The sequence below is a fragment of the Nelumbo nucifera genome, chromosome 3 (genome assembly GCF_055504915.1).
Source record: "Nelumbo nucifera cultivar China Antique chromosome 3, China Antique-T2T, whole genome shotgun sequence".
Lineage (NCBI taxonomy): Eukaryota > Viridiplantae > Streptophyta > Magnoliopsida > Proteales > Nelumbonaceae > Nelumbo > Nelumbo nucifera.
In genome coordinates, this window is record NC_142651.1 from 7810846 (window position 1) to 7863639 (window position 52794).

Sequence of the window (52794 nt, forward strand, 5' to 3'; positions counted from 1 at the left end):
CAGTTCGGGTCATTGCCTTGTGTGAGGCTCGGGGCCTCAGGGAGAGCTCAGGCTCCTTGTAGGGAGTTCGGACTGCTGGGCGCACTGTTTTGTCGAGCTCAGGCTCCTTGTAGGGAGCTCAGGCTCGCGCCCTGGGCGCACTGTTTTGTCGAGCTATTTGCCTTTACCACGAGCGATTACGAGTTTGGGCCAAATCTTCCTTCATCAATGCCTTTTTAGTATCATAGTCGAATTCATTTTTTTGATTAATTTGATAAAACAAGCGTTAGGTTTAAAAAATGTAATTTCTTACTTCTATTTAAAAAATCGTAGTAAATAGCGTCTTCAGTTCATGATGGGCGGGCTTCGGGCTGGGCCTTTCGAATTTTGGCAAAAGGTAACCCAAGCACGGCCGATAACAGATCTTAGAATTTGGAAACTAAGGGTGTTACTCAATAGTCAATACGCCTGGGTAGTTTTAGTAAATACATGGTCTACAGGGGTTTCTAAGTAAATCACCCTTTTTTGTTTACTCTGCAAGACTGCAACTCTCTCCTTAGTCCTCTACCACCTCCGCTCGTCTCCAGTTCCGCTGTTTGCAGAGAAGACAAGGGAGTTTCGGGCGTTTTTAGACTGGGGCTTTGAAAGTATGAATGCTTTATTAGTTGTTTCTGAATTACTCAGTTTAATTTACAGATGTTCTGAATTTCTCAGTTTAATTTACAGTTATTCTGAATTTCTCAGTTCATCATTCATCGTATCTTTTATCAAATACTGCCATTCTTCCTCATTGAATTGCATTTTTTTAATTTGTTTTCTTAATGAAATTTGATATAGTTTCATTTCTTTTTTTCATAAACAGCAGAAAATTGTAATTTAGTTCCCAAGCCCCCGGCCTTGCGGTTATATTTTAACAGTTCCAGTCGTTCAACCCTCGTTCTTGCGATCAGAATTAACTACATCCAAATTACTGACAATCTCTTAATCAACTTCACGGGCTTCCATCCTCCTTGAGTCCCTTAACATCAACAGAGTCAAACTTTATGATGCCGATCCAAATGCCCTCCGCGCATTCTCTGATTCAAATCTTGAGTTCATAGTAGGGGTTGGAAATGAACATCTTCTAAACATAACTGATACCAACAAAGTCCAAGCCAAGATAACCTGCATTACTGTTGAAAATGAAGCAAAACGTCCTTCCGGAAATGCAGTCCATCTACAGTACACTTGTTTCCTTTGGATTAACTCCTTCCCCATTTCTTTTGGGCTTTATCGATAGGATTTGGCTGAGTACATTGAACCCATTCTCAATTTCCAGTCCCAGATTAATTCTCCTTTCCTCATAAGTGATATTGGAAACGTACAATAGTTTAGAGGATTAGTTTCAGAAAATTTTAAGGCAACTCTGTTTTGTATGAATTTTCTGTTAGGGGTTTGGTCAGGTTGCAACCCATCCATTTGCCACCCTGGACTATCACTATGAATTTTATTTTGTCTATTTCTTTCAATAAGCTGAATTATAAGTGTTCAGCTGGTCACGTGCATTACAAATGGAGCTTCTAACTTGGCTAAAATTTATTGGTAGAAGCAGGGTGGTCGCTGTAGTGCCCCAAACGGAGGATCCAAAATCTGGGCTCAGTGTCAGACTTTCAGGGTTCAAAGCAGGTGTAGTTTTGAAGGAAGAGCAGATGAAACCCAGGATGATGGCTGGCAGCAGCGGTGACACTAAAAATCCAAAAATCAAGCCTCGTCCCATTGTTCGTATCGGGATATTCCTCATCTCTCACAGCATTGTTGTTAGGTATTCTCTCTATTCTCTCTCTCTCTCTCTCTCTCTCTCTGAAATCAGCTAGATATACATAAAAAGTTTGTAGGTGTAGTAATACTAGTTAGCTGCCTGTGGTTGTGATACTGATTTATGTTTGCGGGTTGGAAACAGTTTGCTTTGCTTTGCTGCAGGGATTGTGGCTCTTATTCTGTTGCCTCTTTTTGCTAAAAATACCTATATTTCAGAAAATGCTCTCATGCCTGGTGAGATTTTCTCTTCTTTTTCTTGTTTGCTCTTAGATTCAAATTGAAATTTGAAAATGCTTTAGCTTCATACCTAGAAACCTTTTATTTTTCTTTGGTCACACTTGGCAGTTGGCGCCCGGGGGGGGGGGGGTTTAAATGCTTACATTGTACTTTTATTATTGTATACTTGGAATAACAGCTGTTAACAGAACTAGGTTTAGTGTGAGATCAGCCAAGAAACTAGAAAGAAGAAGAGAAGAAAAAACAGAGGAAGAGAAGGAGGAGAAGAAGAAAAAATAGAAGAAAAAGGAGAGCAGAATGTAATGGTTCTGCCGCCCCCATTAATTGTTATTTATACGAGTCATTAAAAACAAGTTGCTATGACTAAAGTGCCCCCATCACCTATAAGTAAAGGAAAGAACAAATAATTAACAGTAAAACAACAACAAATAGATATGAGTCTGTCAACTTTTAGAAGCAACTTCTATGAACTTTTTCTTATATATTTCGTAGCAGCATTGGAGCTGGAACTTTACCATCTTGACTTCATCCCTAAATCTAAATGTAACCAATTTATCATTTCAGGTTCTGCCAATTCCATGCTTTCTTCTCAGGATGTAAAAGAAGCAAACAAATTGGTTAAGGACATAATTGGCTTGAAACTATCATCAGAAGAAGCCAGAATGTAAGTTCCACCTCTGCATAAGAAATTACCTTTTCATTTTAAGATCCCTTAATCATGTAATATCTTTCAAATAATTGGAAGTTTCCTTCTAACATTGTTGGTGTCATATTGGTATTTCTTTGTTTCATTATTCTAGTAGGTGACTAATATGGACTTGGAATTGCACTTTGCTAGCATTTGGTTTATAATTAGTCTTTCATGGAATCTCCTGAATGGATGAAGTGTGTGTATTGGAGTCCAACACTACATATATTCTATGTAACTTCAAACCTTTTTCTATAAGTATATAATGCTAGAATTCAAAAAAAAGGGGGCTGTGTTAATTATATATATATTTTTTTTATGGAGATATTCATGAATCCATCTTTTTTCATCTTGCTTAGTCAAACTCTCAGATCCACGTGTGGTTCTGATTTTTGTTCTCCCGTGCATGCAACATTGTTTATGATGAAACCTTATTTATGGTTTAAAATTCATTAGAAGATAGTGTCATATCCCATTGCTTTTGGAGAAAAAGCAAATGCATGCTGCTAATTACTACTAAGTTGAATGAACTTATATTAAATATACAAAATAATTGTTGCCAAATTATAGATTTCCATTCTATTCCTCAGTATCTTTTGGTAACTAAATGGAAGTGCTGGCAATCATATTCTATATGATTAATATCTCTATGTTTAGCATACACTATTATCATGATATAAGTGATCAGAGATAAACACAAACAAATAAAGCTTTGAAATAACTTTGTGGTTGACTAGTCATTATTTCACTAGTTAACCTAGTTGATGCTTAGTAATCCCAGCAATTGCACAATGATTATCAACCAACTCATTAATGACACAGTTGGTCTGGCCCTCAACTTGCTATTTGATGATTAATTGATGTTGTGATAGCATTGCTTAATGAAGACTTATAGCAAACTCAGATCCTCTTCAAGGGAGGATGTCCTCCTGAATTTATAGAAGAAGACAAGAGAAAGAAAATGAGAAAAACTTCATTCACACTTTATTGTAGGTACAATGCTATCTTATTACTGGCCTAGCTCCTATCATAACTGACTTGACAACAGAATTACAACTTGTCAACTTGTTTAGTTATCTTCAACTGCCTTTGAAACTGATTCATTAGCAGGCCCATGTCTTGCATCATGATAGTGCTTCATCTGGTCTTGAGCATGTGCCAAGTTTGATCTTATGAGGAGTTAGTCTCCCAAATTACCCTACACTGTAATCTTTGGGCCATTAATTCTGATATGTTTAAAGGATTCTCAGTAAATGATCTCAACAGAAGTGCACAGTTTCTCTTCTCCCAGTAGTCTCCCAAATTACCCTACACTGTAATCTTTGGGCCATTAATTCTGATATGTTTAAAGGATTCTCAGTAAATGATCTCAACAGAAGTGCACAGTTTCTCTTCTCCCAGTCGATTCCCCCCCCCTCCCTGCTGTTCTCTGTGTGTTAGTAAATAAGAGGGGAGGGAGGGACAATTCTAAACTTTGATGGGAGTGCGTCAGGCAACCAAGGAGTAGCTGGTATAGGAGGCATAGTAAGAGATGAAAGGGGTGTTATTGTGTGGACTTTTAGTGGTCCAATAGGTGTCGCTGATTCTACCAAGGTGGAAGTGTTGGCAGCTCTCACGGGAATCAGAATAGTTAGAAACCTGGGCATTCAAAACTTAACCATAGCAGGAGATTCGGCAAATACTATCAAATGGTTAAGAGAAAAAGGAGGTCCGTGGAGATTAAGTCATTTTTTGACAGAAGCTAGAGAATCTCTGGATCTGCCGAATGCTAATCAGATTTGGATTCCGAGGGAACTACCCTATTGTGGATGGTTTAGCTAAGTTAGGAGCACACATGGATGTATGTATAGTGACAACTTGATTCCAGTGTAATCCCCAGGGGTTTCCCCTTTTATGTTGTACATCTCCTCATGTACTCTTTATTTAATCCAATAAAATTTTGTTACCTTTTCTAAAAGAAAAGTGTGCCTTACGGTCATGGAGAATTTCATCATGTGAGGAGAGGCACTCATCAACCGTCACATTGGCTGAAGAGCCCTTGTAAGGAAGAATAGATGGTGGATCTCTGCCATGAATGATGAGTTGTACCAGAACTCTGCCCAAGGCAGCCATTGTACCCATTGTTTAGGTTTGCCCCCCACAAAACAACGTAAATAGGTCTCGATGCATCTGTTTACAACCTCAGTTTGCCCATCAGACTGAGGATGATAGCTGGTAGAGGTGTTGTGCATGGTACCCTGCAGCTTGAAGTATTCTCTCCAAAAGTTGCTAAGTAAAGATGGGTCTTGGTCAGTTCGGATTCAGTGTGTTTGGACTCAAAGGGATTTTCTCTTCGAGTCCACTAAAATTTTGACACGTCTTTCGGTGCTAGACTGGTCAGCACCGGCGACCGGCTGAAGTTTTACTGCAGGTTATGATTGATAAAAATATTTTTAAATAAAAATTGATAAATATAAAATTTTTGTAAAGAAATCTAACTAAATATTGACAGAAAGTTCGAAACCCTCATGTTCTCATACTCGAACCCTTTTCCCCCAACCATTAATGGGAAGACAAAACCTTCCTCACGGTTGTGGCTTTGGATTTGCAAGACAAATCCTTACATTCTCAATCCAAATGCAACTCAAGCCTTGCTCCTCCAACCATTAATGGGAAGACAAACCCTGTTTTGGCTTTGGATTTGCAAGATATGAGAGGTCTTCTTCTTCCTCCATACTTAAGCTTCTGAAAGTAAAATCAATAGCTCCAATTCTCCAAAGATATCTTTTCAAGAAAAATATATTCAAACAGTCACGCTGTCACGCACAGGGTTTTCTTTCACGATAGGCTCTCAAAAATTTCTATTTTCAAAGGATTCTTGGGTTTCAGATTTTAATACGAAAAAGTGGTATTAGGGATTTTTGGACAGAAATCAGTGAGTTCATTAACTTGGTCGGTGTTGACAACTTTGCAAAAATGAGTTAAGAGTTAGGATCTTCACTCTTACAAAGGATTCTTGGACACAAATCAGTGGGTTCATTAGCTTTTTTGTTCTCAGTTTCTGCCTTCTGTATTTTGGGGTTTCATTCACCTTTGAACACTTTGATGTTTGAAACTTTCCGTTAATACCATTTTTGTCGTCGCTAAAATCTACAGTTGTCGTTTTGTTGCAGTTTGAACACCATTGATAAGGCTTATTGTTGTTATTGGTTGGGGGGAGAAGGTTTGAGTCACAGGGCTTTGCAGAGACTGCTCTACAAGTCTTTTTCACAAGTTGCAGAATGTAGATTTTTTTTTTATTATATCTTTTATCAATTTTTATTTAAGTTCCAACCGGTTGTAAGTAATGGCCAGTTAAGCATGAAATGATGTGTCAAAATTTTAGTGGACTCGAAGAGAAAATCCCTTCGAATCCAACCGCACTGAATTTTCCCTGTAACCTCGTAACTCTCTAACAAATGCTTCTGCCACCATGGCAGCTGTGTAGGAGTGTGCTAGAGGTATAAAATGACTGTACTTTGATAGGCAGTCCTCTACAACAAGAAGAATTGATTTTCCCTTTGAGATTGGTAATCCCACGATGAAGTCCATTGAGATCTAATCCCATACTTGGTTTGGGATGTGCAAGGGTTGTAAGAAGCCTACTGGGTTTCTGGGCTTCATATTTCTATCGTTGATAAACATCACAAGAAGTGACATAGTCCCTTATTGTCTTGTTCTCCAACTCAATAATAATGGGCTGCTAATCGCTTATATGTTTTGAAGATGCCTGAGTGGCCTCCCGTGGCTGAATTGTGAAAAAACTGTAGTAATTCAGCTAAATGGGCTGAAGTGGTCAGAATGACAAATCGACCTTTATAGTAGAGTGTAGAGTCACAAACTTAATAACCAGGAGTAGATGTTGGGTTCTGGGCCCATTTGAACCTTATCTGAGCCAGATTTGCATCATGTAGGGCCTCGGGTTGGAGCAACTCTGTTGGGTCAGCTCTTCTACCCGTGATAAGGCATCAACTACTTTGTTGGCAGGCCCAGGTTTATACTCGATGTGGTAGTTGAAACCCATTAGTTTACTAAGCCATTTTTGCTGCTCCGGGGTGTGCACCCTTTGTTCTGCTATGTACTTCAAACTTCTTTGGTCTGTCCTGATGATAAATTGGCGTCCCAATAGGTATGCACGCCATTTCTGTACTGCCATTACCACGGCCATCATTTCCTTGACATAGGTGGACTGATTTTGGTGAGCTGCTGAGAGAACTTTGCTGAAATAAGCAATGGGTTGCCCCTTCTGCATCAGAACGGCCCCCACTCTGACACCTGATGCATCACACTCTATCTCAAAGGGTTGAGAGAAATCCGGAAGAGTGAGGATTGGAGGGCTAGAAACTGCTGTCTTCAAGTCTTCAAAGGCTCGTTGGGCATCATCAGCCCACCCAAACGAATCCTTCTTTAACAGGCGTGTTAGAGGGGCGGTCATAAGCCCATACCCCTTAATGAAGCGCCTATAATAACCGGTAAGCCCAAGAAAACCCCTGAGAGCCTTTACAGTGGTGGGCTTGGGCCAATTTTGGATGGCACCTATCTTTTCTGGGTCTGCCATGACCTGGCCTGCAGCAACCACATGGCCTAAGTACCGAATCTGTCTTTGTCCAAAGGAGCACTTTGCCAATTTGGCATGCAACTAGTGCTCTCTCAGAATTGTGAGGGTAAGTTTAAGATGTTTCATATGGGTGCCCCAATCCTTGCTGTAAACCAAGATGTCATCGAAAAATACCAGAATAAATTGCCTTAAGAAAGGCCTGAAGATGTCATTCATGAGGGCCTGAAAGGTGGAGGGGGCGTTGGTAAGACCAAACGGCATAACCAGAAACTCATAATGGCCATCGTGGGTCCTAAAGGCTGTCTTGTGGATATCAGCCTGGTGAACCCGGATCTGATGATACCCGGACCGCAGGTCCAGTTTGGAGAACACTTGTGCTTCCCCTAACTCGTCCAGCAATTCATCAATGAGAGGTATTGGGAACTTGTCCTTCACTGTAATCTGATTCAGGGCCCAGTAATCTACGCAAAACCGCCAACCACCATCCTTCTTCTTCACTAGGAGTACGGGGGATGAAAACGGGCTGGTGCTGGTCTGTATATGCCCCTTGTCCAGTAGCTCTTTTACTGCCTTCTCAATTTCCAGCTTTTGGAAATAAGGGTATCTATATGGCCTCACATTGGCTGGTTTGGATTCGGGTAGGAGGGGTATCTGATGGTCATGGGCCCGGGGTGGAGGTAACTGGTTCGGTTCCTTGAATATGTCACCAAACGGATCGAGGATCGATCTTAGGCTCTGGTGTTGGGCTTCAGTAGGTTGGTCACAGTCCTGATTGTTTAAAATTGGAACTGTGGGCCGAATGCCTAAATGCATAAACAAGGGCTGTCCAGTATCCTTGGAGGCCCGTATTATAGAGGCTAAGGTATCACCTCGGGGACTAGGGGGCCGCACCCCTTGCAAATGGCAGGTCTGTCCATTTTGGCAAAAATCCATTGTCATTCTGGCCCAATCACATAGTGCAGGACCTAGGCCACGTAACCAATGGATTCCCAAAATAATATCAGCCCCCGAGAATTCCAATGGGTGGAGATCTACCACGAAATTGTGGCCCTGTACGAGGATCCTTTCCTTCTTACATACACCATCACATAACATCTGATTCCCATTAGCCACATGGATCGAAGAGCTCTCACTTCCAGGCGGATGTCTTCTCTGAGACCTCCCACAAAACACCCAACCAAGGCCTTCTCCGGCCATCCGTGTACTCTAGTCGCCATTCTTTCGAACTCGAGCTGGTAGTCTGCTACTGTCCCCGTCTGTTTTAATCAAGTGAGGAGTTCGTCATAATCCATGAACGCCGTCGGCCCAAAACGGATGCACAGAGCTTCCGTGAACTCCGCCCAAGCTACCTGAGGATGGGTTTGTCGATACCACTGAAGCCAGAGAATAGCGTCTCCTTCAAGGTGAATGGAGGCGATGGCGACGCGCTGGTGTGCAGGGGTTTCATGGTACTCGAAGAATCTCTCTGCTCTGAAGATCCAAGGAATGGGATCTCCACCGGAATAGTTGGAAATTTTGATTTTAGTAACCTTTCCAGCGGGGTAACCCCCAGTTCCCTGGCTTCCGGAAACAGAGGCGTCGGCCCCTGTTGGCTGACTGGTCTCGCCGGACTGTTGTTGGGAGGCAAGGTTAGAGATGACCACCTTGAGATCCCTGAGTTTGTTCAGTACTTGGTGGAACCCAATCTCAAGTTGGTCGACTCTGTCTTCCATGGTAGAGGATCTTGTCTGCGGCATAGCTGGTCTACAACCTTGCTTTGATACCAACTTGGTGAGACACCGCTCACCTTGGAAGCCCCTTCGAGGGTGGCTTAACCTCCTGAAAACAGAAAATGGAGAGGAAGAAGAGAAGGGAAGGTAGGAAAAGAGGGATTCAGTGAAAGAGAAAAACAGGGGATATTCATTCATTCCTTCTTTAAAAGAGTATGGCCTTATATATCTGGCCTACAGGTGTAATCATAGAGGGAATATCCTCTGATAGGCAGAATAACTAACTGATAACCAACTCTGGGAAATATCATGGAGGGAATATCTTCTGTCGACAGAATCACCCTCTCTGTGTAACTAATTCTGAGGCTCTGTCGCCTGTCCTTTCTGCTTCCTTGAGTACTGCTGATGGGTAGTGGCCTGCTCCACTCCCTGTGTTGGGTTAGGGGAAGGTATTTGGGTCCCAACAAACTCCAATAGTGCTGGGCCTGGAAAATGTAAGTTGGGGCAATTGGAGTTGTGTTTGTTCAAAACCACATTTGGAGGCCTTTGCATATAATTGGTATTGTCTCAGAAGTTCCAAGGTAATGGTTAAATGGTGTAGGTGGGAAGGCCAATCAACACTATATACATATCATCAAAGAAGACTAAAATAAAACGATGCAAATAGGGATGGAATACCTCTTTCACGATGGCTTGAAATGTTGCTGGTGCATTTGTCAATCCAAATGACATGATGATGTCATGCGTACGGAATGCAATTTTTGGTACATCAGTCAGGTGCATCCATATTTGGTGCTAGCCTGACTGTAGAGTGTAGATCAAGCTTAGAGAATATAGTAGCTACATGTAAGTCATCTAATAGTTGGGAATGGGAAACTGGTCTTTTACTATAATCTGATTTAAAGCACGGTAGTCAAAGCAAAATCTCCGAGTCCCGTCCTTTTTTATTTTTTTGACCAAGAGGATTGGTGCTGAATATGGGCTTGAACTGGGCTGTATAAACCTTTTCACTAATAATTCTTGTACAATGTTTTCCATTTCCTTCCACTGGAATCTTGGATAACAATAGGGTCTGACATTTGATGGAGCTGCACCCGGGATGATGTCTATGGTCCATGGGTCTGGAGGGTGGTAGCTCCTTAGGCTCCTAGAAAATATTCGAATAGGTGTGGAGCAGCTGCCGGAGGCCTTGTTGGTCTTATGCTGAAATGGATGCTTCCTCTGGAATTGTCAAAACTAGGCTGGGGTCCAACCCAATACGCAATAGGATTGGTTGCCCTTCATTGTAACTGGTTTTAATGATGGCTCTCAGCCCCTCAGGTTGTGATGAAATTGTGGCCAATCCATCCAAACGGTAATTCTTTCCATTAAGGGAAAAGTCCATTGTTAGCTGAGACCAGTTGCATACAACTGGTCCCAACTGTTGTAACCATTGTACACCCAGTACAGCATCTACCCCACTAAGATCCAATGGATAGAGTTCCACCTTGAACAAATAACCTTGAAACTTTATGTGAACGTCTTTCAAATATTGTCACAGCTGATAATATTACAATCAGCTACATGGACTTTGAATGGTGCCACTTGTTCAATGATTAGGCCTAATTGTTTGGCAGCCACTTGGCCACAAAGTTTAATGATGACCCGCTATCAATCAAGACTGGAATAGCCTAGCCCAATAGGGATCTAGCTACTCTCATTGTCTGGGTGGATGTTAACCTTGTTAGTGGCATGTAAAGAGATTTTGGGTTGGTCTAGACCATATTCAGGTCCATATTCTCATTCAATTTGTATGTGATTTGGTGTGTATTGGGCCTCACCCTTGGAATCCAGTTCCTCCGCTTATCGCAGAAATAATTGCTGGTTCTTGCATAGTTGCATTATATTTATGCCCAAGACCGAATTTGTCGCCGCAATTATAGTAGAGACCGTGGTCTCTTTGGGCCTGCATCTTGGCCCATGATATTTTTCTTAATAGTACTGGGGCTGGGATGATGCATTGTACTTAGATTGTGGGCCTTCTGTCTACGTGTTGGATTGAGTTCTTATGGGTGCCTGGCCGGATCCCAGGGTTGATGGGCTACTCGGTTGGATAGGTGGACTAGGTAGTAATGGCAGGCCAAGGCTGAACTGGCTTGGTCAATTCACTCTTTTAAGGCAACTGATTCTTTCTTCTTGCAGTCATGCCAAACCAATCGCTACAAGCATTGAAGTGGGTTGAAGGGCCTTGGTTTCTATTCTTATATCATCTTTCAGGCTACCGATGAAGCAGCCAAGTAATGATTTTTCAGGCCAATCTTGAACCCTAGTTGATAACCTTTCAGACTCAATTTGATAATCCCTCATAGATCCTGTTTGCTTGAGTTTAGACAGGACTTCATCGTAGTTGTGAAATCTTGTTGGTCCAAAACGGATACACAGAACTTCTGTGAAATCTACCCAAGAAATTTTTGGATGGGTACGACAAAACCATTGGAATCACAAAATTGCTTCTCCTTCTAGATGGAATGAAGCAATGAGAACCCTTTAGTGACTGGGTGTATCATGGTATTCAAGGTATATTTCCGCCCTAAATATCCAAAGTATGGGATCGTCACCTAAATATTTTGGGAATCCAGTTTGGCCGATCTACTTGCCGTCCAGACACAATTTCCTCCTTTTTGATCTCTGCTGTTCCCTTCTTGATCACTGATGTGGTTTCCGCCCGTATAGTTTTTCTCCAGCTGGGCCATCAATGTTGCCAGAGTGTGTTGGATTTCTTGCAAATCACCAGTGGTCTTTTGCAGATGAATCTCCATTTGATCCATTCGCTCTTCCATGGTTTCTGATCGTGTGCTTGGCATAATGCCTCCTGTCGCAATCTCTGATACCAAATGTCGGGGATCTGCCCAACTCAGTTCCTCTTTGAGGGAGGATGACCTCCTGAATTTGTAGAAGAAGAAAAGAGAAAGAAAATGAGGAAAACTTCATTAACACTTTATTGTAGGTACAGTGCTATCTTATACTGGTCTAACTCCTATCATAACTGACTTACAACAGAATTACAACAACCTGTCAACTTGTTTAGTTATCTTCAACTATCTTTGAAACTGATTCATTAGGCTGATGTGGCCCTCTTCTTCTAGAATATACCCACAGCTTCTGTCTGTTTGTGTCTCTAACACTCTAAGGACAACTTAAAGCAGATTTTGGAATGACTAAGGCAAAACCAAATCAAAAACATAATTTCTGAACTACTATTCCAAACCTTAAACAGAAGAGATTTTGTAATTCTTGACAGCTGAGCTAAAGAGGAATGAAGTGGACCTGATACATCTATACCTCATAGCAAGCTTCCTCTTGCATCCATATACTGCTTTGGGGCTCAGAAATTACATGTGGCACCCAAAGCAGGAATGTCCATATTCTCAGATTTTGGCCCTACATCATCTTTCCCTTTTTGGGTAGGCAAATAGGCTACACAACAGTGGTATCCCTCCCTAAAACCTTAACCCCCCCGCCAACCTTGGTGAAGGCAGGACTTGATCCTTGGTCTCTGCTACAACCAGTTAGAGACTCTACCAGTAAGCTAGCTGGTACCTTCCTTTTTTCCCCTTCTCTCCTTTCTTAGCAACAACAACAGTCTAAAGTGAAGGAAGAAAATGTAAAACGAGTATCTGGGTTTGGTGAGAATAGAATTTTGCACTGGTTATGAGGAAAGTCTGGCCATTAGCTCTCTTGAGAATGTAACCAAGAAATTCTAAACATACTGCATAAATAATGATGTCAGTGCAAGAAGTAATATCCTTCTAGTAATCATTGGACGGATCTCTTCTTCTTCAGTATTTGTGACTAGCATCTTGTGTGATAAAGGATTTATAAGTGGCTAAGTTCTTCTATCTTCCAAGTGTGAATGAATCTGTTTACATGTTTCACTATTTCTAGGTGATTTCTTGCACTTTTGCCATAATTGTATCTGAGAGATGCTAAAATCAATACAAAGACCATTGGCTCAGCCAAACCTGAATGCTTATTAGTGTTTTACAAGCCATTGCTTTTCCTTGAAGTTGTTTAGAAGTTGAAGCTTCCCTTCGCTTAACAGTATAAGCCTGCAAGTGAAGAAAAATATTGTCTTATCTTCTCAGCATCTTTGATTGTTTTATTTTATTTTATCATTTGTTAGTTTTTTTCCCATTTTCAATTTATTTTCAACCTTATGGTTGTATCTTATTATGCATATCAACACAGAGAAATTCCAAGGTTGATAGCACAGCATATGGCAGATGCAGGTTCTGAAGTTTATTATCACAAATTTCACCCTCAAATGAGTCAATTTTATCCACTGCACTTCTTTTCTGGTAGCCCTAATTCTGGGAATATCAAAGAGAACCATAGTTGTGTATCACATGCCATCAATACCGTTGGCATAATAAGAGCTCCACGTGGTGATGGAAAAGAAGCTATTGTTTTGGTGACACCTTACAACTCAGAGAAGGTTGAACTGGGTGAGGCTTTATCATTAGCCCTTGCCTACTCAATATTCTCCTTACTTACTCGAGTCACATGGCTTGCAAAGGATGTTATCTGGCTGGCTGCAGATGCACGATATGGAGAGTATGCCTCAGTTACTGCTTGGCTAAGAGACTACCATATTCCTCAATTCAGTGCTTTGGAAAAATTAGATGCTGACATATGTTTTGAAAGTGGTTATCCTCATGAACAGAATGAGAATCAAATCAGAACTGATGTCATCAGCCGTGCTGGAACTATGGCTGCTGGACTTGTCTTTAAGGTTGTGGATAAACACAAAGAGACTGATAAGGATACTCTCAGTATATATGCTGAAGCATCCAATGGACAGATGCCAAACCTGGATCTTATCAATATTGTGAATTATTTGGCTGTGCATAGACAAGGCTTGCGTGTAAAGGTGGAGAAGTTATATTTTTTACTTGACTCTGTGTTCCTCAAGATTGTTGGTGATGTTCTTGAAACAATAGGAAAAGTGGCCAGAAGCTTGAATGCTCGATGGGAATTTGGTATCCCTGTTGCGGATTATATTGATGGTGCTGCTACTCTTGCAAGTTCAATGTATCATCAGGTAATTACCATAAATGGTTGCTTTTCTTGTTATGGTGTATGGATTAAAGAACTCCAGAATACATGTTTGTTAGAACACAACGGTGAACCATCTATAGTCTACTGCCAAACATGATTTACATTTTGGGGGTTTTGCTTACTATTTATTCAATCAATCACTAAGGCATACCTATGATCCTGAAATTGGCCTTATCAGATTATGAACAGTGTTCTTTGACATTCTTTTGACATTAAAAAATAAGTTCTTTCGAAGCTGCCTTCATTTGGTTGGGTTTGATCTTTGGCATGGGATATCCTTATGTGGGATTGTTTAAATGGTTGTCCTCTTCTAGTTAAATGGAATTTAAATATGCTTCGTTAAGCAGTTACTTGGTGTTCTGTGGATTTTCTTCTGATATGATTGAGAAAAAAAGAAGGTATATCTTGTACCTCATGGCCAGATTTATGTGATGTTGCTGTTGTTTACTTGTTTATAGGCTCTAGGTGTGCCAACTGGTTCACATGGTGCTTTTCGTGACTACCAAGTTGATGCAATCACATTGGAGATTTCACCTAAAGTTTCTCTGAATAATGAAGTCAGGATATTGGAATTTCTTCTCCGAGGTGGCAGGTTGGTGTTCATTTACCTCTTATATTTCCTCTATATATAGTCCAAATGTTGATACTAAAACCAATCCCTTTTTTAATCATCATTAGGATGAAAAAAGTTTATAACATATAAAGCACATATATTTGGAAACATGGACATCATTTCAATCTTTTCTCTTTTTCCAGTTAATTAAATCGTGCCTAATTGTGAAAGAGAAAAAGTTAATGATGTTCAATTTTTCCCCTATCTGCCACTAGTCGAGGTAAGTGAGCTTTGTTGTCCAAGAATGGGATGTGGTCTTTCCTTTTCCACATGACATGGAGTGTATGGTCGATGGTGAAATATGATGATATGTGGGTCTGGTCATCAAAGCAATGGGTTTGATGCAAAGTCAAAGTAGGGAGTGATGTCTGGAAAGCATATGGGTAGGGTTAGTAGGTACAAGGAAGGCCCTCGAATAGGCTGCCCGCTGGGCAGTGATATTTGTGTTACTGGGGCATGAAAGTTAATGGTGCTTAAGGCATAGGTATAAATAAGATTTCGTCCAATTTTGATGGGGTAAATTAGGGGTGGAAACAATTCGTGCTTTTCAAGAGCTATTCTAGCTCGGCTCGTGAGTCGGCTCGGTCTAAATCGAGCTTTGAGCCAAGCTCAAGCCCAGTATATAGGCTTGTTTGCTAATTGAGCCAAGGCCGAGCCCAATAAAGCTTGGCTTGTAAGGCTTGTGAGCCTAAACAAGCTTTTATATATATATATATTACGTATAAAAATAAGAAATATAAAAATATTATACATATAAAAAATAATATATATAATAAACATATTATATATAATATTTTTATTGTTATATGTATAATAATAACTAGTTTTTATAATTCTTAATTTTTTGTATATAGTTTTTTAATTTTATGGAAGCTTGGCTTGCAGTCGAGCTCGAATTTATGAGCTTTTGAGTCGAGTCAAATTCGAGCTCATGTCTCTAGCTTGAATTGAGTTTGAGCCTCATAGTTTTTTGGCGAGCCGGGCTCGAATAGCTAGATATTTGGCTTGGCTCAGCTCGAATCCACCCATAGGGTAAATAATTATATTTAGAAACAATTACATGAAATAAAATTAAAAAAACAATTACATGAAATAAAATTAAAAAAAACAATTACATGAAACTAAGAGATCATAAACATATTTTATTAGTGTGGACAAATTCCATAAACTTACAATTTGGTATAAATAATGCATTTGAAGGACTGTGCTAGCATTATTCAATAGGTGTGAGGAATCAATTGTAAGGGTAGGGCACACTCTGACTTGAGCTATCCATCTAATGAGAAGTGATAACAACCCATGGAGGACAAAAGCATAAAAAATGGCCCTAATAAAGTCTATTTGCAAGCCAGAACCTTAGGAGTAATAATAAATTATGGTATTCAAAGCTTTTTTTTTTACTCCTCATGCTTTGCCATTCAAATGGCTAGTGGAGATTTTGGGAAGGTATTCCGAATCTTTTTTCAAGACTTGGTCTATTGCTGATTTTTTTTCCAATTTTCACCCAATAGTGGTGTCTCATGGTATTATTATGGCTGGAGGGGCTTCTTGGACTTTGAATCTTTAGAATCCTTTTTCTCCTTGTGTCATTATCTGTTTTTCCCCCCTTCTCAAATCCTATTGGTTGTTGGATCCAATAGGAGTCCTCTTGTTCTTCTTTTTTCATTAAAACTCTATCTCCTATGTTAATGAGACAAATAACCCCCAACAACTCATTACAACTAGTATGAGAAAATTTAATGATTTTATTAATTGTAGTGAGCTTAAGGAGTTTACTCTTGTGCATGGCCTTTTTACCTGGTCCAACTTCCAAGAAAGCCCAACTTGCTCGAAGCTTGATAGGTTCCTTTTTAACGAAAGTTGGGAAAATCATTGGAGAGATTTGCTATCCAAAGCTCTACCTAGAGTTACCTTTGACCATTGTCCTATTGAGCTAGGACAAGAACCTTTCTGGAGTGGACCCAAACCCTTTAGATTCGAAAATATGTGGCTGACACACCCAGATTTTGTTAAAAAGATTGAGGAATGGTGGAATCAAGATATGAGGGGGGTGAAGTGGAAAGGGGTAAGGTTTCATAAAAAGTTGAAAAGCTTGAGGGGGAACTTAAGAGAACGGAATAGGGACCTTTTTGGGAGAATAGAGGAACAAAAATCCAATCTGATGACCCAAATAGAGGACCTGGATGAGAAGGAATCTTAACGAACCATGAATACTCAAGAAAGAGAATTAAGGTAGAGGTTGAAAAAGGAATTAGAGGAGGTTCTTTTGCGAGAAGAGATATCTTGGAGGCAGAAATCAGGAATAACTGGATAAAGGAAGGGGACAAGATTACCAAATTTTTTCATGAGATGGCCAATGGAAGAAGAAGGAAAAACTTGGTGACTAAACTTGAAGTGGATGGTGTGGAGTTGGACTCCCAAGAGGAAATAGCCAATTGTTTTGTAACGCACTTCAAATCTATATTAAGGAAGCCTCTAGCTAGTCGAGTGGAGTTGGCTGGGTTGGATTGGCCTACACTGTCTGAAGAGATGAAATTGTGGTTGGAAAGGAGTTTTGAGGAGGAGGAAATACGACAAGCAGTTTTTTCAGTGGATAGATCTAAGCCACCAGGGCCAGATGGCTTTACTATGGCCTTCTTTCAAGACTGTTGGAACATAATTAAAGGAGACTTGTTAGAAGTTTTCAAAGAATTTGAGGAACAACTTGTCATTAGCCGTGGAGTAAATTCCACTTTCCTAGCCCTGGTCCCTAAGAAGAAAGAGGCCAAACATCCCAAAGATTTTAAGCCAATCAGCTTGATAACAAGCATCTATAAGATACTGGCAAAGGTCTTATCTTTGAGGATCAAAAAGGTTCTTTCCCCCATCATAAGTCAAGCTCAAGGTGCTTTCGTTCATGGTAGACAAATAGTTGACCAAATTTTAATAGCAAATGAAAGTGTGGAAGAGATGAGATGATTGGGTAGGCAAGGTTTTGTTTGCAAATTGGATCTTGAAAAGGCCTATGATTTAGTGGATTGGAGTTTTCTGCTAGAGGTGCTCAGAAAGTGTGGTTTTGGAGATAGATGGTGCAAGTGGATAGGTGGTTGTCTGACGTCTTGCCATTACTCAATTTTAGTAAATGGAGTAGTAAAGGATTTTTTCCCTGCATGTAGGGGCTTGAGACAAGGTGATCCATTGTCCCCTTTCCTTTTCACATTGGTTGTTGATGATTTTAGTAGACTTTTGTCAAAAGCAGACAGGGTTGGATTGATAAGAGGATGGAGATTAGGAAGAAATCAAGTTTTGGTTACTCACCTTCAGTTTGCAGATGATATCATAATCTTTTGTGAGGGATGTGATTTGTTGAGGGCAAGGAATTTGAGCAATCTAATAACCCTCTTTGAGAATGTCTCAAACCTGAAAATAAATTTTGAGAAGGACTGTATGGTGGGGCTAAATGTGGAGGGAAGGGAGTTGGAGTCTATTGCTGCTTGCTTAGAATGTCCTATTTCTGCTTGGCCCTTGACCTATCTAGTACTTCCCTTAGGTGCAAATCCAAAGGAAAGTAGGTTTTGGATCCCGGTGGTAGAGAAGTTTGAAAAAAGGCTAGTGACCTGGAAAAAGAACTATATCTCTCTAGGGGGTAGAATAACTTTGATTAGGGCCACACTCGCAAACTTAGCCATCTACTTTTTGTCTGTTTTCAGGATACCTGTTAGGGAAGCCAAGAAGATAGAAAAGTTGATGAGGGATTTTTTGTGGGAACCAGGTGCAGAGAAAAATGATCATTTGATTAGATGGGAGGTGGTGAGTCGAAGCAAGGAACAAGGGGGTTTAGGGTTAAGGAACCTAGTAAATAAGAACGAAGCTCTTTTGGGCAAGTGGTTATGGAGTTGGCCTCTGGAAAGAGAGAGATTGTGGCATGAGGTGGTGGCTAGTATCTATGGCTGTTCTGAATCTGGTTGGGATGCTGAGGTATCTCAACGGGCCACACTCACTACGCCTTGGAAGGCGATTTTTGGCATCCTCCCAAAATTTCTCAAGTTCGTAAGGTATGATGTCTGCAATGGTAATTCTGTGTTTTTTTGGGAAGATGTTTGGGTGGGCAACCAACCATTAAAATACCTCTATCCCTCCCTTTTTTCTATTTCCCTCTATAAAAAGGAGCCTGTTTCAAGGTTTCTTTCTTCCCCCATTCTTCCATTGTCTCTTAATTGGGATTTTGGGTCCGTAGAGGGTTGAGGGATGATGAATCAGTTTCTGCCTCTGAGCTCTTACTTTTACTTGATTCTGTTTGTTTGGACCCTCCTAAACCAAATAGAAGAATTTGGTCTTTGACCTTGAGTGGCTCCTTCTCTTGTTCTTCCTTCTTTAAGTCCCTTTGCTCTACTCCTTCCCCTTTGTTGTTCCCAGTTAAAGAAGTCTGGTCAAGGCCAATTCCACCTAAAATTGCTGGTTTTTGTTGGGAAGTGTATTATGGTAAAATTAATGCTGTGGGCAATGTACAAAAAAAGAGACCTTATTCATGCTTGTCCCCCAATTGGTGCATTTTATGTAAAGTGCAGAATGAGGACTGTTATCACCTACTGATTTCTTGCTCTTTTACAATAAATATTTGGAATCAGGTTTTTATGCTGTTTGGGTACAGGTGGAACCTGCCTCCTGAAGTAAATCTGCTTTTTGATCCGTCTGTTTTTGGTTGGCCAACAAAGAGAGGGAAAGTAATGTGCAAATGTATTAGGACAGCCCTCTTATGGACCATTTGGGAGGAAAGAAATGCCAGAATTTTCCAGGAGGAGAGAAGCATTGTTGAAATAAAGGATTGTATACTGACAAGGGCAATCCTTTGGCTAAAAACTACTGATCTCTTTGCGGATTACTCTAGTGATGACCTTCGAAGGAGTTGGGCAGTAGTGGCCTCCACATCATCCAAGAAAAATAGAACACAAGCAAGTTGGTTACCCCCTCCGGAAGGAGTTGTGAAGTTGAGCTGTGATGGGGGCAGTCAAGGCAATCCCGGACCTTCAGATATAGGATGGATCTTGAGGAATAAGGATGGCAACATTATGTCCTTATTCTCAGGTCCAGTGGGTTATGGCGACTCTACAAGGGCTGAGATATTAGCTGTGGTACAAGGACTACAGATTTCCAACCAACTTGGAGTGACTATTTGATAGTTGAAGGAGATTCTAAGGTGATAGTGGGATGGATGTTGGACCCAGAAACTGTTGTTTGGGGATATAGGGACATCATCAAAAAGGTTAAATGGCTTACGAGCACCATGTCAGTTAGCTTTCAATGGGTTAGTAGATCGGCAAATGCTTTGGCAGATTCTTTAGCTAAACAAGGGGCTTCAAGGGATTCTCTGTTTTTGGCTAATTTGTAACTGCAATTGGAACCACCTTTCAGGGGAGGTAACACCTCGTGCCTCCTCTTAGGGTGCTTCATGCTTGTACTATTTCTATCTCTATTTAATAAAATACCATTCATTCATCAAAGAGAGTTGAGTTGGTCATATGCAACTAGTTCATCTGCATCGAAACTGATATTAAGTTGGAACTGGTTTTCTCCGCAAGAGAGACCAGATATTTTCTGCCAGACTGAATATTTCATTCATCTGAATACCAAAGTTAGCCAACACATTAGCATATGGTCTAGCCTGACCAGACAAGATTTCCATTGGGGGTATACAACCAGAACTGAAATGTTATTCCAATTAATAGATAGCATCTCACCAAATTTGTTTCCTGTTCTCTCTCTACCTTAAGCATTGAGAAGCACAAGTCAGTCTATGTACTGTTTAGACCCTTATTTGATCATTACAATCCAAGTTTCTGTTTCTGATTAAAACTGGTGTTCAAGAGAGAAGTGGAATATTGTTAACTTCTGCATAAGAAAATTAGATTTTTTACCACTTCTGTGAAAATTCTGAAAAATTTCAATAACATATTGATTTTGAATAAAACATTCTTCGTACTCTGACTACCTAACCTATTTCATGGTAGGGGACTTTTCATATATAATGCAGTGACATATTGGTTTTTATTGTTATTCATAAAAAATAAAATTAGAAGCATTGCCTTTCAAAATTCATCTCAGAGAAAAAAAAGAACATTTTAAAAACCTGAATTAATTTAGGTTCTTGCAGTAGCCCTTTTGATTCTATTAAGAATAAATAGTATGCATAATGATCCATAAATACTGCAGGAACCAGAGTATTAGCCACTGGGATGTGAATTGGGATCACCTGCCAACAAAACACATTCCAACACCCTCCCAACATGATCTTGCACCACACATCTAACCATGAGACTGGGACCCATCATAAAAGTGGGACCCACCATTAATAAGATGTGCTGTGTCAGATCACGTTGGGAGGGTGTTGGAATGTATTTTGTTGGCAGCTGATCTGGACTCCGGGATGTTAGTAAGTCCAATGTCTTTACAGCAATGCACACCATCATATATGGACCAAACTAGTATTGGTGCAAAGTCCATACAAGTTTAGAAATCCATGAAGGAAATCCTTATCTGCATTTGTTGGACTATATGATGTGTGATTACAACAGGTATTGGACTTTGCACCAAACTAGTATTGGTGCTGTACATGGGGTGAAGGACCAAGTTAACTATATGATGTGTGATTACAACAAGTGGACATCGGTTGAGATGTTGTGTGCCTTTGCCCAAGTATGTAATTTTGCTAACATGTTGTGTATAATTTCATCAATATGAGAGGATGTGCCTTCAAAATTTCTGCTGTTCCTCTCCATCCAAATAGACCATAACACTGCTTCAGGTATCATATTCCATTTGATTCTGCCGTTACTAGAAAGTCCTTCAATATTCCAACTGTTTAGAAAGTTTAGGACAAAACTGGGGAAGATCCAGCATAAATGCAGATTGGCCAACACTGTTCCAAACAAGCTTGCATCTTCCTGAGAGGTATTGCATAGAGGACAGTGAGGGAAGTGATAGGGATCCCTCTCTTCCTCAGCTTGTTCTTGATGAGGTATTTGCCATGTGTGGCAGTCCAGACTAGGAATGCAACTTTGGAAGGTGCATTCTGTGCCCAAACAACTTTGTGAGAGAAGGTAGGCCTGTCCAAGTTAAGATGCTGTACCATAGATTTTACAGAAAAACTCCCTTCTTGTCCCATTTCCAAATTCTACTGTCCTTTGCTGACCTAATAGGCTGAAATTGTTGAAGATGGAGAAGCAATTTTTCTAGACTTTCAATTTCCCATTCAAACAGGTTTCTAACAGTTGCCTCTTTGTTGGTGGCTGTAGTTGAAGAGGCTGGGGTAGGATTTGGCCAATGGTCTGTCTCCACACCAAGAGTCCAACCAAAATCTCTGTTGAGATCCATTGCCCAACTTGTTGGTGATTCCTTCTAGAAAATGAGAATGAGTTTTCTGAATGCCTTTCCAGACAGCACTAAGGTGTTGTACGGGAAGCTTGATTAATATCTCAGATTCCGTTAGAGACCATATTTATTTGCATTCAAAAGCCCCCACCAACTATTCCTTTTGGCATTCAAAATCCCCCACCAACTATCCTTGATTAGTATCCCAGATACCAAGGCCTCCCATCTCCTGGATTTATTCTCAAGGTACCATAAAAAATTACTTGAACTTGGCCATTGGATAGAGTTCTTAATCTGGTAATTTTGATCCTTCTTTGATGAACAGCTATAAGATAAGCTCCCAGAGTTTCAAGAGCATTTTGCTCAGTCATGGGGCATCATTTAGGAAATTCTTTATGATAATGAATAACATGTAGCCACTCTTCTTTCTTTTTTTTTAACCTATTCTTATGATGGTTTCTGAGCACAAAATGCCTCGCCATTCATATGGCAGTGGTTGTGTGGGATTAGGTAGCTGGGACTAGTCTAGATCTCTAAGAGAGGTGCTTGACACACTTTGTACTATAATCCATTCTTTTTCAAACCTTAATAAAGTTTATTGTTACTGATAGAAAAATTATCTGGCTGAGCTTTCATTCCATCCGTATCCCCAACATGATGAATAAAAGCAAGATACCTTACATGTAGTCCCACTCATTGCTTAAGGAAGTTTGTTTTTGTCACTAAATTTCTTTCTTTGATAGTTTGAATATTCAATATGACCAATAAAGTGCCAAGTGGTCTACTTTAGCAAGGGTGGTTGAAACCAGGAGGTGGTTTGAAGCCTCACAGTTTGGGGCATATCCTTGACTCCAATCTTCTGAATAAAATGCCAAAATGTGTATCCTCCCAAGACTAATGTGCTTCTTAGAGCTTAAAATTCCAAACTTCATATGATAAAAAGTAAAATAAAAAGGAATAATATTTTGTTTTTTTTTCCCTTTTGGGAGGGGTATTCTAAACAATCCATTTATGTTATGATTTTAAACTGGTAAAGAAAGATTGTACAATCAGAAAGAACATCTTTATCCTTATATCCCACTTCTCTCTTATATGGTTTACTAGTGTTGGACGGTGAAGATTGATCACCGTCCTCGTGTTATTTTTGTTTTTCTACTACTGCAAGATTATTTTCCAATACAAATTTCTAGATGATAATTTATATGTGGATTGGTAAATACAGTCTTCTATAGGAATTCTTTGTTTCTAATCTTAGGCTTGAAGATTTTGTTATAATTGTCTGATATCTAAATAAGATAATTGATTGACATATTTTGAACTGTGTGGTTATCGGGCCTTATTTTCTATATCAATAACCATGGATTTTATTAATTATGAAAATAAAGGATACAAACAGCTCAAAACTGACAGTTATCATTAATTTCCTGGTAACACTAACAGATTTACATTAGTACCCAGACCCAGAGTCCCCCATGTGGGTATTGGGCCTTCTATTTTCTTTCCTGTATGTATCATTATTGTTGTTAGCATATACTTTGGCTCCAGAATCCTGTGCAAATGTTGTTTTGAACTCATTTCCCTGCATTATTTTCGTTATGCATTAGATTTTCCAACGGAGCTCTATGTAGATAGAAAGCCATCATGAGGTGGTGTCATGTTAGTATGTTACACTTACTTTTGAGTGCTTAGTTTTTGTTACATAAAAGAAACACTTAAATTTTGATGGAATTGGTTTGGGAAGTTTCTTTTATTCTTTTATTTTTTTTCAATATTCATTCATTCATTAATTTATTTGGTTTTTGGTGCAGGTTGATTGAAGGAACCATTCGATCAGTGAACAACCTGCTTGAAAAGTTTCACCAATCCTTTTTCCTCTATTTCTTGACCTCTCCCAGTAAATTCGTATCAGTTGGAGTCTATATGATTGCTTTTGGGTTGCTTGTTGTTCCCCTTCCAATCATTGCAGCATCTCTCTATTGCGATGCCAATGTGTTGGATTCTCACTGTATAAAAGAACAACAAAAATCTGGTCCTGCCTCTACCAATGAGGCTGGAATTGCTTTTCAGTCATGGAGATGGCTTCATGCTGCAAAAGTTGTGCTTGTAATTCATCTATGGGGTGCCATTGTTTCTCTACTCCCCTATCTGATGTATCAATTTCCTGAGATGACCCCAACAACCAGCATGCTATCCTGGGGCTTACTATCCATTGCAAGCCTTCTATTCTTGCACCAAATTCTGGGTTCCCCATATTCATGCGTTACTGTGAATCAATCTCCAAATAGAGAATGGGCTGTTTTGAAGTCTATGATGATTGCAGCTGCCGGTATTGGTCTGGGGCTTATGTCAATCATTAACTTTGCAACAGCTCAGATTGGAGCTCTGCTGATTGTTCCAATGTGTTTGATGGTTCACCCTTTAAAGCATGTGTACAGAGCTGGGAGATTGAGAACACTTGCAGTAACAGCCTGTAATATATCGTTGGGGTTTATAGGATTTCCTCCGGCTGCATTTCTGTTTTTGAAGGCATATTCAGAAGGCCTAGGCAGTGTCAGTGCAGGTGACTTCTGGAACTGGGTAGAGTCACTCTGGGCTTGGAACAGCGCCACTTATCTTTACTTAGGTTTGATCCATCTCCCTTGCTGGTTATTATTTATGTACGTTTTACTGCATCCTTGTTGAGTTTTCCTTGTCATAAAATTATACTTGGAACAATACTTGCACAAATGGATAATTTAGTTAATTAGAGGTGATGATCGCAAATTCTAACTCAGAGATGGGCTCCACAAAGAATGCGGTATTAAGACTTGGTCCCAAAGTGTCGGTCCTTCTGTGTGCATGCGTTACTTCACCCATGAAAAAAAATGGCTGTAACAGTCATCATGATGCAGAGGACACGATCAAACGAGTCCCTCATCTCTTGAGAGGTAAGGGTAGGCTGTTTTGAGCCCTACTGGGGTGGGCTGCATTTCAGGCCTACCCAAGCCTATCTCTAAAATTTGACTCCACGTAGCAGACCCATCCCGAACTAAAGCAAGCCCAAGCCCAATCCAAACAAAAATCCTAACGTTACTCGGGTTGGGCTTGGTCAAAGCCTGGGAAGGTTAGTCGGGCTTAATGGTTTTTTACCTTGCAGTTTTGATGTCTTACATATACTGTACTTGGTACAGATGTTTGTGTTATACATGTATGTATGTATTTTAAGTGCATGTATATCGCATAGGTGCATCGCACGTGCTTGTATGTGGATTATGAAATACAGTATACGTATACATAGTGGTATGACTAATAAAAAAAAATATGCATAATAATACATCTATATGTTGGGTGGGCCGGGCTGGTCAGGCTCACGCTCAGACTTTCAGAGGCCTCAACTTAAGCCCGTTCATATCCAAGGCTAGGAGGTTGGGTTTAGACGGGACTGGCCAAGTTACATCCTGTCTTTGGCCTCTTGGGTGGTGTTTGGTACTCTGGTTGCTTTCTCACAACCCATTTGTACTAGTGCACTACATCAGCACTATATATGCTTTCTATCCTTACCTAATATTATTTTTTTTGGTTGGATTGTTCTAAGCAAAATGGTTGTATTTGTGTTGTTGTTTTATTCATGTGGCACCTAATGGTGCCTACTAGACCTGTTCATGGGCCGGGTGGCCCGACGGGCCGGCTCGGCCCGGCTCTCGGACGGGCTTGAACATGTTTATAGGCCCGTGGGCTTAAATTCGGGCCAAAAAGCCCGGCCCGTAATAAATTCGAGCCGGGCTCGGGTTTTGTCAAAATAGCCCGTCCTGAGCCCGGCCCGGCCCGATCTTAAATTAGACTTAAAATGGGTTATGTGATTATGTCCATTTGAATAAATTTTTTGATTTAAGAATGTAAAACTGTGTTTTAAAACGTAAAAGAAAGGGAAAAAAACCATCTTGTAGGCCCATTGTTCATTTAAATAGAAAAAAAAAACCATATGGATTTTTAATTCTAATTTGAATAGGGAAAATTGTAATTTTTTTTATTAGGTTGGGCTTCGGGCTTTTTATCAGGGCCGGGCTCGGGCTCGGGCCTAGCGTATTTCCATTAATGATGAGTAAAAGCCTGGCCCAAGCCCGGCCCGGCCTGGCCCATGAATAGGTCTAATGCCTAACTGGAATAAACAAAATAAACAAATTATCCTTGGGTTATGTGCAGAATCCAACCCTCCTGATTTTCAATGCATCAGTCAAGTACAAACAAGTGGTGATAAAAATGACCACGATACCAAAAACCATCTTGGTAATGAGATCACATATGTGCCCTACAGATGGTGCCCCATATGTATGGGGCGTTTGTGGGGTGCAAATGTGAATTCCTTGGTAATATATCAAAGATGTGAAGTACAGATTACACTTGCGTAAGTGCATTGCCTTGATATATGTGGGATTTCACGGCTCAAAGCTACCTAATAGTATTGGAAATGCAATTTTAATGCATATGTACTGGGATTCACTTTGAATAGGCATGAAATATGCACATTGTGTTGGGGAACCTGTAAATACATCAACAATATTAAATCTAAGACTCAAATTACTGTAAATACCAATGTACGGAGAGCCAGGCCTACTATAGAACTGGAGAAGGGAGAGGTTCAACCAGGGCCGAATCAGAGGCCAAACTGTGATGGTGTGACATATATGTATATATAATATAGGTTATATAAATATTATATATAATATGTTTTATAATTTTTAATATACTTAAGTATGATGGATGGATGACAAATTCTATAATTTTTAAAGCAAATGATCAAGGTTCAAGTCTCTTAATTTATATTTTCTTTAAAATAAGTGTGTGATGAAGTAAAGCACATTTTAAAATTTCAAGTATTTAATGGCCTGAGCGGTTTCATGAAATTGGCACCGGTTCATCGGTTTTTTGGTTAAATTGACCAGTCAGCCAGTTTTCATTAGGCTAATAGTAAAATGGTTATTGGGGTATGACCAACTAACCAGGGCCCTAGGTCATGGTTCAACTAGTCTGGTATGGTTTTCTAAACATGGGTAAATATTAAATATAAACCACATAATAAAAGTATATATTTTTGGGATAAGTAGACTGCCGTCCACCTCAGAAATCTGAAATTACAGTCCCCTTCTAGTCTATTAGGAGCCCCCCTATAAACCGCATTCTGGCCGTGGATTTATTGTTGACCCATGGCTAGGATTCATCCCACCTGTACAGTGGGGCTCAGATTTCTGAGGTGGACTGAATTATAAAAACCCCAATATTTTTTCTTATATATTGTATTATCTTAATATCCTTGGATTTTAAAACAATAATAATCTAAATGTGTTCTTGTAGTATAGGATTGTCTAGTGATAAGGGCTTTTCCCTATCTTGCAAGCAATTTAGACTTGAATCCTTTTTCAAGAGTTTACTTAGGTTCTAAAACAGGAGTTGGGTGTCAATAGGCTTTAAACATGGGAGTTTAAATACGATTGTTAATAAGATTTTAAATAGATGTTACTTTCTTGGTTAATAAAGGTATGCCAATAACTATGCTAGCAAGACAAATATTGTTTTATTTTTTTCTTGTAAGATACATAGCAAGACAATTCATGCAATGGATAATGAGTTTGAATAGGAATTTATTTCATAAAAAGAAAAGAATAGAAATTTGATTAGATTTGTATTTTGACATTAATTTGAATCCAATCTAAGATCTATATTTAGGGTACCCTGCCTTATTAGGGAGAATCAAAAGGGGTTTAGAGAGATATAAAGAAATGAGGGATGTAATGTGGAAGGGGGTTTAAGAAGGATTGCATTAGAGAAAATGACCTTAAAGGGCTTTTATTGAGATTTATTATATTTTTAATAATTGAATTTAAAATATAAACAAGTACGCGTATGAGAAATGAGAGGTGGAGATACAAGTGAGCGTTGAGGTAAGACGTGGAGATGGCACATATTATCCCCTTTTATCTTTCCAAATAGAAAAATGAAATTCGTACTTTGTAGTGGCATTCCTCCTCCACGACTAAAGTGAGAATTGTGGGATGAGGAGAAAGATGGAAGGATCCCAGATTCTTTTGCTTGTAGGAGATTATGCCCCGCTCCTCCGTCAAACTCCTCAGTTTCCTTTTGCGTATAGCAGCAGGATTTAAGGTCCAAATTGGGTCGCCGTCCCTGTTAACAAATTGTTGACGTACTCTACTCCTCCGCCATCTCCACTTAAAATAAACGGTCGTTGAGGGAATATCTTTCTTTCGGTTTCAATAAATATAAATAATGTAGAAAAAGGTGTAGTGATTGATGATGACAGGTGACGACGACATGCCAAAGATGGGAAGATGAATTGAAAGGTGGATGTCATATCAATTGTGATCATCTAACCTTCACCTACTCTCTCTCTCTCTCTATATATATATATATCAAGTTTTATTCGCTTCCTACGTGGCAATAGTGTATGGCCTTCTGCTTTAACCAGACACGTGGACAAGCTGCTTGTCCGACATTCATTCACATCGACGCCCCACATGTACATCTCAGCGTGCATGAGTGTACTGTGGCGCGCCGATGTGAATTTGGTGAGGAAATACTTTATTCGATTTGAAGATTATGACTTGCATTGCGGGTCCACCGTCCACGGGAGCTCTTATGCAGATCAGACGGTTGAGGTCTCTCGTGCAAAATGCCTAAAAAATAAATTCTTTATTAAATAAAATGCTCACACGCCTGACGCCGCTATAGAGAGAGACCGGATCTGCTCCTCACATAGGACGATTCCCGAAAGCAGCATCTGCACAAAGGGGTTCACGTGAACCGGTGGGTTCACGGGAAGTGTGAACCCGCCAATAAGAAACGCCCATGCCGGCATGTTCAAAATTTACCCCGAATATCAATAAAAAGTAATATTTTTATAAAATAACTTTTCTGAAAAAATATCAGAAGGGGCAAAGGCACTGTTCATCGTCTTGTATTAATGCCAACCATTTCAATGGATCAATGGGTCCCGACAGTCCATCCCTCTCCTAGAAACCCTTTATAATATAAAGCGGGGACACGTCGTGCTTGGTCCGACATACATGACGAGCTCTTTCTTTCTGAAATCAGATACCGATTTTCTAATTAATCTTTGATCGTCTGTTAAAGCAAACGAAAATGCAGGTCATGAGGGATACCGTCTCAAACATTGCCGACACGGCCATTGCCAGGGTGGACAAAACCAAAGAGCAGGTTCGTTTCGTTCCTTTTTCTAGATCGATAGGAATCTCAACGCTTCTTTGGGTTTCTACCTTTGAATCATTTCGGCTTTATATAAACTCTTGACAGGTGAGCAGAATGATCGGTACCGGCGATAATCAGCAGCAGCTGGGTGATAGTAATAGAGGAGGCAGTGGTAGAAACGCAGGCGACACCGGTCTGGCATCTGAAGACGACGGCCTAGGTGCTTGGTTTGCAGGGAATGAAGCCAATGCGGGCTGGTCAAACACGGGAGGCGAATGCCGCGTATTTGTTTTGTTAGGCCTTGTCGCTGCAGCTTTAAAGCTCAAAAGCTACCAAAAAAAATGCCGTGAATCAAAAGTTTGGAAACTGACCCCGTTTCAGAAGCTCGATTTCAAGGTAGAAACGTTCGAATGCTTGAAAAAAGAGAACATCATCCGAAAAGGTGGCATCGGAATCGTCTATCGTGGGTCCATGCCGGATGGTGTGGACGTGGCCAACGTTTCCAAGAAAAACTGAAAATCCCTTTATTGTGTCCGTTGGTTGGTCCGGAGCTGATTACCGGCTACAGTCGGTAATGCTATGGTCTGCCAGTTCCACTTTAAATCAGACCTCGACCAGTTTCTGAATCAGCTGATGCCCGAGATTGAACCAGACTACTGCTGCTGGAGATGAACGGTCTAAGCCACCTTGCAATCGGACTCATCGTCGTATTCGCCCTCGCCTTCGTTGCTGTGATAGCTCAGATCCTTTACGTCTTCTGCTGTCACCAAAAATTCCGACAACAAAACTCCACCGACGAACCTGACTTTACCGGGGATCCTTTTGCCAGCCCTTCCAAGGAGTTGCTCAACTTCTTTTGCTGAAGAACCAGTCTCGCATAAAGCCCATCGTATTTTCAACCTCCCGTAAAAGTTTTAGAAGAAACAAGCATTAATTTCTGTCTAACCTTGAGAGAGAAATAACGACGAGAATGGAAAACTCAATTGCAAATTTGACTAAAAAGTTAACCATATAGCAATTTTTTTTGGTTTAAAACGGGGGTGTAAAGAAGAAGAAGAAGATGGGTTGTTGTTAATCAAGAGTGGAGAAAGAACAAATGGTTTCGTGTTACAGGGCTTGAAGAGGATAATGGAACAGTTTGTGAATGCCAAACAAGCCTTCTCTGCAGCACATACTATATATCTTCGATCCCTCGGAGGCTCTGGTTCTGCAATGCTTCAGTTTGCTAATGCCGAGTAAGCACAAAGTATTCAGAGGGAACTCAAAAGACGTATTTGTTAATGCGTGAGTGTTGAGGTATCTCTGACACGCCGAAACGCCAATCTCCACTGTCACCACGATCCCCAACACCACCTGCCTTTTATTCTCCTCTCACCACCACTGCCACCGCCGACTCTGCCGCCACCACCACTGCCTATGAGCCCGAGTTCTGATAACTAGACTTCCATCACTGCTCTCCCGCTCTACCTCCTCCACCACCACCTTCAAGTTGGGATTTTTGGGACTCATTTGCTCCCTCTTCGTCAAGATCCGCCATTGAAGAGGAATGGGAAGCCACCACAACTTTATACGAGGTCCCTGTTCCTACAGTTGGGGCCAGCGTAACTTCTCCACCTTTTGTTGTCAATGTGTATTCAAAAGATACCAAAAGCGAGCTTGCCATGGTGGTCTCGAAGAACAGTAAAGATCTCGTTGATATTATTAAAGAGCTTGATGAGTATTTCCTCAAGGCATTTGACACTAGAGGCCATGTTTCATTGCTCTTAGAAGTACCGCATTGTGGTTTTGCTGTTCAGTAAACGACAGGCAAGCCCTAGCCCAGAAGCATCCACCGGCGACCAGCGATCTCCTGAACGCGAAAGCCACCGATGGCAGCATGAAATCAACTTGGTGCGTTCTGTAGGTGGTTCTTCATTACCCATTTATTTGGATTCAGAATCTAACCAAGCCCAGCTATTTCTTTGTTCTTAGTTCTTTTTGTCCTTTTGTGCCCGGTCAATCGGACTCTTTCAGCTTACAGTCAAATATCCGTTAAATTAGTGAATTTTAAACATACTGACATGGGCGTTTTTGATTGGAGGGTTCACGCTTTTGTGAACCCACGGGTTCATAGGATGTGAACTCTGCACAAAGGGCCAGCTCTAACCGCTCTATTAGAAACCAGAACGAATCCAACACCTCTCAAAGTAGGGATTGGGGAAATTTCATATAAATATATATTTGTGCATAGAATTTCATATGTATGTGTATTTAAATTTGGTATATAATATTTAGATTTAGCTTTTGTTAATCTACACAGAGCTCAAGATAAAGCATCTGTTTTACATAGCATAGATATAAATGTAGATATAACCTATACTTTTAATTAGTTAACCATTTTCTAATTCTAATGTGATATAAGCATGGGTATCTGGTTAAGTATATGTACTGGTTGATTAGTTGGTCAATCAGTACATACTTGGTCAATCCAGTCATTTAAGTCTAAGAAATGAAAATATTTCAATAAAAAAAATAAATTAATTCACCGAAATTTTATTTAAAGAAAATTTCTGATTAGTATCTTGTATTTTGGGCTTAGTGTTATTTTGGTCCCCAAACTTTAAAATGTGATAACTTAATATTCAAAATTTTAAAACATAACAATCCAGTATTTATCGATCACTAGCTGTTAATTAGTCATTAAGTGACATTTAAAAAATATATAAATGTTCTTCAAGTATTATTTAATTTTTTTATCAATCATTAAAATATTGACAAAAAACTAACAATCCCAAATTTTTACCTTTTCCATTCAAAAAAAATTAGAGTCATGTTTGAGTGGGCATTTTAGATAATACTAAAAAGACATTTATATTTTTTTCATATCCCACTTAACGGCCTATTAACAGCAGTCACTAGATTATCTTATTTTAAAATTCAGGGACTAAAATGGCATTAGCCCCAAAATATAGGAAAATTTTCCTTTCATTTACTAAATAAAAAACAATTAAGATTGGAATTTGGGTTCCAACAACTCACGTTGGATTAGATTTGACCGACCTGATTTGACCCTCAAGTGACAGTGTTAATGTGTTATGCATACATCTTTTACACAGATGCTGCAAACGGTTATGTAACTCCAATAAATGCTGAAAGGTGAAGATACATGTGGAAGTTCGCGTGGGACCCATTTTTCACTAGTGTATTTCATTACTTTGGTTCATTTTCCTCTTCCAGAATCCAGACCTTTGCTTTCCTTTTCTTCTTTCCATCGAGACCTTCTGTGTGAAGGAAAAAAGTCTCCTGGATTTTCTCTCAACTATCTTATAATCCAATTAAATTTGATTCCTTTTCTTCCATCTCCATTCAAGTCTGTTCTGTTCTGTTATCCTCCTACCTCATATTCATAATCTATACTGTGTTATCCAGTAAAAAGGACGAGGCGGTTGGGGACAGAGAGCAACAGATTGATGGACAATTTGCTTTGTGATGAACTCGTTCAAGAAATATTTCAGCGCCTCCCGCCATCCACCTCCTCCGCCGTCCCCCTCGTCTGCAAACGGTGGCTATTCCTCCACCGCATCTCCAAGTCTTCCCTGTCCGTCCGCTTGCCTACCCATCCTTCTTTTGTCCCCTCCTTCTCTTCTTTACTCTCTCGCTACCCTCGTCTCACTTCCCTTACCGTCACCCCCGATCACTCCACCCCGCTCTTCTCACTGACCCCGGATGCCGAAGCAGAAGCGCCTAGTGGGGCCTCCTTGTTTTGGGATCACCACCTTCTTTCTGTGGCTTCCAATTGTCGTAATCTCCGTCATCTTCGATTCCTAGCTGGACCGGTTTCGCCCTCTGCTCTCGTTTCTCCCTCGTCCTCCTGCAAACACCTCACTTCTCTCAGCATCTCCTCTTTTAGGCCCTTCTGCTTCCGCTGGCTCACCTCTTTTCCCTCTCTCAAAGAGCTCTCCGTTGTTGATTGCGGCGGCGCTAATTCCAATGACTTCTCCACTCTAAAATTTGACTCCGATTATGACGACGGAGTCCCTTCCTCTCAGCCATCGTCTGAAATGGAATTGCCATTGGAATTTCTCTGCTTGTCGGGAATTGGTGCCGGTGATCGCGGGATGGGCTGGCTGTGGAAGAGCTGCACGAAGCTTCGGAGGCTACAGTTGCGAAGCTGTGAAGGTACCGGCGACGGCGCCTCGTTTTCTTCCTTTGTAAGTTGTTTGCCGGGTCTTCAAGAATTGGAGCTCAGAACTTGTAGGACTATCGCGGATGGGGTCTTATTACGGTTAGCTGAGCACGGCGGGTCTCTGAACTCTCTCCTTTTATATGATGGGGGTAGCAGGGATGGTCTCCACCATTTTATAAGTCGATGCAGCTGTACCTTGCAGAGGCTTGACCTGCGTTTACCTCTTGACCTCGATAACGACCACCTCTCTGCTGTTGCAGAGAATTTCCGGTGTCTTGTGAGCCTTCGACTCCAAAGTTGTTGCCTTGTGACAGGTGAAGGACTCAAGACACTGGGAACGGCGGTGAGCAGTGAACTTGAAGAATTGGCCCTCATTAACTGCGACGTAATTGAAAGAGAACCTGGGTTACTAACCACTTTGGCCCAGAACCTAAGTGAGCTTAAGAAATTGGATTTGTCTTATAACGAGATGTTGGTCGATAAGGAATTTGTTTCAATGCTCGTCTCCTGTAAAAATCTGGTTGATATCAAGCTAAGAGGATGCAGAAGGCTCACAAATGCCACACTGGTTTCTATGCTCAAAATATGCAAACTTTTGGAGAATCTGGACATTCTACAGTGTTATGGGATTGGGGTTGAGGCAGTAGAGCTCTTTGTTTTGAACTCCCCCAGATTAAGGCGGGTTCGGGTTGAAGAAAGCAAGCTCTCTGCCGTTGCTAAGGTTTCGGCATCCCAGAAATTCATTGAAATTGTCAGTTAATGGTTGAATTGATGAAGAGAACCAATTCATCATATGTGAGGATTCAAAAAGAAACAGGTTCATGTATATAACCCTCCACTCTCTGTGGAGTTGAATGCAGATGTTTCTGTTGTTTAAGCCATGAATAATATTTATCTATAGTTATCCTACGCTTTGTTAATAATCATGATAAATCGGTTATTGTGTATGCTATTCAACGCATACTTATTGTATCAGTCATGAACCTTGAATGTCATTGATAGGGGAAAATGTTGTATACATATACTTTCTGTTGTTCTGTTTTTTTTTTTTTCCCTTTCATTCTTCAGAGTTGAAGAATTCTACAGATAGTTCCGAAGCAGTAAGCACTTCTGCTCCATTTGATAAGAACTAAGAACTTGTCTCAACTTATTCAAGCTTCTTTGTAATTTCTCTTTCCAGTTCAAATATGATTATACATGTCAGACTTGTAATCTAAACTTCATATTGCAAATTTTGGTTCTAGTATTATCTATTCTTCTGGGCCATTCATTTGTTCTGTCATCCTAATATCCAGACCCAGACCTAATTTCATCCACAAACATATACTGTAATTCCTTTTTATTCGCCTATCAAGTATCAACTTGCTTGGTTGATAGGGGAATAACCTTCATCCACATAGAAATCTCAAAATATGGTTTGGAAGATGATCTACTGAAGACAAATAGCCTTTACAAATATCAATAAAAAAGCTCATAGCCATGACAGATTTGTAACATCTGTGTCTGTTGTGTTGTATATCTAGTGTTCCCTTTGGCAACCAATGCCAGGTGCAGTTGTCTATTCTTTTTCAAGCTGAAGGCACGCCAATGAGGATGAAGAAGTTGGGTGATCTGATACTGTTTCTGTCATTCTGTGCTAGGATAAACTACTTTTATCAAGGGTTGGAAATTGGAACTACTTTTAGAAAATTAGTAATTAGAGTCAAATTTACTATTTAAAGTCTGAGGGCAGGAAGTACTTTCCTATGTACCTTACAACCAAGCAAAAAATAATGGACATTACCAGCCATTGCCAGTTACAGACTGTAGTTTCTGCTGTTTTCAGTAAATTATGCCCTGGAGTTCACTCAGTCGTGCCAGTGGGCAAATTGGATTGGTCATCATGCCAAAATAAACAGACAACATTGTTTAGAGTGTATGAGAATTTAAATTTCAGAATGTGCAGATAATTCAAAATATTTTGCAATATCATCAGCTTCAAAGCCTCTTGCCCTCTCCCACTCCCTCCCTCCCAAGAAATATGTCACTTCTGTTGTTTTGTCACAGCAAACTTGCAATAATTGAGATGCCAGCCATATTGCCACAAGCCAGTGATCGATATTGCTAATTATTGAAATGTAAACATGTAAGAATCTTTAGTCCTCCTCGTTCATTTTCCGGTATTTAGCAGGGGTAAGTTGGTCATGCTAATTATTGAAATGTAAATATGTAATTATCTTTAGGCCTCGTTCATTTTCCGGTATTTAGTGAGATCAAATCAGTCCTCCGCACAAGACGGCACCCCACAATATCCCACAGCACATCCCCGCCGGCAACATCTCCTGATGAGGTATCATGAGGAGATGTTCCCAATACTTTAGTCAATCACTCAGTGAATTGATACCCTCCCTCGACATGGGTAAGTCACTTAGCCACAGAATCACATTGGTAAGCGCTCTCTCCTTCTCACCTATCTCTTTACCTGTGTAACTGTTAGCGTACAAAGAACGCTGAAAGCATATTTATCAGGATAAATTTTACCTAGGAAACACTTGTATAATACATTCACCCATGCAAATAAAACTGAATGAGGCCTTGGTGGTAGTGCCTCGGACCGGAGCCTGGCTTGGTAAAAAATCAGTGTTAATAGTGGAATTTGGGATTGATTAGATGTATCCATTTCTTCTTTCTCTTTTTGATTTGTGAAAATCAACTGACCAATACAAACTCCAAAATTGACTTTACAACACTGAAAATGGCCTTGTACCTTTGCTCTCATTCTGGAGAGTTGTTTAATTGCAGAAAGAAAGAAAACTCTCATATCTGTTTTTTTTTAATATTAATTACGTGGTCAATGGGGCATCGATACCTACCGGCAGATCCTTAAAATAACAAGATTTTGGAGTAATATTCCTATTCCATGACGAGAATATGAGATGACCCACCAGCCACCACCAAATTAAAATCTAACTTATGATCCCCATCCAAAACAAAACAGAAAATATAAATAAAAGTGAATAACGCAAGAATGTATGTTGTACAAAAGATGAAATGGAATCATTTCTCTTCAAGAAAGCTGTAAGGGGATCGGAACGCCATAAACTCGATTCAATGTTCAGACTTTCAAAGCAGCCACAATGTCCCTACCTTGTCGGTTTGCCAGTCGACTGTTATTTGTGCTGCACCGTCTTCTTCTTGGAGCCACAATGCTAGTATATCAATAAGTTCACTTGTATTTGAACGTAGCGTTGAAACTATGGTTGTTGAATAATGTTGGTAAATTAAGTGTCCAAACCAACGGCCAGGGCCAGACTGAATTTCAAGTAGACTCAAAATGAAAAAGAGGGATATGATCACCGATATGGGCAGCTGGGTATTTATAAATCTTCATAAAAATTAATTGTTCTCCAGTAGGAATTTATGTTTAGTGCCCGTTTGGAGGAGGCTTTTAGGCAGCGCCTTGCAAGATAGGTTCCAGCCACTACGTTTGGAGAGACTCAAACACAATTGTTGACACACAGCTGAAGCTTTGGTTGAGTGGCTTTCATTAAGCTCTGCTTTGTGAAAGCCACTTTCAAAAAAGAAAAACAAAAGAGTAACTTCATGGGAAAGTCATTTTCTTTCTTTTTTTGTTTGGCTAAAAATGTCACTTACAGGCTGTTTGAGTGGGGCCCACTTCACAAAGCCAAAAGTCCGCTTATCAGACATCTCTAATAACATTTTCTTTTGATTGCTATTATTCTTTAGGGAGAACCTCACCAAAATATGAATTTTTTTTGGCTTTATATTTTGTATTTTTTTTTTACAAAATTAGAATATGATGAGGGCGGATTTGGCCCTCCAATGACATTGTGACACCTGGCACCTCATGCCAATTAAGTGCAGCCCCTTGACAGCTAGACAGCTCGAGCTCGCCACTAGACAGCTCGCCATAGGTATCCCACCATCTTGTAGCCTGGCAACTCAGAACAACTAGGTGACACCCGGGACCACTTTGGCAACAACTTGCCTTTGCTAAGATGATGGTGTCCCACAAACACGGCCTGGCACAGGCACGATCTGGCAGCCTGGCCTAGACACGAGCTGACAGCCTAGCCTTGACACGAGCTGGCCAGCCTGGCCTAGACATGAGCTGACAGCCTGGCCTTGACACGAGCTGGTAGCCTGGCCTTGGCACGAGTTGGCAGCCTGACCCTGGCGCGACCTAGCCCAAGCACCAACCTGGCGGCTTGACACATGCGCTAACCTGACAACCTCGAGGAGCTCACCACCGTACCCCACATTTTACGGGATTGTGACTTGTAACGGCTATATTAGCTCACCCACTCCCCGGTTCTAATGAGAAGGGACAATTTTACCGTTTGATGGCATTTCGTCCACCTAACACGCAAGCCAGTCCCATCACAGCTGGGATCTAGGAACTACTCCACCTAACCCACGAAGACTCCAGTATATAAAGACCTCACCCCCCAGGGGCAAAGGTATGCAAAAAGAGGCTGAAGGAAGATGTGGTAACCCCTGCTCTTTAGCTCTCTCATTCTCTAATATCATTCTTCAAGCTCTCTTTACTAAGTGCTAACTTAGCCATCGGAGTGACCTCGCCGGGTTAGCCACCCCGGGTCCTCTGACATCTGGTTCCTTGCAGGCCTCTAAAAGAGCAACAAAGCTCAAGGTAGCTCACCTCCAAGCAGTTCATCAAGGTAGCTCACCACCAAGCAGCTCACCACCAGGGAGCTCCATTTCAGCTTCTGAGTCACCGACCACATGGGAGCAGACGAGATGACGAGGTACTTAGCCAAAATATTGATACATCACGAAAAAATGATACGTGACCAAAAACGGTTACATCAGAATATATATATACAGTTTCATTTTTGTAACAAGGAAAAAGAATATACATCAGAATTCGAAAATATACAGTTTCATTCATAAATCATAACAAGGAAAAAGAATATACAAAAAACATTTTTGTACTTCTACTCCAAACTAATAAAAGATTGAAATAATACAAGTTACAAAATGAGATTTAGTGGCATAATTTTAGGCTGCGTTTGGAAATGATGCAAATGGAGTGTAAATTCCGGTTCAGGGTAAATTTGCACTCTAGTTCACTTTTGCTTGTGTTTGACAACACTACATTTTTGCATTGACAAATGACATATCAATGTATATTTACATTGTTAATAAGATGTAAAAGTACATCAATAAAAAAGAAGCAAATTTGCATTCAAGTGGGCTTTGTTAAAAAATCATATGCTTTATTGAAATTCATGTTTGCATCCATTACAGCTAAAAAGTATGTTTGGTAAGATAAATTTGTCAGTGCAAAACTTACCCAACTTTACAATTTATATGAACCGTTTTATACTCTAAATATTTGCATTTACATTCCAAACACAACCTTAGAAGTAAAAAAAAAAAGTAGAGCAATAAATTTCTTGCACCATCTTTGGTTTGGTATTGATAGTTTTACGAAAACTGTCAGATTAATTGAAGCAAAATTTTCGTTGATAAGCATTGTGTATTTGTGTCCTCTGGCTCTGGGAACGGGATTAAAAAAAAACGATCAGATTGATAAGCATTCTGATCTACTAATTCCCCAACAAATTCAAAGGCCAAACCTACGGAAGTGAGGCATTGCTATGTTAATTCTTGGGTCTTATGGAGATTATATGGACTGACTAACAAGAAAGCCGCACGATGCTTCATCGAAAAGAGCCAAGAGAATGAGAAACTTCCCACTCTGCAGTTCCCCACTGCAGGTTAGTAGTTGGCTTAATCTCGGAGCAATTGGCGTATCTGGGTCTGAGCGAGCGTGTCTGACCGACACGAAATTGAGTTGCAGTTGGTTCCAAGAAATCAAAGTCATCAGCCACAAAAGCAATCGTCGATGATGAGATGACCTCTGCTGCTTCACTCCCATTTTTCTTCCTTTCCTACCTACTCTGCTCACTCCCTCGCCCCTCAGATTTCAGAAAACGAAAAGTTGTATTAAAGTAAGCGCATGCGCGCGCGATCACACAACTCACCAAACAACAAATTAATTGACAATGTAAAACAGTCTAAATGAAGGACGTCATATATAATAATCCAGACTACTCGTCTAGGATTACCCACTTTATTATTTCATTAAAAAATAAAAAACCAAATGGAATATTGAATAAACTACAATTTTAAAAACTGAACTTGTGAGAAGAAAAAGAACAGAAACTGAATTATTGAAAAACCGAAATCTTCGGTTCCGTAATTCTGCTGCTATTAGCTGATATTTTCAGTCTTATGATTGCCAGCCTGCTGTTAGTTGATATTTTCAGTCATATTGATTTCAAACTTCTAAGTTTGCTTTTGTCATGGGACAAAGTAATTCAGCTGCTCATCGCCTAGTCTCTAAAGCTAAGTTCTTCTGGTGTTGACTCTTCCTGGAACTCCCTCCCCTCCAGCTTGGTTGCTACCTTTGCTGGAGGCTGATTCTTGCTGTGTTCCTTGAAGCCGCCATAGTCTGTTTCTTTTTGGTGTCTTGCTCTGTTCTTTTTTCTGTTTTGTTCCTTGCGCTGTAGGAACTTTAGATGTACCAAATGGGTAAAGAGAAGAAAGGTCATTTTGAGGCTTTTGATTCTCCTCAGCAAAATTGGGGTTAAGAGCTAGCTACTTTAATGATTGGAAGTTTATAGTCTCATCTGTCCACCCCTGATGAAATCCTGGAAGAACATACAATAACCCAGTCCACTACCATACCTCCAATATCCTTACATTTTCTTTCAATATTCCTACTTTTGCACTCAGTCTTCTATTCCCTTCAATTCTCTCCAAATACCCCAACAGATTGCACATGGGATACCAACTCCAGAAAGTTAATTACCTTCTCACATCTTTGAAGATCAGTGTATTTGGTTTGCTGATTCAGAGGCTTGTTTATGATTTGGTTGGTGGGGTTGAATCTCATTTATTCCCAAAATAAAGTATACAATTATTTTGATAAAGCCTTACATGTAGAGTTGTAGACCATCTCATTTCAAGTATGTGGTTTCTTTGCAAATCCACAAATAAGGAGCCACCTCTTTCCCATGATGCATGGCTACTCCTGCAGCATCTATTCCCATCGTTAATTAATTCTATTGTGAGGATTTACATCTCACTTCTTCATGGATAGAAAACTATTTTGGCACCACAATTACAATATGAGATGCATCCTTCATTTTCAATGCATTAGGTCCTCTCAAGTCTCAACTAGCATCTGTCAAGCCATTTCCTTTCTTATAATCAAGTTATTTCAGAGGTCAAAGTATTCAAGGAAAATAAACCATCCAATCAACTGGAACATCCATATACATCAATTCAAGTTAAACCTTTTTGATGTAGCTCACATTATATTAACAATGTAGCTTTCCATATTTAATTTTTGATGTATCTTGATGTAATGATAAAATCTCAAGCTGGCAGGCATAAGAAAATGGATTTAACTCTGAGGGCAGTCACTTTGTACTTAAAACGCCAAAAGTTAGGTCCATGTCAAGTCTACCCCTCCCAAGACCCCAAGATAGATGAAACTAACAATGGGTAATGGCCTTTATATATTCAGTTTTGACCCATTTTTCCAGTTGATGAATTGAGATTTTTTTATAAAGACTGAGTTTGGAAGGAGTACAAATGCAAATATATAGAGTGCAAAACCTTATATTTTGTGTTATTTTGCATATATTTATGCTGTACATATTTGCATTTATACTGCTTCCAAACTGAGTCAAAAGTTGAATCAAAGGAAACTGAACAAGTGCTCGCTACACTCTTACAAGTCCTAGCAGTTTTTGCATAGCCAGCCTTCTTTCACCAAGAGCTTTTGCACCTCTCTTATACCTCTATTAAAACACTTAATCAGCTATTACATAATTAATATAATACCAAACACCCAGTAGAAAAAAAAAAAAAAACTAGGGGGTTTTTATAGATTTCTCGACCTTTATAAGTTTTTACGATAAAAAAAAGGACTTTTATAAGTTTACACAGTTGGAAACAATAAGAATTTTTTAGGGAAGCAAACCATAAATTAAAAAAAAAAAAGAACATGGAACAAGAACATATTCAAATAAAAGCCTGACCTTGCAAGTAGAAATCCCCAAACTACACTGACCGCCGTTATCGGCGGCCTTCTTGTACAAGGAATCAAGAGCCTCGTCAAGGTTTGGTCGTACCTGGGGGTGTCAATGTGGACTGGTTTTGGATTGGACTCCGTCCGAATCAAAATTAATTTGGACGGATTGGATGTATCAATAAGATATATTGAATTTGAAAGGATTGGACGAACCAATATGACATATTGGATTGGACCTGGTCCATTCATAATGAATTTATATTGAAATGAGCCAATATGAGTTGGAACTGATGATGGGGTAATGTGCCCCCCCCCCCCCCCCCCCCAATGACATGATGACGTGTGACATCTCAAAACAATTAAACGACATCTCAGCACCATGTAAGTAACCCTCAAGAGTGCCTTAGATACCTTGCTCCCGCCTTGATGACCTCAGCACCACCTCGGCAGGCTGGACTACGAACGACCCGACAAAACATCAAGTTGGCATAAGAGGCGACTTGTCTCCGCCGACCTGACCCGAGTTCGCCTAGCGACCTGCTCGACGACCTCTCCCACGAGCAAGTCATTGTCTCTAACTTCCCTAGGATCATGACGCCATGTCAGAAGAGCTGGTTATCAATCCGTTCGCTTCGGACGTGACTGGATAGACATTACTAGCTTACGTGGAGTACATCTCTATGGGTGAAACCACCTTCGAACTAGATGGGCCGAAGATCTCAGACATGCTTTATGAGCCTCACAGCAACTAACCTATATAAAGGCATTTTCATTCACAGAAAAAGATACACGCGATTTAACTCTCAAACACTCTAGCTCTCACATTCTTGCAATCATATTATCAGCTCATTGACTTGAACATCAGAGTGCCCACCCTAGACACTCTGAGCAATTCTTTCTTGCAGCTCGGCAAGGCGACCTACTCGGTCCGGTGTCCAAGCTGTCTACTAGCACGGAGCACCAGATCACGCACCATCAGGAACCAATCTAAATTAACAGGAATTTGAACAGATAGGAGAATCTCTCGACCAACCCAAAATGATCCAAAATATTCATTGAACTGGATTGGACCAGGTCCATTTTTAATGGACTCACATTGGACTGGATCGATCGGATTGGACCAAATCCAGTCCAATTGACACCCCTAATCGTACTCGTACCCCACAGTCTCCATGCTTGAACCGCTTTCCCCACCGGAGGAACAGCATGGCGTCCTGCATGGAAGCTGATTGGATGTTGAAGGAAAGATGCAATCCTCACGACAACATTGAATGGTAGTAAAGAGAAATCATGGTCGGCCATCGGCATGGACAAAGAGTTGGACCTTGGAACCAAACCGGGTGCGAACCCGGAACCTCTCCCTCTCGTTCCAGTGGATTGTGCTTGTGGTTGTTCTCGACTTCTCTCTCTCGTTGATGATGTTGGACAAAGGGAAAGGCGGTGAATAGTTGTTCACCTTGTACATGTTCTCTGCGACTCAGACTCATTTCCTTCTCTGGTTCTCTGTACATACAAAAGAAGAGATGCGAAAGGTCGAAAACAAGCAAGCCAAGGGAGAGGGGCTTGTTGCCGTTGGAGCCCAAATATTGGACTTAAATGGGCCTAAGCAGGAATTCTAGCACAAGTATTGGACTTAAATGGGTCTGAGAAGTCGAGCCCAATTATTGGACTTAAATGGAATCAGTACTAATACATTACTCGATACTTCTGGGCCACTAGCAAAGCTTTCTTTCTTTGGCAAAGCAACTCATCATAACCTGAATTGAATTTTCACACAATTTACAATCACCCTACTTGTCAACCAGCGATTTTCATTCACCTTATTGTGCTGACGCAAAATAATAAACCATTGAAAACAAGAAAATAGGGTGAAATTTGTAATAATTCTAATAGAAGAAGCTAAGAGGAGACAATGAATCGGGGACACCCCACCCAGTTGGCAGTTGCCCTACTCGAACCCTCTCTCACGAGCAGTACTTCTTCTTGAGCAAATTTTCTTGCCAGCTTAGCGTTCCTGTTGCCCTACTTGTGGCACAAACAACAAACATCAAACAGAAAATGTGCAATTTTTTTTTTCTCTTTCCTGGGGAAGAAGGTAGATGATGAGCTTTCAATAAGGTTCCAGGAGAGAGAGAGAGAGTAGACTTCAGTAGAAACAGAATAACGATAGGGCAGTTCAATGCCCCAAATTGCGACTGCAAAAGAAGCGAGTGAGAAATGCATTATTGAAGAAGTAGGGACGGTGCAGAAAGGCCATTACCCCGCCATGGATTTATTTAGAGTTTCCGGAATGGAGGAGCAACAAACAAACCAAGAAATGTCGCATGCACTTTGGTACTTCCAAAGAGCTTTTAATTTTGAACGTATCGAAGCTTCCAAAACAGAGGAGTCACGACTCACGATCCACACGATTTCGTACTCATTCACTTTGGAGGAGATGTCAAAAATATTAATTTAATAAAAGGAAAACGTATGCTTTGCAGGATTTTGTTCGGTGCATGCGTTGTCATTTCAAAATTTTAATCAATATTTCGTATCGTATTGATACCAGCTGTTATTAATGTACCTGAAAAATCATATCCTCAAAACATAACTGGAATTTGAACTCTGTCAATTTCGAGTTTTAAATTTTAACAGCATGTATTATGTGGGCGTCATCTCTGCGTTCATGAATCTCAATCTTCTCTAATCCAAATTGAACGTAGTAGAAGAGTGCTATTAATCATCTCTCAAAGAATCAGTATAAGCTCAGTTGAAGTGGACTGGTAACTTGGAACAAGAAAATTTAAACAAAATAACTCTCTCTCTCTCTCTCTCTCTCAACACACTCCACAATCCACCCCCATTTCCATTTTGGTTTGTTAAGTTTCACCTAAAAGGGCTAAAATGAAAAATGAGTAACTTCCTACAAAAATGTAATTTTCTGGAATCGGGTTGTATGAAAAATGACCATGAATGTCATACATTTGAGGGGAGTCATCAAAAGGATTGCACACGAGAGACATCACATACAACCCAAAAACTTAAGGTAGTGGGTTATGGGCCACTCTTGTATATAAGTCTCTTGCACCTCTCATTCTTTTTCAATGTACGATTCTCTTCAACTACTCATATATGAACCTTAACAATGGAAACATGCATTTTCTAAAAGTGGATAATATTTATAGAAAAATGAAATTACCTTTGGTTCATGGTCAAATTGGAATCACTTTTTCCTCCATATGTTTGACTCATATATATGAATTCTGAGGAGGATTGGCATTGGCTAAAGAAAAATGAGGTTTTGGGGTTTTTATTGCATGTAATAGCTTAGGGGGTCTTGGTGGCAAATGAAATTTCAAGTGGGTAATTGCCACTACCCCTAAAGTACAAGGTAGCCATCTGTAATTTACCCTTTTTTGTTTGGTTAAAATGAGTTTCACATTGGCAATGGGAAAGCCAGAATGACCATTCCCTCAAATAAAGAAATACCATTCCACCAGGAATGGTAATAAGAAACTCATTAGTTGATTCCGATTTCCAAACCCCTATTTCCATGAACCAAATATACCATGGCGTATCTCTTAAATTTTCACAAGTTTTAGTTGGAAAATATAGTTTGATTTATCATATAACACACAATATTCTTTTTAGGAAACCTTCACTAAAATCCATCTCACATATTTTTCTTTGTCCATATGATCACTATAAATTGTAATTCTCTCCACTTATAACATTAATTGTACCCTTTCCTTTGTATTGGCATCAATCCCACCTTCCCATTGTGACTGATCTCAACCATACAACATAATAAAGATTTGTCAAGTGTGATAAAATGAATATTTACCTTCTTAACCATTCGGTTCTATTTTTAAAATTAAACCAATCACAAAAAAAAAGGAAAGAAAGAAAATGAGAAAATGATTCATTTTTATATTAGGCCCAGTTTGGAAGGAGTACAAATATAATTATGTAGTGTAAAACTTTGTATCTTGTATTATTTTGTATGTACTAATATTGTACACATTTGCATTTATAGTCTTTCCAAACTGAATTAGGCAGTGTTTGTTTGCAATGCAAATAAATTTGCACTGATGCAAAACCATAACAGTGTAAATGATTTGAGTTTAAATTCTGACCTATTTTTGTTTCTAGTTTTAGTTTATTTTATTTGATTGCAGTGCAGTGCAAATGAAGTAAATTAAGACATGAAACAGAATAAAGTAAAGCCCAAAACAAAATTACACAGGAATTTACACTTTTGCATTTGCACTCCCATGCATTTATACTAATACAAATTAAATTGCACTGAAACCAGACACGGCCTTAAGAATAAATTTCAAAAAAATGGTTCATTGTTCTTCAACACTTTTCAGCTCTAGTTTTTTTCTCTTTTATAAATCTTTCTTTTAGTATAACATACCAAATTTTTATTGTTCTACTAGATGCTAAAAAAAAGGTTTTTATTCTTTTACCCTCAAAATGGACATACATTAATGTGTTAAATATATATATATATTTGGTGGTTCGCTATAAAATACTCAACCAAGCGAAGAATCGCCAAACGTGTATTGAAGCCGATGTGGGCACGAAGTTCCTGAATCTGAATACCTGAGTTAAGACTGATTGACTAATACCTGAATCTGAATCAGGCGTGGTGCCTCATGCCTGGTGGTGGTGGTAATTCAATTCATGTGGTGGTGCTTTGAAATAATATTTATTTGGTATAGGTTACATTTATTCATTCAATGTTTGTATTTGATTTATTTGTAAAACTGAAAAAAAATAATAATAATGAAATCAATTATTGACAATTAAGCGTCACTACGGAATATATGGAAGAAGTATTAAAATGAAGCTTTCCTCAACGATAGACATACACATAAATCAAGACCAGCTTTTATGAGTCTCTATGATATAAGCTAAATGCTGAAATAATGCCTATATAACAGCTTTTATTAAAAAAACGCCCACATTACAAACACGGCAATAATCAAATGGAACAAAACTTTAATTGTTTATGAATGATGAATCTTTAGTTTTTTATATATGTTTGCATTGATGGGCTGGACTTTTTAACCCATTTGTATATTGATCCTCAACCTCTAGGCCTCTAAGGTTGCTCCAACAACATCAAGGAACTGGGTACGCCAACTATCCTCAGATGGGCTTTGGACCTGTCCCATTTTTATAATACTCCTCTGACCTCTCCAAGCTCCTGCACGTGTATAAACCCAGCTTCAATCCCAGGCCCAAGCTAGCCTGGCCTGTCTAGGGAAACCACTAGGCCAGCCATTAACCCAGTGTCGGTCAATGTGATTATCTTAGATAAACTCGTTAATAGTGATCATCCCGTACTCAGTACGGGGTAAGCATACTTTGTCTTTTGTACAGTACCTACTATCCATAGGGTAAGTTTAGGTTTTTTTTTTTTTGATTTAGGAGATTTGGGGTCCATTTTATGTCAGAAAACATTAGACTATTTTTGGTTTGAAGGAAAAAGTCGGAAAAGGAAAGGAAAGACAGGAAAACTTATTCAAGGTTTATAAAGGTTTTCCTTCCTTTCTTTACCTTTTCTTTCAAACCAAACATAGCCTTAGTGAAAACTGTTGGAATTTGATTTGTAATTTAACAACTCATTTTATATTAAGGCTGTGTTCGGTTGCAATGCAAATTTATTTGCACTGATACAAAATCATGACAGTGTAAACGATTTTAATGCAAATTATGATTTATTTTTATTTCAAATTTTACATTATTTTGTTTAATTACAGTACAAATAAAGCAAATCAACACTCGAAGTAAAATAAAATAACACCCAATACAAAATTAAACCAGAATTTGAATTCTTTTTATTTGCACTCCTATGCATTTGTACTAGTGCAAATAAAATTGCACTGCAATCAAACACAGCCTAAAGAATGTTACCTACACCAACTTATGGAAAGCCTTTTCTGTAGGTTTTTTATTTGAATTGAAAAACCAAATTGGATTTGGTTTATTAAAAAAAAAAACGGTGTAACTTTTTAATCTAGGTTGATATTTAAAGGGTGTTTGGCAATATGAGTGGTTTGTTTTTCCTTTTATAGGGGTAGCAATGAGTTGAGCTTTTTATGAACTATTCGAACTCGGCTCATGAGCCTAATTGAACTTCTATATACATATATACATACATATAATCTTTTTATTTTTATATATAATAATAACTAATTATTATTTTTTAAATATCAAATAAAAATAAATTTACATATATTACTTTTATAAAGCATTTGACTCACATTTGAGCTGGAGCTTATGAGCTTTTGATTTGAGCCAAACTCGAGCTCAAGTCTCTAGCTTGAACTGAGCTCGAGCCTCACATTGTCTCAGTGAATCAAGCTCAAATAACTAGCTATTTGGCTGAACTCAGTTCGAATCCACCCCAGGCCCTTCATTCTACATAAATGGACGTAAATCTTGTTGCTTTCTTTCAAGTCTATCAGAATTTTACTATGAACGGGTAGACACTACTGGATAAGTTCTCAGAGGAGTAAGGCTTTTACGTCCCCCTCCAAATAGGTCCTTTGATTTGAGCTTTATGGTGGCCCACCACCTGGAGTAAATTTGTACACATTGATCAACACACCCTTATTGTCTTATGGTCTTAGGGCTTTGGTTTAATATATTTACTAAGTATAAGTGTATAACTAACAAAAATTAAAGATACTGGAGAAAATTCAAGAGAAAAAATTAATGTTTTTCAGTGAGAGAAAAGTAGGAGGGATAAATGGGCATTTTTATGTAAATAAGAACAGTATGATGGAAAAAAAGTATGAATTCCAAAAAGAATATAAATATAAAGAAAAAAAAATGAGAGGAAACACATGCCTAATCTCATTTGTGGATCTAATTTTACAATTTTTTGACAAAAAAAATCAAAAGCATAGAGAAAAACAGGAAGAAAAGTTGCAACAAAATGGGAATTTGTTCCACACTCCAATCCAGACGTCCAGACTTAGGTCGTCTAGTTCCTTTTGTATATAATAGTCTAATGTAAGAGTCATGCATGGTAAAACCGTAAAAGATGAATGCCAAAAGGTAAAAAATTTTACTTGCCACGTGGGGAGTCTGTATACTTGTTGCTAAATGTACCTGCAATTGACATGTTTATTTCGGATTGGGTTTCTAACCCCACTGTAGACGTCTTGTTTATGTAGCAGGACTGGAAATAGGAAGTGTCGCTGCAAATACGCAGAAACTTTAAGAAACAGAAGATGTAGCTAAGCAAATTTGGACAGGTAATAAAGGAATCTCTCTGTTTATGCACAAGAGAGTAGTCTGGAACTGGAAGTGGCAGCGACGACTGACGAGAGAAACAGAGATGAGCCTGCGCCTGGGGAAGTAAGTATCAGCAACAAATGGGTGGAAGGCTGTAGTGGTGGACCAATATGCAATGCTGCACCAAGCAGGTCGACAGGGCAATCCAATCAATCAAATGGTCCTCCCTCTAAGTGGCCCGTTCAGAAATGTACTAATTATCTCAAATGCAATGAAGAAAATCTCCAAAGAACTAGTGGTCGTGGTTTATAATAAATAATTAATAATTCTATGTGAGGGAGTGAGTGAGTGAGTGAGTGAAAGCTCTCATAGTACTATCTTGATCTGTAGATCTGTAAATATTAAAGCAAACTTCTCGGTTCTCAAATCAATAGATGGCATCATTATGCACCTACCTAGCTACTTAGCTAGTGCAACGGATATAGCACAAAATCCATAATTCAAAGATTCAAACAAACGCAGAAAGAAGGAATCAACCCCACTCTCATTTGATCATTTCCTTCCTAAGCCTATCAATTAAAACGTGATAAATTTCTTCTCTGACGTGCATTCCAGTTCAATATTGGAATATCAAAGTTGTTTTAATGTACATTTTCTTTTGCTTTTGGGGTTTTTATTGTTAAATCCACCCCATAAACTTTAGTATAATTGGAACAGTGACACGTGGACGAATGAAGAATCAAAATTGAAGGGGGGCCGGGTAATGAATCACAGGTGGAGGTGTTGTAAATTAAACCAAAAAATTTGGACTACTGATCGAGCTCTAAATTTCCCTTTGCTTATTGTTACTAGGAGCCTAGGAGAATGGATATGCATCTTGCATAAAAAACAAACCCACATCGATGAATGTAAACCATCTAATATCGCAGCTGGTTCATTTGACTTGGTTGATTTTCACGTACATCTCGTGGTTGGGGTGTAACTTAGAGGGTGTTTGGTTTTGTTTATATTTATGGGTGGTTGTTTATTTGTAATTTTTCACTTTAAATGTTTATTTATACTTTTTTACTTTAATTTTTTTCTGTTTTTGTTGTTTGGTTAAGTTTTACTTAAAACATTTTTTATTCTCCACCTTAGATTAATACCCATTAAAATATGACATATCAGCATTTGGTTTTAAGAAATATTGGGGCATTTGAGAAAATAAGAATTTGGCGTTTTCCCAAATGTCTCATGCACACAAATTAAAGCGTTTCAGTTTTTTATCGTTTATTTGATAAATGGTGAAACCAAATAATTGTTTCATTTTGCTTCAAATCAATAAATGCCAACGCCTATATGGCTGTGATGTAGCGACATTTTTTCAATAAACGCCAACGGAACAAAACGCAAACTTAATTGTAAGGAGTTAAGAGTTTAAAGTGTGAACCGCCGGGTGGAGTAGTTCAGGGTTGGGCATTGGACGTTGATCATCAAGTGTTTTTAACTAAGAACAGTACCCTACCCGCTTTTTACAGAAAGGGACTCGGTGAGCATCCGTGTGGGAGGTCATTTCCAATCTGCAGGACGGACACTCAGAGAATCAGTGCTACGACTGAACTGATGAACCAGCATTCTTATCCGGCATGCCCATGTGACCTGAGCAACATTTTCACACCCCCTAATCCCATTTATAGCAAGTTTTATATACTCACCCAGTCACCCTACTGTAGTGATGTAACTGGTCGAGCTTCTGCTGTTAGTCCCCTTTCTCTTTCCTTTTGACGTAGCTAGCAGTGAAATACATGGTGTTTGTTCAAGAAGAAGAAAAAGAAGCTAAGAAAACAAAACAAAAGTGAATTAAAGCAAAAGAAACGGAGTAAAAAGTCACCAACAACATATATTCTAGCTGCAAGTGGTTTTAGCCTGCAAACAAATAATAATAGCAAGTCATAGTTATAATGATATAGAAAATTGTAGTAATGATACGATAAAAAATAAAGATTTCTTGCCGAGCAATAATAATATTAATAATTCAAACATTATAATCAGCTTCTTATTGGTGACCTTGGAACAAACTCATCACTGCATTTCTGCAAAATCCATTTACAGAATAAGAATTCATTTTCATCCACACAACTCCAACAACATTATTCCATGACTTTCTGTAGATAAAAGAAGAGAAAGAAAAACAGAAGAAAAGGAAAACTCAAAGAATCACCAACTCAAACCTTTCAGTAGGATCCCCATGTACTGTCAACATCTATATGATTTTTTTTTGGTAGGTGGGAGGGGGTGTAAAATCCAAAAAAAAAAGAAAAGAAATGGTGGAACTAGGCGCCGGATTTACAGTCTAAATCTGCTCATAGATATCGAAACCCACTCCAGTTAGGTCCTCCGATAGCGACGTCAGTGGAAAGCTACTGAAATCATCCGAACTCTGGGTTTGTTGTTGCTGATCTTCTTGCCATGAACGTAGCTCCAGCTCTTCAGATTTGATCCCGTGAAGCTGAAACTGAAACATAGGCTCCAACCTCGTCCCAGACTCCCAAGAAAAGCTTGCAGTGCTAACCATGTTGTTCATCTGAAACTCTGTCTGACTGTTCATATTGCTACTGTTACTAGAATTTTCCTTTGTTCCATTGAAGAATAAGCTGCTCAGCCTCGAAGACGAATTGTTATCCGAACTGTCTGTTTCAGACAAATTTGTTAATCGAGGCATCGAAGTAAACCCGAAATCGAAGTTGGTGGCCAATTGGGTCTGGTCCAAAGGTATGAAATTTTGGTGATATTGGGAGAGAAGGTTCGAGTTATCCCCAACAGGATTAACACCCGGTTGGAACTCAAAGAAAGGAAAGGGATCAAAGACTGGTTTTGTCAGAACTTTATTTTCCGAAGCTTCATTGAGTCCGGAATCCTGGTAGATGGAACTATTAACAGCAAATGCTTGGCCGAGTTCTTCCGAGTTCGATGTGCGTCGAAGCCTTTTAGGTTGAGACGAGGAGTCTGCTTCTCTGCACTTGTTCTCATCTTCTCGTACTTCAGTTTCGCTCAAGGGCTTGTGGGTATTCGGGTCAACCCCTTGCTGCCTCAGTTTCTTCTTCAGGCATGAATTCCAGAAGTTTTTGATCTCATTGTCAGTTCTTCCGGGCAGTTGTGTTGCAATTTGAGCCCACCTGCAATTCGAAAAGGAAGAAATCATCAACACCCACCTCAGTCTTTGCATCAAGGGATATAACCACTTGAGATTCACATTCTTGGATATATCGATATCTATACCTGTTGCCCAGAACTTGGTGGAGACTGATTATCAAATCCTCTTCTTGCTGAGAGAACATTCCTCTCTTAAGATCTGGTCTCAGGTAATTTATCCATCTCAGTCTGCAACTCTTGCCACACCTTTGCAGGCCTGCAGGAAGGGAAGGAAGCTTAAAATTACTGAATTATCAATAAGATATCCATAGCGATGGAGGTCAGAGATGAGGCACACTACAGGATTAGGTACCTGCTTGTTTGGGAACTGAACTCCAGCAACCAACACCAAATCTAGTGATATGGTTGAACAGTTTCTCGTCCTCTTCAGGAGACCATAAACCTTTCTTTAGCTTCTGCTTTAAACAACATGAATGGCGCCCCATTTTGAGAATTAAGATGATGATGATGATGTCGAACTCTCCGCTGAGAATTCAAGTACCCACCTCAACCTGGTCGATAGCCTGAAGGGTTTACACAAGGGAAGATCTGTTTACTGTTTTTGTGTGGGGAAATTAAGATTATTGCCGATGATTTAAAGGGGGAGAGAAAATCATGCTTAGGTTTCAAGTCATTGGGGTTAGAGAGAGAGAGAGAGAGGGAGGAACCCAGGAAGGTGAAGCAATCAAGTGGGTTTTACGCAAATAAATCTGGTGATGCTTTAGCATAGAGAATGGATTGGGTTTTAAGATATCTCTATCTCTACTCTACAAAAAATTAAAAATAAGAAATCAATACTAAAGGAGAGGAGAGGAAAAGAGAAGAGCTCTACTCCTACAAAACGTGTAGTTACTGAGAGTGTAGGGGTCAGGAGTTTCAATATTATAAAATAATAAAGTGCCCGCCGACAC

The 52794-nt window shown here is 39.6% G+C and overlaps 4 protein-coding genes across 7 annotated transcripts; 3 read left to right on the forward strand and 1 right to left on the reverse strand.

The window, feature by feature from the left end:
- The first annotated feature begins 326 nt into the window (after positions 1–326).
- On the forward strand, positions 327–24817 carry LOC104593104 (GPI transamidase component family protein / Gaa1-like family protein). Of its 4 annotated transcripts, none has more exons than XM_010252792.3 (7): positions 327–626; positions 1571–1780; positions 1919–2010; positions 2578–2677; positions 13214–14066; positions 14542–14675; positions 23852–24817. In XM_010252792.3, exons 2-7 carry the CDS (start codon positions 1668–1670, stop codon positions 24723–24725), a joined length of 2166 nt encoding a protein of 721 aa, XP_010251094.1. In that variant the 5' UTR covers positions 327–626; positions 1571–1667; the 3' UTR covers positions 24726–24817. The 4 variants fall into 4 exon arrangements, with proteins under 4 accessions (XP_010251094.1, XP_010251093.1, XP_010251092.1 ...); XM_010252791.3 differs by having other exon boundaries at positions 385–626; positions 1565–1780; XM_010252790.3 differs by having other exon boundaries at positions 385–626; positions 1568–1780.
- Positions 24818–28470: 3653 nt separating this feature from the next.
- Positions 28471–31568, forward strand: LOC104593105 (uncharacterized). The gene is made up of 2 exons (XM_010252794.3): positions 28471–29252; positions 29349–31568. Exons 1-2 carry the CDS (start codon positions 29178–29180, stop codon positions 29757–29759), a joined length of 486 nt encoding a protein of 161 aa, XP_010251096.1. The 5' UTR covers positions 28471–29177; the 3' UTR covers positions 29760–31568.
- An 884-nt stretch (positions 31569–32452) lies between these two features.
- Positions 32453–34440, forward strand: LOC104593106 (F-box protein At5g51380-like). Its single transcript, XM_010252795.3, has one exon. The coding sequence runs from the start codon at positions 32693–32695 to the stop codon at positions 34166–34168; it is 1476 nt and encodes a 491-aa protein (XP_010251097.1). The 5' UTR covers positions 32453–32692; the 3' UTR covers positions 34169–34440.
- A 16255-nt stretch (positions 34441–50695) lies between these two features.
- On the reverse strand, positions 50696–52752 carry LOC104593107 (uncharacterized). The gene is made up of 3 exons (XM_010252796.3): positions 52197–52752; positions 51971–52100; positions 50696–51867 (listed from the first exon to the last, which is right to left on the reverse strand). The coding sequence occupies exons 1-3, from the start codon at positions 52327–52329 to the stop codon at positions 51045–51047; spliced, it is 1086 nt and encodes a 361-aa protein (XP_010251098.1). The 5' UTR covers positions 52330–52752; the 3' UTR covers positions 50696–51044.
- Positions 52753–52794: the final 42 nt, after the last annotated feature.

What these genes read in the sequence shown, in the direction of transcription:
- LOC104593105 (XM_010252794.3), top strand. Translation starts at nt 29,178, where the DNA reads ATGCAGGTCATGAGGGATACCGTCTCAAACATTGCCGACACGGCCATT. An exon ending in TGGACAAAACCAAAGAGCAG is followed by an intron (nt 29,253 to 29,348) that starts GTTCGTTTCGTT and finishes AACTCTTGACAG; the next exon opens with GTGAGCAGAATGATCGGTAC.
- LOC104593107 (XM_010252796.3), bottom strand. Translation starts at nt 52,329, where the DNA reads ATGGGGCGCCATTCATGTTGTTTAAAGCAGAAGCTAAAGAAAGGTTTA. An exon ending in TTCAGTTCCCAAACAAGCAG is followed by an intron (nt 52,101 to 52,196) that starts GTACCTAATCCT and finishes CCCTTCCTGCAG; the next exon opens with GCCTGCAAAGGTGTGGCAAG. An exon ending in CACCAAGTTCTGGGCAACAG is followed by an intron (nt 51,868 to 51,970) that starts GTATAGATATCG and finishes TTCGAATTGCAG; the next exon opens with GTGGGCTCAAATTGCAACAC.
- LOC104593106 (XM_010252795.3), top strand. Translation starts at nt 32,693, where the DNA reads ATGGACAATTTGCTTTGTGATGAACTCGTTCAAGAAATATTTCAGCGC.
- LOC104593104 (XM_010252792.3), top strand. Translation starts at nt 1,668, where the DNA reads ATGAAACCCAGGATGATGGCTGGCAGCAGCGGTGACACTAAAAATCCA. An exon ending in TCATCAGAAGAAGCCAGAAT is followed by an intron (nt 2,678 to 13,213) that starts GTAAGTTCCACC and finishes ATATCAACACAG; the next exon opens with AGAAATTCCAAGGTTGATAG. An exon ending in CAAGTTCAATGTATCATCAG is followed by an intron (nt 14,067 to 14,541) that starts GTAATTACCATA and finishes ACTTGTTTATAG; the next exon opens with GCTCTAGGTGTGCCAACTGG.